The 72,089-nt window shown below is 37.3% G+C and overlaps 3 protein-coding genes across 3 annotated transcripts; 2 read left to right on the top strand and 1 right to left on the bottom strand.

Annotated features, from left to right (window-relative positions):
• The first annotated feature begins 28,035 nt into the window (after window positions 1-28,035).
• LOC124542641 lies at window positions 28,036-30,896 on the top strand. Its single transcript, XM_047120569.1, has 3 exons — window positions 28,036-28,623; window positions 29,010-29,573; window positions 29,649-30,896. The coding sequence occupies exons 1-3, from the start codon at window positions 28,036-28,038 to the stop codon at window positions 30,894-30,896; spliced, it is 2,400 nt and encodes a 799-aa protein (XP_046976525.1).
• A 2,057-nt stretch (window positions 30,897-32,953) lies between these two features.
• On the bottom strand, window positions 32,954-36,919 carry LOC124542745. The gene is made up of 2 exons (XM_047120649.1): window positions 35,969-36,919; window positions 32,954-33,152 (listed from the first exon to the last, which is right to left on the bottom strand). The coding sequence occupies exons 1-2, from the start codon at window positions 36,747-36,749 to the stop codon at window positions 33,139-33,141; spliced, it is 795 nt and encodes a 264-aa protein (XP_046976605.1). The 5' UTR covers window positions 36,750-36,919; the 3' UTR covers window positions 32,954-33,138.
• A 21,325-nt stretch (window positions 36,920-58,244) lies between these two features.
• LOC124542680 lies at window positions 58,245-58,961 on the top strand. The gene has a single exon (XM_047120605.1). It carries the CDS (start codon window positions 58,260-58,262, stop codon window positions 58,959-58,961), a length of 702 nt encoding a protein of 233 aa, XP_046976561.1. The 5' UTR covers window positions 58,245-58,259.
• The last annotated feature ends 13,128 nt before the right edge of the window (window positions 58,962-72,089 follow it).

Raw genomic sequence — 72,089 nt, 5'->3', positions numbered from 1 at the left:
TCACTTAGTTCAAGCCTTTATAGCCTTCCTGGTTTTGTTCTGATACGGAACGACCGAACAGGTAAAGGCGGTGGAGGCGTTGCTATCTATCTCCGAAATATCTATATCTATAGCCAAATTCCTAATACCATTTTATGTACCTCTCCTTCTGCTTTCTCTTTCACTGCTGAATTAATTTTTCTTGAAGTCCAACTAAAGGGCATTAAAGCTGTTCTTGGAGTTATTTATTGCCCACCGACCTGTGATTATTTTAAATCATTAGAACCCGTCCTTGAATCGCTATCGTCGGATTATTCACATACCATTATCATGGGAGATATGAACACTGACCTTTTAAAATCTAATACTCGCCTCTTCGCCTCTCTAACTTTTTAAAATCAATCGCTCTGTGTATTCTTCCTTCTGGTCCCACTTATCATAATTCAAATGCTCCTGATACTTTGCTAGACGTAACTTTGACTTCCTCTATCGATTATGTTTTGAAACATGGACAGTTGTTGGCTCCCGGATTTTCTCGACACGACCTCTTATAGTTGGCATATACGCTAAGACCTCCTAAAATTAAACCTCCAACTGTGCGGATGCGCAATTTGTCCAAAATAGACCATGAGGCTATACTGCTTCATGAGACCAATTAAGATAAGACGACCAACTGCACCGTGGATAACGCAAGAAGTACGTATGGCCATGACACGACGTGATCGCGCCTTAATACAAAAAGGAAAGAAGTACTGAAAATTGGTACATTTATAAAGCTGCTCGTAACAGTTGTAATATGATGGTGAGAACAAGAAGCGCCACTACTGTCACAGTAATATTTCAAATGCTTCCACGGCCACTGTATGGAAGTTCCTTCAAACCATGGGTTTAAACAAGCGTGAAGGGAAAGCTTTTGTCTCAACACTTTCTCCTAATGTTTTAAATCAACATTTTTCCTCAATTACGCCTTTATGCTCAGATATTAAATCAACGACTATCTCTGAAATCAGGTCAATGACCGTTGCGACAAGTGATAACTTTGTCTTTTCTCCGATAACTGATGAGGAAATTCGTACCATTATATTTTCAATTAAGTCAAATGCTACGTATCGAGAGCCAATTTAATTGCGAGCGGTAGGAAGAAACGTGATCATACTTCCGCAAATTAAATATAAATCGATTGGCAATATTAAGGAGTCGCTCAAGTTTATTTACTAGATCTTCATTTGCATCCAGATAACATATGTCACCATAGTCAATTATTGGTAGTAACAGTGTATTGACAAGTTGTATTTTCGTTTTAGTTGGTAACATATGTTTTAAGCGCATCATATTATGCATTGTACAGTAAAACTTTCGCGACACCTCCCCCACCTGGTCTGACCAGCTTAAGTGTTTATCCAAAGTCACTCCAAGATCTTTAACGGAATCGGAAAACAGAATTAGAAAATTAATGTAAAATAGCTTATAATTCGAAGTGTCAATTTTTGCGTGCTGTTTACGACTACCAATGATTATAGCCTGACACTTTGCCGGATTCACCGAGATACCATAGCGAGCAGACCACAGAGATATCTGTGATAGGTCCGTATTAAGCGCAGCAATAACATCAGACAAACAATCAGAAGTAGCGTGTCTATAAAGCTGCAAGTCATCTGCATAAAGATGGTAGCTTGACGAGATACAGGAAGTAACGGAGTTTATAAACAAAGAGAAAAGCAGAGGAGAAAGTATACCGCCTTGAGGAACGCCTGTATTCAAGTAGCACCAGTCAGAATAATCCTGACCTATGCGGATTGCCTGCTGGCGCCCTCGAAGATAAGATGAGAACCATTGCATAGCGGAGTCTGAAACATTTACCTGAGCCAGAATAGCAAGAAGCAAGTCATGGTCCACAGCATTAAAAGCATTACTAAAATCAATGAGGACAAGAACTGTGACGCGCTTATTTTCCATTGCTTCACTGTGCCCCGCTCTAAAGCCCGATTGTAACGGATTCAATAAGTTGTAAGATGAGAGGAACTGTGATAATTGCTGGTAAACAATGGACTCCAGTACTTTGGACAGGAAAGGTAAGATTGAAATTGGACGATAATGCTTAGGCAGAGAGGGGTTTGATATTTTAGGAGGTGGGAGAACAAATGCCTTACGCCACAAGTCCGGAAAGGTGTTTTTTGATAGAGAAAAATTAATAATATGGGAAATTATATAAAGGAGAGAGTCTAATAGATGGGATATCTTGATACAACTTATGTCATCGCAACCTATGGCCTTAGAGGAGAACGACAGTATACATTTTTTAATTTCAGCTCCGCCAACAGAAGAAAAATTAAAAGGATAAGGATGTTTTGGCAAACTATTTATTTCACTCAAAGTCGAAAATTTAGTTTGAACGTCAAGTACTTCTGATGAAGCAAAGTACATGTTTAAATTGTTCAAATTAATATTACAGCTGGTATCGGTATGAAGATGAAGAAGCAGAATTAGCTAATTGATCAAAGATATATTGACGTTTTAGATTCCTACACATCTTGTTGCATCGATTCCTTGCAGCCTTATAAATTGTCCAATTCGTCTCCGATCGGTCTTTTTTGTATTTGCGAAAAGCCCGATCTCGTTTTACCCTCGCTCTGCGAAGTTCGTCATTGAACCACGGACACCCTCTGTGATTAAGTTTAACATCGCGTATCGGAGCATGTCGATCAAATAAATTTAAAATTTCACTACGCAAGCACTCGACCTTTTCATCCACCGTCTCCATATTCAATAAAGCGGTCCAGTCAATAATTGAGGCGTCATACCGAAGCTTATCCAAATCAATTCCAGAGTAGTTTCTGAGCTTTAAGGTCTTTTTCTTAAGCTTCGGTACTTTGATCCTGTAGGAAGCAAAAATTAAATCATGGAGAGAGAATGCTGGAGCAGAGTACTGTCCATATTTAGCAATAAGGTTCGCTTCAGATACAATGATTAAATCGAGTAAGGTATCAGAAGTATTAGTGCGATGAGTGGGTTGTAATGGCAAACAATTAATATTTAAGGAATTAAAAATAGTGCTTAATTTATGTGACCGATAATCACTTTTCAGCATACAAGTATTTAAGTCACCCATGAATATGACATGAGTGTAGTTAAAAATAATATTCTCAAACTAGCTTTTGCCCGCGACTTCGTTCGCGCGGACTTCAGGTTCGTCCCGTCTAGTCTAGTAATCGCTAAAAATCGTTTCGTAAATAAGTCATTATTTCTCATACAAAGTAAAGGATAAAAAATGGTTATTGTGGGTTATTCCTAAGAGATAAACATATACCATCAGGGACTTTTTTGTAGACCTTTTTAAGTTGTACAATACTGTAGTACATTGTTTTGATCTATATGGTAGGATTCAGTCAGCGTTTGCAATGTAAGCGCAAAAAATGTGTTTTTTTTACGACCTCACATTAGAAACCTCAAAAATTGTAGCCTATGTGTTATTCTGATGTTTAAGCTATATTGTGGTAAAGTTTCATTCAAATCCATTCAGTAGTTTTTACGTGAAAGAGTAAATAACATCCATACATTTATAATAGTAGTAGGATATAAGCTCTAGTTGATTAATGTAATCGATATTAGGTGGGCAGTAAATCACACCGACAGCTATTTTGATACCTAAGTTAAGTTCAATAAATAAGTATTCGGCTGCTGAGCTGTAAGTGGAGGGAGATTGATCAATTACCTTAAAAGGTATGCTACTTTTTAAATAAATTGCCACTCCACCACCACGTTTACCGATGCGGTCATTCCTTATAAGTATAAAACCAGGAATAGAAAAAGAAGACGACTGTAAGGAAGGCTTTAACCATCTTTCCCATAATTGATTATGCAGACGTATGTTATTGCGATCTCAACGAAAATCAACTGGATAAACTTGATCGTCTCTTAAACAACTCTTTGCGCTTCATCTTCTGTCTCGTAAGTTCGACCATATCTCTCAGTATCGTGATAAACTGAAATGGTTCACAATTCGACAACGTAGAGACTTCCGATTACTTTAATTATTTTCTCTATTCTCTTTGATCCTCTCTCTAAGAATTTTGAAATTACCTTTCAAATACTCGGGGTATTTGAAAGGTAATTTCAAAATTCTTAGTGATAATCATAATCGTCAACTACGTTCTAAGGATTCTTACCTTCTTTCTGTCCCTTCTCACTCTTCCGGTTTCCTTTCTAATTTCTACTCCGTTCAAGCTATCCGATTATGGAATAAACTACCTACCTAATATTTTCGATATTAGAAAAGCTACCTCTAAATTTTCTTTTAAAGCTCGTTTACGTGAGCACATATTGTCAGACAGCCCCTAGCACTTATGACTTCTATTATTATATTTACTTTTTTTTTTTAATAAAGACACTACAGATCAATATTTATTTTGTATACAAGCAACAAGTATAAACAATAATTACATTATTTTGGGTGTCGCGTAGTCTGTCAAGAATCCATTAATATCGCATCCATCCGAGAGTATTTCACTTTAAAATTAATGAAAACGGTCTACGCCTTACCTGAAATGATCAAAATTTGTTAAATTTTTTATTCCAAAGATTTTAATCAGTTATTGATTAGCTATATTTCATCGGGTCTTCTTCCATATGGGAACAGATTGAGGAACTGCATACAATAATAAGTGTTACATAATAATTGTTAATAAACCTTTACTTGGTGGTAGGGTTTTGTGCAAGTCCGTCTGGGTAGGTACCACCCACTCATCAGTTATTCTACCGCCAAACAACAGGACGCAGTATTATTGTGTTCCGGTTTGAAGGGTGAGTGAGCCAGTGTAACTACAGGCACAATGGACATAACATCTTAGTTCCCAAGGTTAGTGGCGCATTGACGATGTAAGGAATAGTTAATATTTTTTACAGCGTCATTGTCTATGGGTGATCGCGACCACTTACCATCAGGTGACCCATATGTCCGTCCGCCAATCTATAACATAAAACAAAAAAAAAAACAATCAAATTATTGTTACATTTTTAATAAATAATATATAATAAGGAAATATTTTGTCTTTGTACGATTAATTACGATTCTTAAAATTTCAGGAGGCGAGCAAACCATTGACAAGAGATCGGAGCGTGCATCGTGTAGTACTGAAGTGCAAGTAACACGTATAATAATATAATCGATGTTTACTGAAATGCAACAAATGTCTTTTTATGGATATTTAACTTGTTCGCTGTAAAAGCATTGCGATTAGGAAAGCGATGTCAAACTCTTGATGGCTGCTCTATGTACATATATTCTTTATTTATTTCTGTTCTTTCCAAATCATCAAATGTCACCAAATATGCCAAAGGATTTTTTGCCAATGTCATGAAAAATATCGTTAATAAAATCGTAATTAGCGAAAATAATTTATCGAAGAACAAAAAATCACCCTAACATTTGGCATCGCTCGATATTTGATCTGATACAGATAAATATATTTCTGAACTCGTTTTCGCCCACGGCTTCGCTCGCGTTTAAAGAGAGCATATAGAGAGAAACAGCAGACAGACTGACAGAGTTACTTTTACATTTATAATATAAGTCGATCTCTGACAGATGACTCATTTGAAGGGATGTTGATTAAAAGATTTACGTTTTTTTTATACACATTCATAAGTATATCATTTCTATATTTTACATAAGTATCCAAGTCCAAAATTGATTTTTACTGTCGCACAATATCAAAGTAAACAATGCTTTCGCAAAATGTTATGAGCTCGGAATCTCTTAATCGGAAAATAGATCTTATTTTTAAATTATATATATGTAACAATTTTGATAAATTCGCAATATTGACATTTGATGATTTTATAGATCGATGTGTTATGAAATGATGTTGTAGCTTAATAAATGTTGCCTGCTGCGATAACTCTATGCTTTATATTTAACTAGCTTTATCCGCCCGCTTCGCTGGGCATTACATTAATGTTACATTAACAGCCCGAAATTAGACACATATAGGTTTCCGCGCGATGATTTCCATCACTGTCGAGCTCAAGATGAATTATAAATACAAATTAAGCAGTTGCTTGCCCGCGCTTTTGAACCCGTAATCATCGTGCACGTTTTCTAACCATTGGGCCATCTCAGTTAATTTGGTCGCTGGGCCTTAGACACAGCAAAATACATTTTTAAATTTTCACTTTGTAATTAATTTTTGATCATTAACAATGTACAAATAACTAAAGAACAAATCAAGAAACATGCGAGATCTTAAATTCATAAAAAATAATTTTATTTAATATTCGTCATCTATTTCATCTTCTTCGATGATGTTCTCGATAGGCTGCAGATGGTTCATGACACCTTATAAACTCATTTGTCAAGATCACATATTTTTGTTGAATGTTCATGAGTATGTTTTCGTTGGTATAATTTAGATGTAAAGTTGATTGTACCTTATTATTTACATTTCTATTGTCTGTAAAAGTTGGCATCACACCAACATATCCAAACTTGTGAATATACGTTAAAGCACCCTAAGCATATTCGTGCATATGTCTTGGACTTCCAGTATACGAAGATTGAAGTATTGCTCTTTGTCCAATATAAACAACTACATCATTCGATATCGTATCTCGTAAATGAAAGTACTCTTCAGCTCGAATTTTTGATTCGTTGTATAGGATGTTGATTAATCGTTCGTTCCTTTAGTTTACATATTAACAATTAATTTTTGAAACAGTTTACGACACTTCAGAATATGGTTAGTTTGATTATCTCTAATCATTATACGATACGCATATAAATCCATACAACTAACTATCTTTGATGTCTCAGAGCCTGTCGTGAAATTAGTCCGAGGTGATATCCATCTTCTGCTCGCAGAAACAGAATTGGATAATCGTAATAATCGTCATACGATCGATACGATACGATTTCAACAACACCTTGCTTGGTTTTGTGTCGCTTAGTGATAACAATACCTAGCTTATCATTTCTGTTCCGATTTTTTTTTCAAATTACAGCTACGACTTCAGGTGCTTTGGGAGCATTAAAGCGCCTTTCATGTTTATTTAGTGGCGTTCCATATGCATTAATATTGACTTTAAAACATTTTTTGTTTCGCTTTCAGTGTAATTATAAAATTTCTAAATAAAAAATGATTTTCATGAAGCATGATCCTCATTTAAACGACGATTTCTCGATTAGTTTTGGTTATATGACGCTACGAGTTTCTCGTTGATGTTCCAATATTTTGTTTCTTCGACGTAAACTAATATGAAGAGTATAGCTCCAGTTTTCTATCTATAAATTCATTGTTATTGAAGTTATGAGCATACTTACCAATTATGATTATTTTTTCTTTTGATTTGATTGGTATTTTGATTATACTTTCTTATAATCAAAATAGCTAATCACTTCTCGTATAATTTATAATATATGATCAAACGAACTTCTCAAGTGAAGTTCGATCATTATTATACGAGTTGTTTCATTCGAAGATATAATTAACTAGGTAGTCCTTCTAACCTACAAGGTAACGTCGCATATTTAAGAGATTTTTTTTTTTTTTTACTGTGGTACATAATAAAAAATAATTTTTCGTGTACCTACATTATTTCCTTCATCGTTACTGCGCTCAGTATTAGCCTCATTCTTTAAAGTATTTATTTTTGCAAAACTTGTGGGCTTTTGGGAGGGAGGGAATCTATATCTTCGAATGAAACAACTCATATAATAATGATCGAACTTCACTTGAGAAGTTCGTTTGATCACATATTATATTTCGTTGTTTCATTCTTCAGATATAATTAACTAGGTAGATGTTTGGAGATGTTCAAGTTTTGCTCATTTTTATCATAATGAAACCACAATTAATAAATTAATATCATTATTTATTATTATTAGTTTCTCACAATGTTATTGTAATTTAAATAATGTAATTATTATTGGGTAGTAATAAAGACCTTGCAAAGCTGTCACGATTCTCTATTGGTCGATCGTAAAACTTAGCAAACGTTTCCGAATCGGTGGTCCAGCCCGCCGTTTTACGGATGACATCCACGGAAATTCCCGCAGCACGAGCAGCTGATGTAGCAGCATGCCTTGTACTATGTGCACTAAATACTGACATATCTATACCACATAAATCCATAGTTTGTTTAATCCAACGACCGATAGTTTGAGACGTAACAGCTTTGTGAGGTCTTTTCAAAGTAATAAACAAGTTATCTATATTACTTGGTCTTAAATGTTTAGTCCTATCTATATAATCAACTAAAGTCCTAGCCGGACAAATGCTTGGTTTTTCTAAAAAATAAGGCAATATAAGAATTGGTTGATTTTTTCCTACTCCTGATGTTTTGATTATATCGAGGATATAAATTCTTATTTCACTTTGAAATAATTTAATATTATTTCAAAGTGAAATAAGAATTTATATTTTTATTAATGAAAATGTTTGCAACCTATGCGCAGTACACAGCGCTAAAAGTATGACAAGTTTTTTCGTAAGCTTTTCCGAAGTAAGGGTATGATTAGGGTACCAATTTTCTATAGTATTTAATACTACTTGTGGGTTCCAACTATGTCTATATTTAGGTTCACTAGATCTTAGTCTATAAGCACCTTTCAACATTCGGGATATACACTCGTCTTTTCCTATATTATTACCCAGAAGTAAGGACAATGCCGGATTAAACTTATTCATGATACAAAAATTCCACCATAGTTGGTAAGTAACGTTATACTGCCGTATAGTGTTGTCTGATAATGACGCATAAACAAGATCTAATGCTTGGTTGGGAACGCCCCGCCTGGAGAATGCGAGCCGCAAAGTATGGCAGCTCCCAGGGTAGGCTGTAGGCTCTGTCCTTGCTTCTGTGACCTGTCATCATATAAAATACCATTGTTAATAAATAAAATTTCAGATTTTTGTAATTTTTGCAATAATGGAAACCAAGGCTGGGAGGGCCAGTAAGGAAATACTAGAATCCCGGTGGATTTATCGTGAACGATTTTTGCATTTGGTATTGGTGCGAGAAGCAAACAGATCTATTTGAGGTTGTCCAAACTTATTAATTATTTTAGCAAAGGCAATTGGTGATAGTTCAAATTCAATATCATATTTTATTCTCCTTGATTCTTGGTCAGCTTCTTTATTATCCTTCGTATTTATTAACCGACTTCAAAAAAAGGAGGAGGTTCTCAATTCGTCGGGGCCTTTTTTTTTTTTTTTTTTTTTTTTTTTTTATGTATGTTACCGAATTACTCGAAGATGGCTGGGCCGATTTTGACAATTCTTTTTTTGTTTGAAAGGACATGTTTTACAGGTGGTCCCATTGTCAGGAGATCAGGATCTGATGATGGGATCCTGGAGAAATCGAGGGAACTCCTCAAATTTTATAGGCACACCTATAGTGATTTCGGTTTTATTCAAAGTGCCTTGGTTATATGCTCACGAAAAGTGACATTTGATGAAGTGGAACTGATGATGAAGACCACAACTAGTAATCAGAACCTATTAGTAAGTAACTATTTTACGGGCTTAGTTCTATTTCTTTAAGATAGTCGTCAAGCAATTGATGTTAGTAAACATGCCTATGATGAAGTCTAGCTGATGGTGGACTACCAGGATAACTCCTCAATGATTAACGGCATTAAAGTGAATGACAAACACTACCAATTGTAATTATAAATAAGAAAACAACACTGAAAAGCAGTAAATAAATTTTTATAAATAAAAAAAAACCGCCTTCAAAAATTACCTATAAAGAAAAAAATAATCAGTTACATCCATATCCAATTTACGATTTTTTAATCACCTTTTGAAGGCGGTGCCAACAAAGTAAATAAATTCCTATATTGAAATCATTTAATTTGTATCGATAGTAAGGTTTGTCTAATGGTGTCATCTATACAATAAATAGATTTAGTTTTTGTATGTATGTATTATGTACCTATATGCATATATAGCAATGTTGGCACCGACTTTGAGAGGTGATTAAAAAATCGTAAATTGGATATGGATGTAACTGATTATTTTTTTCTTTATAGGTAATTTTTGAAGGCGGTTTTTTTTTATTTATAAAAATTTATATAAGATGCAAATAACCAAAGTTTGCGTTTTTCGCACCATTGCCAAATAATTTTAGTCAAATTATTGAGATGTGGGTATTGTATCCCACCTAAGCGATTTATATAGCTAATAGCAGTAATATTATCTACCCGTAGGAGTATATTACAGTTACTTTTCGTTTTTGCAAAACATTTTAAACCAAACAAAACCGCAAGTAATTCTAAATAATTAATATGAAATACTTTTTCACTATCTTTCCAAAGTCCATTTGCTCGTTGATTATTGCAAAATACACCCCAGCCAGATCTAGAGGCGTCGGTAAAAATTTCTAGCTCATAATTTCTTATTTTTAACGGACAGAATGTTTGATAAACATTTTGTTTCCACCATAACAAGTCTGGTATGATTACCTTAGAAAGTTTAATCTTAGTGTCATAATTTTGTGATTTTTTAAGTAAAAGATATTTCTGTCTTTCGAATACTTTTGTGTATAACTAACAGCTGGACATGCAGCTGTCAGTACTCCAATGAATTGAGCAAATTCACGTATAGAACATGTGGGTAATTGTAAATATTTCTCAACTAATCTCACTATGTTCCTTCGCTTTTCTATTGGTAATGAAATTGACATATTTAATGTATTAAAAGTAAAACCCAAAAATTTACAACTTTGTTGAGGTTCTATACAACTTTTTTGATAATTTATAACAAAACCTAAGCATTCAAGTACCTGCATAGTAACTTTTACATTGTTCAAGCAATCTACGTAATCTACACCAATACACAATATGTCGTCTAGATATATTACAGACGTATGTCCCTGTCTTCGTAAATAGCTCATTACCTCTTTTATAATTTTAGTAAATATTCTTGGCGCCACTGATAAACCATAAGGCATGCCTTTTTAAATTCGTACATATTTATTTCTGAATTTTTATTTTAAAAAATAAATCTGAGATATTTGCGATAACTTTGTGCGACAGGAACTAAAAGATAAGATTCTTTTAAATCAATTGTTGCAAGAAATCCACCTTTACTTATTAATTTTGCCGCTGTTCTGTAATCTTCCATTTTAAAATGAATTTTAAAAACCATTCAAAATAAACCGTTTTTGTCCATTTTGTTTCGGTGCCAAAAATATTTTAGAAATGTATTGGTCTCGTCTCGTTAAACATAATGAAATAGCGCCTAGCTCTAATAATTTATCAATTGCTATTTGTATGTTTTGTTGATCAGCGTCGTTAAAACTACTATATGGAGTTGAAACTTGAGTTACGTGACTAAGAAGAGGTATTGAGATACCATCGCGAATCCATTTTAAAATAACATGATTGGTTGTAACTTTTAACCAACAATTATAAAATAATTGTAAACGACCAGCATGTACCTCTATGGATATCGGTGCGGCTGATGAGTGCGTTGCTTGCTCGAGTGGTTGGGTCGTGGTAGCAGTGCTGTGCCCGTAGGGAGCGTTCGACGTATCGTTGCCGTCGTCGAAGCTCGCATCCGTGATCCTGTGCGCCCCCCCCCCCCTGTTCGATGGGAACCGGGGAGGGCCCGACCAGTTTCCCTGTCGAGGTCGTGTAGCGACGGAAGGAGGTTTCGAGGGAGCAATATTCTTCTTTATTGACAAACCTTGTTTTTCTATAGTCTTGGCTGCTTTGATCTTCTCCGAAGGGTTATTACCAAAAAGTGTTTCATCTCTTTCATTATTATCAATAATATTTAAAATTGACTTATCTAAACTAGGCGATAGTAATTTAATTCTAGTATCACTATCCTGATAGTGCAAGTCTGACAAAATACGAATTGCATCCGAGAGTATTTTGATGGCTTTAATTTTATCCTCATCCGTTAATAGCAATGTCACTGCTCTGTTAATACTTGTTATACCCACGCCTAATTGTTGTTGATAATTTTCTAATTTTTTTGTAATTGCGGCTGAAATTTCAGCGTTCAACGATGGAGCTTTCAATAACTTACAGTTACTCGGTATTGAATAAGATGTCACAAGTTTTTCGCGGTTCACATCCTTAGGTAGGCCTCTACGTAATATAGGAAGCCACCTTAGGGCTAAGTCATGGTGAATATCTTCACCGTATTGAGGTACTTCATTAATAGCATCTCCTAGCGCTTGCAAATACTCAGGCGTCAAGTTTGCTGATTCTCCGTGTAATTCGCCGTCCGAGGTGGGTAGATCGAGAATTGTATTTGTTCTCAAATCCGAGACTTCTGGTTGAACCTCTGGGGATTCAGAATGTGGCAGAATATTTTCAGTTGCTACGGGCACCTCAACATCTGCAACATAACGAGTTCGATATTGAACAAATTTTCTACTTGATTTTGACTCTCGGCCAACATTCAAGTATGCATTCCTTCGTTTAACTCTCGGCTAAACTCAGGATGAAAAGACATCATAATGACTCTGGATTATTCATATTGCAGATAAAATATAAGGCTTACCTGAATTAACGTCAGATGAGTCGAATTGAATGATTATACAACGTTTATTGCGTCGGTTACATTTTTCTTCAGTACTTATCAGTACTATGTATACAAAATGATTTTCTTTAAATCACTCTATCTATTAAAAAAACGTCATCAAAATCCGTTCCATAGTTTTAAAAATTTAAGCATAGACAGAAAAAGACAGTCAGCGAGAATCAATTTTGTTTTATACTATGTTGTAATAACAAATAGGTTTAAATATCTTTATTTCTCAAAAAGATTTACAAGAAAATCACTTACATGAGAAACAAATAAACAAAAATACAAAAAAAATTGTTGGGACAAAACGGAAATAACTGGATACTTACTATATTACATAAAACATAGTATTTAAATATTTAAGTGTAGGGCGGAATAATGTAGTTATAAAAATATTGTGTGGGTAGAAATGAAATAATATAGTCTGAAGAGCAAGACTCATTCGACGTCTTTGCGACCATCGTGTTTGTTGCGATATAAAACTAGATGTGCCACAACTTATATTTTTATTTTAATAATTTAGTTTAACTATGTCCTTTTTTAGTTTATATATTGATTTTTCAATTTATTTATTTTTCATATTACTTTATAAAAGTATTAATGTATTATTTTAATATATTTTTTATTTTTATTTTAGTTATTAATTACTTTAACTTTATTTTGAATGTAGTATTTAAGTAGTCTTTTAAACGTCAAAGCTGATTTGGTATCCTTAATATCCTTCGGCAACTGGTTATATAGCTTAGCACCTGTGTACAAAATGTTTTGTTTGCCATGATTTGTTGTTGGTGCATGTAATATTAGGTCATTCGCATTTCTTAATTTAATTTTTTGTATTTGATGTTTTTTAGTAAAAGTAATTTGAGTATGTATGTCTCTATTTAAAATTTTACGTACTAAAATGCAAGTTTTATATATATAAGATTGATTTATGCTCATGATTTTTGTTTCTTTAAAGATTTTATATGTTGGTGTTAAGTAGTTATAGCTGAATAGTCTTTTAATTAATTTGTTTTGTGCCGTTTGTAACGAATTTATATGAGTTTTAGCAGCAGTTCCCCAAACTTCAACAAGGTAGTCTAAGTGAGGCTTGACAAGAGAATTATAAATAGTAAATCGTACTCGTTGTGGAAGACATCGAACTATGCCTCGCAATGCTCCCATGAGAGAGACAAGTTTAGTTTTTATTTTATCCAAATGAAGTTTCCACGTCATGCCACTGTCCAAAATAAGGCCTAAATATTTTTCACTATAAACTCTTTTAATAGCAATATTATTAACAACAAGAGGCGTAAATGGAGGTATTTTTTTGTTTTTGGCTGCAAATATAATGAAATTAGTTTTCGAGATATTTATAGTCAGAAGATTAGATTGAAACCACGCATTTAATACATCAAGATCACTCTGAGCATCAACCAAGATTGAATTTATAGTACTCCCAAAATAAAACAAACACGTATCATCTGCATATAGGGTTACATCACCCTTCAAACCAATATCTTTTATACTATTTATGTAAATGAGAAACAAAAGGGGGCCCAAAATTGATCCTTGGGGTACCCCATACGTCAAAGAACTAACGTAACTATGTGATTGGCCTATTTTAACTAATTGTTTCCGATTATGAAGATAAGACTTGAAAATTTGTAGTGCAGAATCCGTGAGACCAATCTGGATTAATTTTTCGATAAGTAAATCATGGCTAACCGTATCAAATGCCTTTTTTAAATCTATAAAAATACCCAAGCCTATTTGTTTACTATCAATACTAATCTTTAGCTTAGTCATTATATCTGTTGCTGCTGAAAGTGTATTTGATTTGGGCCGAAAACCGTATTGTTTATCATAAAGGAAATTTAAAGATCTTAAATACACCTCTAACCTGTTGTGAAGAATCCTCTCGAAAATTTTTGAAATAATAGGTAGAACCGAAATAGGACGGTAGTTTCCAGGGTCCGATTTGACGCCTGATTTATAAATGGGTGATACTTTTGCAATCTTTAATAAATCAGGGAATTTACCGTCTTTGAAAGAGGAGTTAATACAGTCCGTAAGCTCTTCTAAAATATCGTTTTTAATACATTTATACCATCGATGCCCGAGCTTGTGTTTGGGTCCAAGTTGTCAATTATTCTAGCTACTTCCTGTTTGTTTGTTGGGGATATTTTATTTAAAGTTTTTGAGCCGTCGTATAATTGTTTATTAAAATTAAATTTACGCGAGACTGTTGAGGGAATCTGCTTAGCCAGACTTGGGCCCACATTAGAGAAAAACTTATTAAAATGATCACAGATATCTTTGAGTTTAGTTACAACGCCTTCTTTTATGTGTAACTTACTTGGCACCGCGACTACTTTGATTTTATTATTAGATAAGCTATTTATTAGGTGCCACATTTTAGCTGGTTTGTTCTTGCAGTTATCAAAAGATCTCAAATAGTATGTTCTTTTAGCATGCTGTATACTAGCTGCTACTTGTTTACTTTTCGTTTTGTATTTATCTTTTATTATATTATTTTCAGGGTCTGTTTTATTTTGATACCAAAGTATATTTCTTATATTAATTTCATTCAATATATCTTTGCAAATCCAGTCTTGTTTAGGAGGATTGACTATTTTAGTTTTTATAGTTTTACTTTTCATAATACAATATTTTATTTTCTCTTCTAGTAGGCCGTATTGGCCATACGAGATTTCCTCATTATTACCTTGATAATCTTTTATGGTATTTTGTAGTTTAGTGTTGTCTTAAATTTTCGCGATTATTACACATTTAAATAAAACTAGTTATACTGGATTTGAATCGACAATACTTTAAGTCACACAGTTTATAGGAAACCCACACACACCAACAAATACCTCAATGGTGACTCGCACCACCACCCTAGTCAGTTAGCTACCGTTGGCAAATCTTTGTTTCAGAGAGCCCACCATCTCTGCGATGCTGAAAACCTAGAGGACGAGCTACGTCAGGTCAAGCTTGCACTCCACCAGAACAAGCTGCCCGTACCTCGCCAGCATCGCAGAAGCCGTATCAAGCCACCCACAGTTGAGCGACAACCTGCATTTCTACCATATGTGAAGGGAGTTACAGACAGGATTGGCAACATCTTGAAGCGAGCTTCGATTAAAACCGTTTACAAGCCTCATAAGAAAGTGAGCCAGTTCTTGAGACCTATCAAGAGTAACATTCCTTTACAAACTGCGGGAGTATATAAACTCGAATGTGAGTGTGGTTTATCTTACATAGGCCAAACAAAGAGGAGTATCGGTACCAGGGTCGAGGAACATATAGGAGATGTCAAAAATAGGCGTTCTTCAAAGTCTGCAGTCTGTGAACATGCTCTGGATAAACCCAACCATTTTATTCGATTTGATAAACCACAGATCCTCGCTAAAGAACACAGATTCATTCCTAGAATGATACGCGAGGCTATTGAAATTCAAAAACATCCGAACTTCAATAGAGAAGATGGTTGGAGACTTTCTAACACCTGGGATCCACTTATTAAAAATTTAAAATCCCAAATCCAACAGACTGCAAGACCTAAAGATACAGTCAGTGCCTTCTGCGTGCAACCGGAACGTTACTCAAGATACCAATTGAGAAATCGTTGGCGGTAGTTGTAAATAATATTTCTTTGTTCCTCAAATAGACAAATGCCACCTTAGTCTACCCGTGACCACGAACGCTGTAAAGTGCTCGAAACGTCGGGATGCCAAAAATAATTAATATACGCGATTCAAATCTGGTATAACTAGTTTTATTTAAATTTTGTAGTTTGTCATAATTTATTACTTCGTAAGATACTATTTTGCGAGGAATTGATTTGTTTCTTTTAATCTCTAGAAAGAGCTGTTTGTGATCCGACAAAGGGGTATCCACGATTGCCAAGTGAAAATTGTTGGTAGGTATATTAGAAATCACGTGATCAATTATTGTTTTTGTCGTAGACGTCTCTCTTGTTGAGTATCTCTCGTCAATTCTATTTATAACCTTGAATCCATTTTCATGTAATACTTCACAATATAATTTCGTTGGTCGATCTGTGTTTAATAAATTAATATTGTAATCTCCAAAAATTATTCCCCTTTTGATTTTATGCAATTTGGCAGAGTAAAATTCTAAAAATTCATTTAAATTTGCACATCCCGGTTTCCTGTATACGGCTCCAATATCTAAGGCTAGACTATCAACATGAATTTTCAAAAAGTTGTTATCCCCAGTAGACTGCTCTTCGACAAAATTATGAGTAAGATTGTCTTGAACAAATATGGATACACCGCCACCTCTTGCCTTGGTCCTATAACTGTAGTAGATAAAGTATCCTGGAATTAGGATTCTCTTAGCCTCTTCTTCAGTTTTAATCCATGTCTCTGATAATATAATTATATGTACAGTATATTTCATTGATTTAAGAATACATTTTAATTCATCCATTTTTCCTGGCTTTATTATACTACGTACATTAGCATACAAAAATCTTAAGGACTTTTTACTCATTTCAATAGATTCATAATTTGTAACAGTTTCATAAGTAGTAGTAGGAATAGCTTCGATGTCGTCTTCGTGTGTAATTTTCTTGATAGGATTTAGTTTTTTGGGAGTATTTTTTGAATTTTAGGTGTACCATTCACATATTTAATTGTAATATTAATACACAAGTTTCACTTATTAGGAAATACAAACCGCTATCTCATAAGGAACTGTATACCTACCATCGCGGACTTTTTGGTAGACTTTTTGAGGTGTACAATTTTGCGCAAAAAAAAATTTAAATTTACATTACATTTTAAAATGATCAGTATTACTTAACTATGTTGTCTATGTATTATATACAAAAACCTTCCTCTCGAATCACTCTATCTATCAAAAAAAGACCGCATCAAAATCTGTTGCTTAGTTTTAAAGATTTAAGCGTACAAAGGGACATAAGAGACAGAGACAGCGATTTTGTTTTATTCTATGTACAGATGTAATTCTCTGTAGCACGTGTCTGCCAGTTCGGGTAGGCATAGTTAGATTCGTGCGCACCCCCCCCCCCCCACTCGACAGCACCGTTCCCTGCCGCCACACTACGGCGAATGTGCGCGACGACGGCCACGGACCGACGGCAGCGGCGGCGATGCAGAGTATTCGTTAAAATGAACTTTAGCTTCAAAAGCCAATTTTTTTTACTTGATACACCCAACTTCAACTTCAACTTCTAAATATCATGTTCTTAGGTTCAGTGGTTAAGATTTTTTATACAAAAAGTTTGGCTTCGTAGTTCCCGTTCCGAAACCGTTCCGTTCCGTTCGAATTTCGGTAATTCCGTTTGTAGAAAAACTCTGCATATCCTAAGAGACCTACGTACCAAGTTACATGGTTTTATCTTCAAAAATGACGAACACCCAAAAAAACTTTCAACTCCTATTTCACCCCCACACTGGCAAAAATTTCAAACGATTCTTTGTTTAATATTTAGTGCCTAAATACAAAATGTAATGCTTTTATCTTCAAAAATGACGAACTTCATACAAACTTTCAACCCTTTTACATACCCTCACAGGTCGAAATTTCAAAAACGCTAGAAGAAATGTTTAGTTATTTTTTATGAAGTGCTTAAATATAAAGTTTCATGGTTTTATCTTTTAAAATTAAGAAATCCCACACAACTTTTCACCCCTCTTTTTAAACCCTTACAACCCCCTTTTCGCAATAAAAAGTAGCCTATGTCCTTTCTCAGGGGCTAGACCATCTCTATACCAAATTTCATTCAAATCCGTTCAATAGTTTTCGCGTGAAAGAGTAACAGATAGACAGACAGAGTTACTTTCGCATTTATAATATTATAGTAAGGATAGTAAGGATAGGGATGAATGTAACTCTGTAAATGTTAATTGTGTATATTTTTTATTCTTATTTTTAATATTGTAAATAAATCTGTGTACATAGGACAATATTCTTATTAACTTATTGAAATTTGATATTTTATTTATTAATGAGTTTATTACTGATTGATTGGCTATATCTGTTTTATTAATTTCGTCCTGTATTTCGCTAACTCTATTTCTAACAAAACGCTCAAGTCGGCAAGGAGAAGAAGATAACCAACCTAATACAATGGTCGAGTCACACCAATAATAGCAGCGGTTATTTAATTTAGTATCTTGTTACAGAGTCTTACGCCTAAGACGGCTCCACAGAGCTCTAGCCGCGGTATGGTAATGGACTTTATTGGAGCTACTTTCTTTTTTGACGCGAGAAGGCGAACCTGGGTGAACCCGTCACTGCGAACCACTCTGACGTATACACAGCTGCCATAAGCAAGCTCCGACGCATCTGTAAAAGTATGGAGTTCGATTATATTATTATTATCGCACGATATTCAACGAGATATTTAAATGAATTTAAGTAAGAAAAAGAGGTAATTAAATCAAAGAATTAATTTTTAATGTCTAGAGGTACATGTTCGTCCCAGGTTAGTTTAAGAGTCCATAGCTTTTGAACTAGTAACTTTGCTTACAAAACGCATGGACCAACAATATCCATGGGGTCGAAAACCTGACTAACTATGGAAAGTTTTATTACGGTTTGTTATAAATCAAAAAATCAAAATCAAAATCAAAATAAACTTTATTCAAGTAGGCTTTTATAAGCACTTTTGAATCGTCATTTTACAATTAAGTGAAGCTACCACCGGTTCGGAAAGTAGATTCTACCGAGAAGAACCGGCAAGAAACTCAGTAGTTACTCTTTTTTAACATTTAAAAAATACAACGTCATGTTAATTAAATACAATTATTTCAATTAATGTATCCTGCTTGGAAGTCAACAGGTATCGTTATTTGGTATCGTGATATTAATCGAAAAATGTAAATAATCAGACGAAGAGTCCCAGCATAAGCCTAGCGTTTTAGATGGAGTAATATTTGTAATCGAATTTATATGTTTGTAATCGAATTTAATACTTGAATTTACGTAACGAAGCTCATACACAGGCTAAGCTCTCGAATAATGAGGTTCATAGGGAATATTATAAAATGTTAAAAAAAATAGTCGAGGAAATGATACAAAATGAAAAGAAAGCTTACATAAAAATATTTATTAATAATTACGCGAAAAATTATTAACAAAAAAAAAAGTATTAACAAAAGGCGGGTTTAATGCTACTGCATTATCTACCAGCCAACCTTAGGATGTATGTACTAGAAAGAATAATATAGGTGTACAAAAAACATAAGATAGTCTTAAAAAATTAAACGATAATATAATACAGTATAATATAATATAATATAATATAATATAATATAATATAATATAATATAATATAATATAATATAATATAATATAATATAATATAATATAATATAATATAATATAATATAATATAATATAATATAATATAATATAATATAATATAATATAATATAATTATATGAGTACATATAATGAAGATTCCAAAAATCAACCATTATTGCTTTGATTTAGGTAGTATTTTTTCAGAGCAATTTTAAAAGTCTTTCTGTGTGGTTTTAAAGCTGTTCCATAAACGAATAGCAGTCACAGTAAACGACTTCGACATAAAGCCTGAATGGTGCGGTGGAAATGACAACAACAGGTTTTCCGTGGAGCGAAGTGATCTGTCATGTGCGTCAGCCCTTAGCACGAATTTGGATACCAAATACTGGGGATAATTTGGGTCATTCAGAATTGAGTATAGCGTGCAAAGCATTCTGCATGACCTACGATCACGTATTGAGAGCCAATTTAATTGCGAGTGGTAGGAAGAAACGTGATCACACTTCCACAAATGAAATACAAATCGAATGGCAGTATTAAGGAGTCGCTCGAGTTTATTTACTAGATCTTCATTTGCATCCAGATAACATATGTAACCATAGTCAATTATTGGTAGTAAAAGTGTATTGACAAGTTGTATTTTTGTTTTAGTTGGTAACATATGTTTTAAACGCATCATATTATGCATTGTACAGTAAAACTTTCGCGACACCTCCCCCACCTGGTCTGACCAGCTTAAGTGTTTATCCAAAGTCACTCCAAGATCTTTAACGGAATCGGAAAACAGAATTAAAAAATTAATGTAAAATAGCTTATAATTCGAAGTGTCAATTTTTGCGTGCTGTTTACGACTACCAATGATTATAGCCTGACACTTTGCCGGATTCACCGAGATACCATAGCGAGCAGACCACAGAGATATCTGTGATAGGTCCGTATTAAGCGCAGCAATAACATCAGACAAACAATCAGAAGTAGCGTGTCTATAAAGCTGCAAGTCATCTGCATAAAGATGGTAGCTTGACGAGATACAGGAAGTAACGGAGTTTATAAACAAAGAGAAAAGCAGAGGAGAAAGTATACCGCCTTGAGGAACGCCTGCATTCAAGCAGCACCAGTCAGAATAATCCTGACCTATGCGGACCCTGCTGGCGCCCTCGAAGATAAGATGAGAACCATTGCATAGCGGAGTCTGAAACATTTACCTGAGCCAGAAAAGCAAGAAGCAAGTCATGGTCCACAGCATTAAAAGCATTACTAAAATCAATGAGGACAAGAACTGTGACGCGCTTATTTTCCATTGCTTCTCTTATATCCTCAGTTACTTTTAGCAACGCCGTAGTACTGTGCCCTGCTCTAAAGCCCGATTGTAACGGATTCAATAAGTTGTAAGATGAGAGGAACTGTGATAATTGCTGGTAAACAATGGACTCCAGTACTTTGGACAGGAAAGGTAAGATTGAAATTGGACGATAATGCTTAGGCAGAGAGGGGTTTGATATTTTAGGAGGTGGGAGAACAAATGCCTTACGCCACAAGTCCGGAAAGGTGTTTGTTGATAGAGAAAAATTAATAACATGGGAAATTATATAAAGGAGAGAGTCTAATAGATGGGATATCATGATACAACTTATGTCATCGCAACCTATGGCCTTAGTGGAGAACGACAGTATACATTTTTTTATTTCAGCTCCGCCAACAGAAGAAAAATTAAAAGGATAAGTATGTTTTGGCAAACTATTTATTTCACTCAAAGTCGAAAATTTAGTTTGAACGTCAAGTACTTCTGATGAAGCAAAGTACATGTTTAAATTGTTCAAATTAATATTACAACTGGTATCGGTATGAGAGGGTTTGCCGATTCCAATGGTTTTAAAAAAATTATAGATACTGGATGAAGAAGGAGAATTAGCTAATTGATCAAAGATATATTGGCGTTTTAGATTCCTACACGTCTTGTTGCATCGATTCCTTGCAGCCTTATAAATTGTCCAATTCGTCTCCGTTCGGTCTTTTTTGTATTTGCGAAAAGCCCGATCTCGTTTTACCCTGGCTCTGCGAAGTTCGTCATTGAACCACGGACACCCTCTGTTATTAAGTTTAACATTCCGTATCGGAGCATGTCGATCAAATAAATTTAAAATTTCACTACGCAAGCACTCGACCTTTTCATCCACCGTCTCCATATTCAATAAAGCGGTCCAGTCAATAATTGAACTCAAACTCAAACTCAAATAACTTTATGCAATATAGAAGCATTACACTTTCTTATTGATGGTCAATTGAAACACTACCACCGGTTCGGAAAAGAAAATACCCTGACCTGAGAAGAACCGGCGAAAGAAACTCAGCGGGTTTTTTTTTTTTTTTTAGTTGTCTCATATATTATTTAAACAATTTAATATGAGATGAAATAGCCAGGAGGCGATCGTTTCATTCCCAAGGTGTGCTATCGATCATAAACTCATTAATTGTATAGTAACCTTTTGCACACAAGCGTTCCTTAATAATTTTAATTAATTTGGCAACAGAGGCATTTTGAACGCTTTCTGGGATCCTGTTGTAAAACCGTATACATTGCCCCACAAAGGAGTTACTGACTCTATGTAGTCGAGTAACAGGAGTAACAAGTTTGTGTTTGTTCCTTGTACCAATGCTATGAGTATCACATTTTCTCATGAAATCATTAATATTTTTTCGTACATACATAACATTAACAACAACATGAATATATATTGAGAAGCAACAGTCAATATCTTGATTTCTCTAAATTTATTCCTTAACGATTCTTTAGCTCCTAGGTTATAGATTGCGCGAATAGCCCTCTTCTGTAGCACAAATATAGTATGGATAGCGGCTGCGTTGCCCCACAGCATAATACCGTATGACATTATACTGTGAAAGTAACTGAAATATACTAAGCGAGCCGTATCAAAATCGGTACATAATCTAATCTTTTTGACCGCGAATGCCGCAGAACTCAGTCTACTCGCCAATCCGTTAATATGGGGGCCCCATTGCAATTTGGCATCAACAGTAAGGCCAAGAAACTCAGCAGAATCAATTGGATCCATAGATTCCCCGTTAATGAGTACATCGGCTTTTACATTATGTACATTTGGTGTACTAAATTTCACAATTTTTGTTTTATTATTATTAAGCCTAAGATTGTTTACGCTAAACCAATGTACTATATCAGCTATAGCATTGTTTACGTCGTCGTACTGTACCTGTTTTCTATTAATTTTAAAAACTAAGGAGGTATCATCAGCAAACAATACTATATCATGTTTGTTCCCAACAAGAAAGGGCAAGTCATTTATATATGTGAGAAACAGAAAAGGTCCAAGAATTGATCCCTGAGGGACCCCCATACCAACTGAGACCCCAGGAGACCTATTTCCTTTAACGTCAACCCTCTGAATTCTATTGTTAAGATAAGAAGTCAGAAGGTCAAGCGCACATTCTCTAATTTCATAGTGATAAAGTTTCCTGACCAGAGTCTCATGTTGAACACAATCAAAGGCTTTGGATAAGTCACAGAAAACCCCTAAGGCATCCCGTGACTCCTCCCAGGCTTCATAGATATTCTTAATAAGCTCGATACCAGCGTCTGTTGTCGAGCGACCCCTCGTGAATCCAAATTGTTTACTATGAAGCAGATTATGTTTGTTAAAATGTTCTAATAATTGATTCAGAATTATTTTCTCAAATATTTTGCTCAGGGTAGGTAGAATCGAAATTGGCCTATAGTTATTGGGGTCTGAAGAACTACCAGATTTAAATATTGGAATAACTTTACTATGTTTCATCAGGTCAGGAAATATACCACGTTGGACACAACTATTAAATATTAAAGCAAGGAAAGGTGCAATTACATCAATAATCGAATTTATCACCTTTAGGGAAATACCCCATAAATCAGCCGTTTTCTTGATGTCTAGTGACTTAAAGGCGCGTATTGTGTCGTTGGGGTTTACAAGGGTAAAATTAAAGTTAGATTTACAAGCTCTTACATTTTCTTTCATCAATGACTCGGCAACATCTGGAGAAGATACAAGTGACTTAGTTGTCAAAACTGGTATGTCAGCAAAAAATTTTTCAAAAACTGTAGCAACTTCCTTTTGACTATTTACTACTTTATTATTATAATTCAGGCTCAATTCGGAGTTGCAACTGCCAACTCTACCAGTTTCACAATTAATAATTTTCCAAGTCATTTTTATCTTGTTATGTGCATTCTTAATTTTATTTTTTATAGTTAAAAATTTTGCCAAAAAGCACACTTTTTTAAATAATTTAGAATAGTTACTTACATAATTGGCAAAAGTGGCACTATGATTGTACGTTCTTTCATTGTAAAGCTCATACATTCGTTGCCTACTTTTATGAATTCCAATAGTCGCCCAATCACTGAATTTTAAAAAGTTTTTTGTATTAACTGTTTTAGAAGTGAATATAGATTTAAAACTGTTTTTAATTAATTTAAATAGATTGTTATATAATACATTGGGATTATCACTGAAATGTATGTGAGGGAGATTAGCCATAATATTACTTCTAAACTTCTCAATACGACTTGCGGTCAAAGGAACAAACATTATCTTTTCAGAAGTACTTATTTTTTTAACATGAAAATTAAATAAGGCTTGTTGTCCACAATGATCTGAACTTAGGTTATTAATAATAATTTTGTTTTGTGGAATATAGGTAGCAAATATGTTATCAATGCAAGTTGCTGTGGAATCTGTTATTCTAGTTGGTTCTAAGAACAGATTTACCAGATTATATGAACTTAACAAAGATCTGAATCTAATACTTGTGGTTGAATTATGCAATAAATTTATATTAAAATCTCCACAAACAATAATTTTTTTATTAGATCCAGATAACTTAGATAGAACATTGTCCAATATATTTTCAAACAATTCATATAATCCACTAGGGGGCCTGTATACGCATACAACAATGACACGCTCAAGCTCTGCACAGGCTATTTCTATAGTTTGCTCAATAGAAAGGCTCACAATATCTTTACGTTCTTTAAATTTTATATTTTTACACAGGAGTATTAAAGATCCACCACGTATAGCTTTATTTCTACTGAACAGACTAGCAATCTGGTGCCCACTAAAGTTAAACATAACCTGATAATTTAGAAGCCAATGTTCAGTTAAACACAAAATATCAATCCCATTACAGGTCAAAAATAATTCAATTTCTAAGTCTTTCCCTAACATTCTTTGAATACTTTGGTGCACCAGATTTACAATTTTTTTGTTATTTACTTTCTTATTATTTTTATTGGCTTCTATAGTAACTATTTTTTTACAATTATAGTTAGAATTATTATCGTTGCCAGAGACTACCTCTATTGTCTTAGAACTTAATTTAAATTACTTGGAACATGTTCCAAAATATATGGTCTTAAATTGTTATTATTATACTGCTCAATAGAAGCAGTTGTCTGGTCAACCAAACCATTGGTTGATTTTTTAATAATAAAATATGATAGCAAACTAGCTATCTGTCTCTTATAAAAATTAGATAGGTGACACCTATCACATGTCAATATACAAGAATTATAATTAATTATGTTATTAATGTCAATTAGTTTTATTTTATTACATATATCATTTTTTGTTACATAATAAGTATTTGACATGATATGTAACATATTATTTAATTTAAATCTAATAGAATTTTCCTGTGGCACATCTTTAATATAAGGAAATGTGAACATTAATATTCTATCCACATTTAAATTTGATAATTTAGAATAATAATTTTCAAGAATTTTTTTGTTTACATTTCCCCTTCTCCCAACTAATATAATTAGTGTAGTATTGGGACAATGAGTACTATTCAAAATACTATTCATAATATGGGAATAACTTGCACCCGGCATACAATAATTTAATACTGATTGTCCCTTACACATGTCATTGAGCCAAACACCCATGTTTCTTCCCAATTCATCACTATAGATTTTAGTACATTTTTTGGTGGGAACATGATGTGTTATGTTGGGTATGGCGCTGTCATGAGCTGTTGACTGAGACAAGGACACTGCATCATTGAGCAGCCCCGAACCATCCCCAGAGACTGAACGGCCCTGACAATCACAAGTATAGTTTTTTATAAGAGAGTCAAAGCGCTCAGAATTGTATTTACTCAAGTCTAGAAGATTGTTCACGGCAGCAATATGACTAGATATTTCTTTTTGAGACATTTCATATTTTTTTGACATTATATCTAAAGAGTTATGTAAATATGTTATCTCAGCCTGAAGAGCATTCACATCAGCCTCATAACCTTGTCTCATTACTTTAACATTCTTAGAATATTCAATGATTTTTAGTCTGAGTGTGTTTCTTTCTTTATGATTTTTTTCATAATTTAAGCAATTATTTCTTGATTTTATTAATTTTTGAGTTTTCTTAATATATTTATTAATTTTAACATATTTCTTTAATTTATTTTTACCAAATACTAGACTGGAAGAGCCGGAGTCATCACCAGTCAAATCAATTGTTGTGATGTCATTGGTATTGGTGATTGGGGACACTAAAGAGGCTGAATTTCCCACCAGTTCATCAAATAGAGTATTGAGGCGTCATACCGAAGCTTATTCAAATCAATTCCAGAGTAGTTTCTGAGCTTTAAGGTCTTTCTCTTAAGCTTCGGTACTTTGATCCTGTAGGAAGCAAAAATTAAATCATGGAGAGAGAATGCTGGAGCAGAGTACTGTCCATATTTAGCAATAAGGTTCGCTTCAGATACAATGATTAAATCGAGTAAGGTATCAGAAGTATTAGTGCGATGAGTGGGTTGTAATGGCAAACAATTAATATTTAAAGAATTAAAAATAGTGCTTAATTTATGTGATTGATAATCACTTTTCAGCATACAAGTATTTAAGTCACCCATGAATATGACATGAGTGTAGTTAAAAATAATATTCTCAAATATAAGCTCTAGTTGATTAATGTAATCGATATTAGGTGGGCAGTAAATCACACCGACAGCTATTTTGATACCTAAGTTAAGTTCAATAAATAAGTATTCGGCTGATGAGCTGTAAGTGGAGGGAGATTGATCAATTACCTTAAAAGGTATGCTACTTTTCAAATAAATTTCCACTCCAACACTACGTTTACCGATGCGGTCATTCCTTATAAGTATAAAACCAGGAATAGAAAAAGAAGACGACTGTAAAGAAGGCTTTAACCACGTCTCAGATATTAAGAGAGCGTGCAAATTTTTTTAAATTAAAAGTGTCGTATATGTCCGAAAAATGACTCGGTACACTTTGTGCATTGATATGACAGATGTTAAAATTATGAGAATAAGGCGATAAATCATTCATTAGATGTTCACCTAAAGTTAGACCATCATTATCTATGGAACAGAAAGAAATATCACTCATGGCTGAATGGAACGAATCATCACTGGAGCTCATAATTATATGAATATATCTAATAAAATAATATATAAATATATGTGATAAAATAATATATAAATATTATATAAAATGAAATAAATATGTCAAAATATTCAAAAATAGATAAAATTGAACCTGTATGGTCTTAGTTGCACATCCTGCTGGCTAAAAAAAAACATTTTATACAATAAAAAAAATCAAAGTAATGCACACAAAACAACTACAAAGTTATTTTACATCATAAAAGAAATGAAAAAAAAATGAACTGAAATAAATCACTAAAAGTATGATATACACAAATTTTATAATTATTTGTACAATATTTAACAAAATAATAGATATTTATCTAATAAAAAAAATACATATCTATATCTATCATCTGTACCATGTTTATACAAGCCAACATGCAACGCTTGAAACTAGTCACAGCCGAACTACTAAAAACAGCTCAGGAAAAAGGGATTAGCGTCGCACTTGTCCAAGAACCCTATGTAGGACGGACAGGCGAGATGAAATACTACCCCGGCACTAAAATTATCCAGTGCACCCTGAACCGCCAAAAGCCCGTCAAAGCCGCAGTAGTCGTCTTCGGTGACAAGTTGGAAGTTATTCATGACCCGCAGATCGTCACAGAAAATGTAGCGGCAGTATTTCTGCAGGCGGGACAGCTGAGGCTAGGTTTAATCTCGGTCTACTTAGAGGGGACCATGACTTGCACCCTTACCTAACCGAGAAAGCGTCTGGGACGGAGTCTATAGGGTGATAAGGAAGACCTCGAGAAGACGGGACGACATGCTGCTGAGAGACTCAGCTGGTGAAACACTGTCACCAGATCAGTCAGCTAAGCTTCTCGCGGAAACATTCTATCCAAACGACTCTGTCCATGCCGAAACAGAACAGCAAAAGTCCACGAGGGCAATCACAGAAGACAAAACTCCAGCGGAGATTAAAGAACTTTCGAATGATGACCCACCTTTCACAACCGCGGAGCTGGAATTGGTTCTCTCGAGTCTCAATCCAAAGAAAGCTCCAGGTCCGGATGGGTTAACGTCCGATATATGCACCGCAGCAATAAATTGTAACAGGGAGGTATTCTTAACATTAGCAGACAAGTGCCTATCGCTATCGTACTTCCCCAAACAGTGGAAAGTTGCCCATGTTTGCATTCTCCGCAAACCAGGAAAAGAGGATTACACCCACCCTAAGTCCTACAGACCGATCGGATTATTACCAATCCTCGGTAAGATAGTAGAAAAACTTATGGTGGGCAGGCTTCAATGGCGCTTACTCCCCACTTTGCACCCGAGCCAGTACGGATTTATGCCACAGCGAGGAACGGAAGACGCTCTTTACGACCTAATTGACTATATCCAGGAGGAAGTAAGATCAAAGAAATGAGTACTTCTGGTATCACTTGATATAGAGGGCGCCTTCGAAAATGCATAGTGGCCAGCCCTTAAAAAACAGATGGTGCGCAAACATTAAAATAAATAAATAATATAATAAATATGAGACAACATCACATACGTTACTCTGATCCCAATGTAAGTAGCTGAAGCACTTGTGTTATGGAAATCAGAAGTAACGACGGTACCACAAACACCCAGACCCAAGACAACATAGAAAACTAATGGTAATCTACATCGACTCGGCCGGGAATCGAACCCGGGACCCCGGGAGTGGCGTACCCATGAAAACCGGTGTACACACCATTCGACCATGGAGGTCCACGCAACTTGTATGCCTTGGTGGCATCCTACCTACAGGACCGGAGAATAACAGTTAACTACGCCAGAGCGACTAGCGAGAAGGGAACCACGAAGAGATGTGTCAAAGGGTCCATTGGCGGACCCACCTTCTGGAACCTCATCCTCGATTCACTTTTACAAAAAATGGCAACAATGGGGGTGCACTGCCAAGCTTTCGCAGACGACGTAGTCCTTGTTTTTTCCAATCACCATACCAGCGGGTTGCAGACTACAGCTGAATCCACCTTAACGGCCGTACAGGAGTGGGGCGTCGAAAACAAACTGAGCTTCGCAGTGCACAAGACCAACGCGATGCTTATCACCAAGAAGTTAAAATTCGACACTCCAGTGATCCATATGTCCGGTACCCAGCTGAGTCTAGTAACCGAGATCAAGCTGCTGGGTCTCATAATAGGCTCCAAACTCACCTTTAACGCACATGTGGTCGCTACCTGTAAAAAGGCGGCAGAAATTTATAAACAACTAGCACGTGCAGCAAAGGTGTCATGGGGTCTCAATGGAGAAATAGTGAGAACCATCTACATGGCAGTTATAGAGCCTATTGTCCTGTATGCGGCTAGCGTATGGTCTCCTGCAGCAGAGAAGTTGACGTTAAAGAATAAGCTCAACTCGCTCCAAAGAGGCTTCGCCTAAAAGATATGCAAGGCGTACAGAACAGTATCTCTCACATCGGCACTAGCCCTAGCAGGACTACTCCCCCTTGACCTCCGCGTCCGAGAGGCTGCCACCCTATTCAAGATAAAAAAAGGCTACTGCGTGGACCTCATACCACCTGGACGCGAACTGGAGCGCAGGGTGGGTCCTTTGCAAAACCCCCACCCATCGTTACTCGAAACAACTGAGTATGTGCGCTTGGAGAGCCTGGACTCACAAGCCCTTGAAAAACATCATATAGTTGGCCCCCTTATCTTCACCGATGGCAGCAAGATAGACGGAAAAGTCGGTGCTGCTCTAACATGGTGGGATCAAGGAACAGAATCCAGATACTCCACGTTCCGTCTGGAACCGCACAACACAGTCTTCCAATCGGAAATGTATGCACTCCTCAGAGCTATCAAAATGGTCAAGAAATCGAAGTACCGCTCTACCAACATCTTGAGCGACTCAAGATCCTCGCTTGACCTACTAAGGTGTCCATCGGTAACACATCCCTTGGCCCTTGAAATAAAGGAGTGCATACGAGAAATCCAAGAGGAGGGAAGAACTGTTCGGTTTTTCTGGTTAAGGGCCCACGTAGGAACGCCGGGCAATGAAAGAGCGGGTGAGTTAGCCAAAAAAGCGGCTCTCACAAAAAAGACGGCACCTGACTACGATAAAGTCCCAATATCGTATGTCAGAAGGCAGATACGAGGGGAGACTGTCAAGAGGTGGCAGTTGCGATACGAATCCTCACAAACCGGAGCAGTCACTAAATTATTCTTACCAGACATAAAGAAAGCCAACAAATTGGTAAGAAAATCGGTACTAACACCAGTCGACACTCAAATTCTGACCGGTCATGGGGGATTCGCGGCGTACCTCCATCGATTTAAAATCAAAGATAGCCCTTCTTGCGTCTGCGACCCCGAATGCGAGGAAACCATCCTCCACATAATTTTAGAATGCCCAAGATTCGGTATAGAAAGACTGGAACTAGAAATTAAGATCCAAACCAGACTAGACCAGTCCTCTCTCCAAACCATCATGGAGAAGGAGACCACAAGAACACCGTTCCTCGCATTCGCCAGAAAAGCCGCCCAAGTAGCCGCAAAAAGAAATAGTTCGTCCGCTACATCATCTTTAACCCCCCCCCCCCACAACCACAAACTCAAAACACAACGCTCTCACCAGCACAGACGTCACAAAACACACAGCACAACACTATCACTACAAACTCATTGTTGACTTCCCAGCCAATCCAGACCCGAGCCACCATTAACACCCTTAGACAGAAGCTACAGGCTCTCCCAAATACTCTTCGGGGATTTTTCCCAAATACTACTCGAAAATTAAAGGAGTGGCTCTCTTTATGAGTTTAGATACAGAGATGGTGGGCATTGGATTCTGTCGCCCGGAAGGCTCAGATCGCTTGATAGTATCTCCTGGAGTAGCCTTACTCATTAAAGGGAGCACTTCAAAAGTGAGCATTAAACGCACCACCATCGACGCGCTAACAATCTAAATGGCGGGTGCCTTGACCTGTCGACTGATGCGACTACGAAACAAAGTGGTCGCACTCTTCGAACGGGAAGAGGAAGCCTCCTTTGTAATGGCGTGCGAAATGCTCTCGAGGTTGGGTGAGTTGGACCATGGAGGGAACCCATGTACGATAAGCGTGGACGCCATGAGAATCGGCTTTCAAAAAGGTGACATTGCAGTCCGCTATGGCTGCCTGTTAGCCTCGAAAAAACACGAGGTCATCGTATATGAGGATAGGGGAGAAAACCTGAGTTTCCTGAAACCAGAGGTCACAACATCTTTCCCTACCACAAAGCCGGCCACCATCGAGTCCCAATTAAGCGGATCTGAGCGCTTGCAGTTAAAAATAGCGGCGCAGAGAACAGCCCAGGCCCCGAAGAGCCCTCGGGACAGACGGCCGAGTCCTGTACCCACAGTGGCGGCGGTGACATGTTTAATCCGCGATCTGGTATCTCCAAAGAACAAGACGTCGCCCTCACCTCGATCAGACCCTGGCCCGTCGGGATCACCGAGTCGACAGGCGAAGGCAATGAGGGAATTCCTAATGGTCAAACATCCGGAAAAGCCCAAAACTACTCGCGCCCATCTAACAAGGGCCGATAAGGGTCAAGTAATACCACCAAAGCTGAAACCAGCGTCTAACCCTCGAGACCATGCAGTGAATGCTTTCCTAGAGTTCCGGGCTATTGTGACGGCCACCCGCTAGGTCCACTTAACCACCTGTAAAAAGATCATGCAGTTCTACCGACGCGGTAACGAAAAGCTGCTGGAGGTGGAGCTCGAAGAAGCCGGGGCGGCCATATACAACAACGACACATCCCAAGTTATCAAAGGGAAAATGTCGGGGCGGTACATGGCAGCCTACAGCGCTGTAGATGGATTCGTTGGCCTGGTTGATGCGGAGGGGCGAAAAGACGCACTCCTTGGTTCTTGATACAAACAGGAGACCCAGTGGTAGTAGTAGCCAGATGCACGAGAGTAATGCTAGACGACAGGATACTCGTGATGGCAAAGTCCGTCTCAGAAGGTCCGGGCGTCGACGCACCTCAAGTGGGTTGGGAGCTGCCACAGATATCGTGGATAAACGGGGTACCAGGATGCGGAAAGACGACTCACATTGTCAGGAATTTTGATGAGGATAACGAAGTGGTAATCACCTCAACAATCGAAGCCGCCAAAGATCTGAACAACTTACACACCGATTTGGCGAAAAAGCTAAATCAAGGGTACGAACTATGGCATCCGTGCTAGTAAACGGGTTCAACGAGAGCACAAAGTGCAACCGACTGACGGTCGACGAAGCCCTCATGAACCACTTCGGAGCCATAGTAATGGCGGCACAGCTGTCTGGAGCTAGTGAGATGGTCCTTATCGGAGACATCAACCAGTTGCCTTATATCGACAGAGAAAATCTGTTCGAAATGAGGTACTGCCGGCCAAGCCTGATGGTAGATATAGGACACAAGTGAAACGCGCTGTAGCTCATTACGCACTGACTTTATTGGCGCTCATCTGTGGTGACGCAGCACGCACCTATATATACTTATTTATCTACTATTTCCTCCCCCCTTATTTGACAATTATTTTTATCTAAAAATATTTTTTATAGTTTACTCTAGGAATATTTCTCAAAACCATCTTAGTTTGCGTCCTCGTCGAGGGAACTGATGCAAGTTTCACATCACTTCGGTGTTGATTTTCCTCCTCACTTCGATTACTGTTCCCCGGTTGAACCAGTTGGTTTTTAGACACATTCCTTGACAAAACAATTTGATTTTTGTGTTTTTTAACATTAATACCTTCACAAGTCTTTATTAAGTATAACACTTTACCCAACTGTTTGATAATAGTACCTTTACACCACACATATCTATTTTTATTTATAAAAGATTTAAACATCACTACATCGTCTGGTTTAAAATTAGTTCTTAATTTTCCGCCGTGATATTTAGTCTGCAAGCACTGTTTGTTTTGAACATGATTATTCAGACGAGGGGACGAAAGCGACGGATGAGGAATTAAAAGATCTAGTATTGACCTCAGTTGACGACCGAATACCAGTTTCGCGGGAGACACCCCCGTTGTACTATGCACAGAATTCCGATAGTCGAATAAATATTTTAATAACCTATTATTCATATCTTGCGCATTTTCACCTAGCAACAAAGCTGTTTTTATGCCCTTTTTCACTATTTTAACATAAGTCTCTGCTTGGCCGTTACTGGAGGGATGGTATGCCGGCGAGGTCAAGTGACATATTCCGTTTAATTTACAAAATGCATTAAACTCCTCAGATGTAAATGAAGTGCCGTTATCGCTCACGATTGTTTGAGGTACCCCGAACCTAGACATGAATTCACATAATTTACTAATAACCGATCCCGATGTTATATTGTTATTCATATTAAAACACTCAACCCACTTACTGTAAGCATCAACTATTACAAAAAACATTTTATTCTGAATTGGTCCAAGGAAATCTATATGAATTCTATTGAATGGTTGTGTCGGATACGGCCAGGGCGCCGGCGGAGCGCGGGGTGGCGATTGCCGCATACTAATGCATGTTGAACAATCTCCGATCATTTTTTCTATCGCTTCATCAATTCCCGGAAACCAAAATCTAGAACGGGCCTCCGCCTTAGTTTTTACTATACCTAAATGTGACTTGTGTAATTCTAATAATATGTGTTTACGTAAATTTTCTGGAATAACTACCTTATGCCCCCGCATTAAAATTCCATTTTCTAATGATAACTGCAACCTACATTTAAAATATGGTAATAAATTACAATCATAAACTTTCCGAGGCCAACCCTTAAAGACATAATCACTAACTTGAGTGAGTACCGGGTCATTTTTAGTCTCATGTTTTAACTGATCTAATGTCACCGGTAAACATCCTTCTAAAATAAAATTGACGTATGTAGCCGTCTCGTTCCATCCACGTACACTACCGGCGTCTTCGCGAGTTCCTCCCGGACTAATACTCGCAGCTCCGTCGGTCGACGCCGCTGCTGTCGCCGGCCGAATCCCGCGCGATAAGAAATCTGCACTATTGTTGGCGCTTTTGACATACTCAATGGTGTAGTTATATGCTGACAAAAATATTGCATACCTTTGCAACCTATTTGCAGACACCTCTGGAATACCCCTATGGGAACCGAAAATTGAAATAAGCGGCTTGTGGTCGGTTCTTAATATAAACGGCTCGGATCTAGCATATAAATATTGATGAAACCGGCGTACCCCAAAGATTATAGCCGTGGCTTCTTTTTGTATTTGAGAATACTTTTTTTCAGCTGAGTTTAGCGTTCGTGAAGCGAACGAAACTGGACGTTCTAAGCCGTCGGCTCCGACCTGCGATAACACCGCCCCTAGCCCGTAAGGTGAAGCGTCCACCGTTAATATGATTTTTGCGGTTGAATCAAAATGAGCTAATACGTTTTCTGAAGTTAAAAATGTTTTTACTTCCAAAAACGCCCTTTCGTGTTGCGGGGACCACGACCATTTAGCTCCTTTTTTTAATAAATCATACAGAGGGGCTAAGTGCGTGGATGCATTGGGTACAAAATTCCTATAATAATTAATTAAACCTAAAAACGACTGTAATTCTTTTAAATTTTTAGGGACTGCAGCTTCTAAAATTGCTTTAACTTTTTCTGACGATTTCCTTATCCCGTTTTTATCAATTATATATCCGAGATAATTTATTTCATTTTTGAAAAATTCACATTTCTCTTTTCTTAAAGTTAAGCCCGAATCTTTTAATCTATCGAAAACTAATTTTAACCTAGCCCAATGTTCCACCTTGTCTTTTCCTGTAATAAGGATATCATCCAAAAAGCAAAGTACGCCATCTATCCCCGATAAAATACTTTCCATGGCCCTCTGAAATATGGCGGGGGCCGAAGACAACCCGAACACAAGCCGTTTAAATTTAAATAACCCTTTGTGTGTGTTTATACAAGTGACATGTTTATCATCTAGCAATTCGAACTGATTATACGCTGAAGACATGTCTAATTTTGAAAATTGTTCCCCACCATGTAATCGTGTAAATAGTTCTTGTATAGTCGGTAAAGGATATTTCTCCACTAATAACTGTTTGTTTAACGTTTGTGAATAATCAGCGCATAGACGAACCGTACCGTTATGTTTTAACACCGGCACAATAGGTGACGCGTATTCCGAGAACTCGACGGGCTCGATGACCTTGATCTGCAATAAACGGCTTATTTCTTTATCTATTTTATCCCTTAACGCAAACGGAACCGGCCTGGCTTTCATAAAAACTGGTTTTGCATTTTCTTTCAAGTGCAATTTTATTTTATATTTATTAAAACAACCTAATTCGTCGGTAAAAATATCCGAGTATTTTTTTAAAAATGATTGCAATTCCGATTCCGGTACCGACGACACATGATAACAACCGTTAATTGGTGATAATTCTAAATTAAATTTTGAAATAAAATCGCGACCAAGCAATGGCGGCCCTCCATTTTGTATGACATAGAAATCTAATACGTTTGTTTTATTGTTGTATGTCACTGGTAACCTAGCTATACCTAAACTTTGAATTAAGCCTCCGTTATAACTGATAAGCTTTTTGTTGGTAGGAATTAAAGTAACACTGTTAAAATAAGAATAATAAGTTTTATCTGATATAGCGGTTACAGACGACCCACTATCAATTTGAAATTTTAATAAAATATTATTGATAGATATTGTTTCGGTCATAGGCCCCCCGTTATTACTGCGAATATTAAAAAACTCACCGTCGTCACCCTCGTTCACCTCATCTGAGTCTACGTAATTGACTTTTTTACACATTCGGTGCAGGTGACCCTTATTATTGCACTTCTTACACCGGTAATTTACAAAGCGACACTCACTAGATTTGTGATTCTTTCGACCACACACGGAACACTTATCACCGTCACTACGATTGGTGCGGCCCTTTGTCATTTTAAACAAAGGGTCAACGCTGACTCCTTCTGCTGTGCCTGCTGCCGTAGTCGCCATGCGTGCACACCGCACGCCCTCCGCCAGGTCAACCGCCTTTGCCATCGACAACTCCCCGATTTCCATTGCGAAGAGTTTTTCTTTTTCGGTACCCGGAAGCATCCCCATCACAAATTTGTCTAGCAAAGCTTCTTCTAAATTCTTGAAACTGCAATGGCTCGCTAGACCTCGTAACCGCGCCGCCCACTGCGCATGCGACTCCCCCGGTCGCTGCGACGCCGCGTAAAAGTGATGACGTTCTGCAAACCCGCAGCGCTTTGGAGTAAAATGTACATCCAAAACTCGTACAATTTCCACATAACTCACTGCGTCAAGAGTTTTTGGAAAAACGAGATTGCTGGCCAGTTGATAAGTGCTCTCGTCGAATGCGCTGAGCAATATGGCGCGCCTTTTAAGACCTCCTTTGTCCGATTCACCATCGATGTCATTTGCCACGAACCACTGCTGGAGTCGACTTTTATATGTGACCCAATCTTGATGCTGATGATTAAATGTAGTTATATTTCCAAAAAACGGCTTTGAATTGGAAAACATTTTAATCCGCCTCAATTCCTTTGTTCGTTTTTTATTTTTCGCTTTGTGGGTAGATGTTCCTCGTCGCCACTGGTAGATATAGGACACAAGTGAAACGCGCTGTAGCTCATTACGCACTGACTTTATTGGCGCTCATCTGTGGTGACGCAGCACGCACCTATATATACTTATTTATCTACTATCACAAATCAACAAACATCACCCGCGAGTTATCCTGTACGCACCGAAACCCCCTGGACGTCGCATACGCCATTATTGAGGTTTACCGTACCATCTACTCTGCAAGCTCTATAATCCACTCCCTCAAAATGAAGAGATTCACTAACGCCAACATACCATCCGACCAAACCGAAACCCTATATCTGGTCCATACGCAGGAGGAAAAGAAACTCCTGATGGACCAGGGATATGAAAAAGGAGAAGGATCAGGCGTCATGACCATCCACGAATCTCAGGGACAGACCTACGGCGACGTTATCATAGTCCAGTCGAAAAATGTGAGGCTCCGTATTCACGAAAGTGTTCCTCACGCAGTTGTGGCAATTACTAGACACACTAACACCTGTGTCTACTACACGGACGATGGTGACGACGCTATCGGCAGATTCATCGGCCGAGCGGCGGGTGCTTCAGAAAGGACCATCCTAGAGCACAGCCTCAAGACATCTATATATAAACGCGACATCAGAGTCGCCGAGGCCGTGCTCTCTCTGATCAAAGGCGGACCAGGACCCGCTGGATTGTAGTAATTCGAATACATATACTGCTATATATTTTTATTTTATTTATTATAGTCTATATATTATTTATTATAGTTTATATATTATTTATTATACATCAGTATATATTATTTAATAATTAAAAAAAAAAAAATCAGTGTGGGCCACGTCTCCCAAGAAGACGACAAAAATGATTTCCAGCGAAGATCTGCTGATGTTTAGTATAAATATAAAACGCCAAAATGTAATTGAATATAAAATTTAAAAAAAGGCACGGGCATCTGCGAGCCTGTGGATGTTGTATTTTAATAAAATAAATTTTTATAAATAAAAAAAAACCGCCTTCAAAAATGAACTAAAAAGAAAAAAATAATCAGTTACATCCATATCCAATTTACGATTTTTTAATCACCTCTCAAAGTCGGTGTCAACATTGCTATATATGCATATAGGTGCATAATACATACATACAAAAACTAAATCTATTTATTGTATAGATGACACCATTAGACAAACCTTACTATCGATACAAATTAAATGATTTCAATATAGGAATTTATTTACTTTGTTGGCACCGCCTTCAAAAGGTGATTAAAAAATCGTAAATTGGATATGGATGTAACTGATTATTTTTTTCTTTATAGGTAATTTTTGAAGGCGGTTTTTTTTTATTTATAAAAATTTATTTACTGCTTTTCAGTGTTGTTTTTTTATTTATAATTACAATTGGTAGTGTTTGTCATTCACTTTAATGCCGTTAATCATTGAGGAGTTCTCCTGGTAGTCCACCATTAGCTAGACTTCATCATAGGCATGTTTACTAACATCAATTGCTTGACGACTATCTTAAAGAAATAGAACTAAGCCCGTAAAATAGTTACTTACTAATAGGTTCTGATTACTAGTTGTGGTCTTCATCATCAGTTCCACTTCATCAAATGTCACTTTTCGTGAGCATATGACCAAGGCACTTTGAATAAAACCGAAATCACTATAGGTGTGCCTATAAAATTTGAGGAGTTCCCTCGATTTCTCCAGGATCCCATCATCAGATCCTGATCTCCTGACAATGGGACCACCTGTAAAACATGCCCTTTCAAACAAAAAAAGAATTGTCAAAATCGGCCCAGCCATCTTCGAATAATTCGGTAACATACATAAAAAATAAAGAAAAAAAAAGGCCCCGACGAATTGAGAACCTCCTCCTTTTTTTGAAGTCGGTTAAAAAAAAAAAAAACATCTGTACGAAAAGAGTTGCGTCCATATCAATAAAATCAGAAGTTGTCACAACAAACGTGACAGCTGACAAGTTAATAACAAATTTCGCATCAAATATCAAAATACTTTTGTTACAAAATTAAAATAAAGGACATTGCGGGTGTATTAAAAATAAAAAGAATTGTGAAATAATAAGTGAACATATACCTTGTTATGTGTACAGATTTAGTAAAATGACAGTGTGTAATATGACGATAGGAATAACTGCAAACTTTTATTAACTACAATGAAATGCAATTAAAACAAAAGTCTGTGTTACTTCAATTAAGCAAGAATCTACACCATGGGATAAAAGAATCACTATACAGAATTATACATATTACGGTTTTTTAAAGTTCTTTCTCGTGACTGGTCGAACACTAGTGCTAGTCATGGGCCTTGGACTAATTACTTTGGGCTTATCAACACTGGGTACTTTATTAGCGGGTGATACTGAGGGGGTTGAGCATGGAAACTGTATAATAAGCTCCTCGAGACCATCCGGAGTAATAACTTTTTTGCGGTCACCGTTTGGCAACTTAATAAGTATGTTGCCATTTTGTGTCCACGCATTTCTGACACCAAAGTGCTTCCGGGCCTTCACAAATAATGATTGGCGTGTCCTGGTCAAGAATTCACTTAAGACCACCGCTGATGTCTTGAGTTTCTTTTTATTACTCCAGATAAGTCGCTTCATACTCATGTCATTGAAGCGAACCAATATTGGACGAGGACGGTTGTTAGTATGAACACCAAGTCTCTGGCAGTGCTGAATTGTTGATGCCTGTACATTAGGCAGGCCCATCAAGACATGAATAGTACTGAGCACTGTGGATATTAGATTCTCACCTTGGGCTTCATCTATCCCTCCAAATAAAAGAACATTTTTCCGGGATTGGCTGTCAACTTCGTCTATTTGTGCTGCCAGGTTGGTCGTCAGGGACTTCAGAAGGCTCAGAACATTCCAAACAGAGGATTTAAAGTCTTTGAACTCGGTTGCAAGCTTCTCAATACTTGTTTTTGAAGAGTCACTAGTGTTAGATTTTAACTGCTTTTCAAATTCTGTCATACGTGGACTTAGAGACTCACCAATACTTCTGTGCATTTCTAAAATGTCTTCTAACTAAGTCATAGTGTTTTTTTTTTGTGATTCCTTCAAGAAATGCCAAATTCAAAATTATTTTGTGTCAGCTATAAGAAGAGCCAGCAGGTAAGTGCAGGTGTTAGCTCATATATTCACATAGGAGCCACAATTCTTATCACAATTGTAGGTAAACACTTGATTTTACTTTAAATAAATACTTTGAACTAGAAAAACTGGTTTTATTCAATTAATAATTTATTATTATATAGGATTTAATGATCCGGAGTCAATTAATTCGTTCTTTCTAAATATTCCCGGGTCACAAAATGCACCATTATCTGCCATTTCATATTTTGATTTACATTAATTTAATGATGACTTGAATTTTAAATTAAAGCTGGTAAGCGAAGAAATGGTCTTGAAGGAGCTGCATAGTTTAAAGTCAAATGCCATAGGGAGGGACGGCATATCTCTGGATATGATATTACTGTCTCTTCCCTATACACTCAGAATTATAACGTGCATAATAAATAAATCCATAATGACTCATATATTTCCTGACATGTGGAAAGAGTCAGTAATTCGACCCATCCCCAAAAATAATAACCCTGTTAGCTTAAAAGATCTTCGACCTATAAGCATTCTAACATGACACTCTAAGGTTCTTGAAAAGTAGTATGTCGTCGATTAACAGAATATCTAGAATTAAATCGAATACTACCTGAAGAGCAGTCTGGGCTTCGAAAAGGTCGCAGCACAACTATCGCTCTGGCCTGTGTTGTTGACGAAATACTTACAGCTCAGGACAAAGGAAAAGGCACTATTCTCGTAATGCTAGATTACTCCCGCGCATTTGACTGTATTAATATTCCTCTGCTATTGTCCAAGTTAAAATATTATGGTTTTGATCATACATCTCTAAATTGGTTTTCTAGTTACCTTAAGGATAGAAAACAGAGAGTTGAATTGAAGTGTGAAGATGGGAGGCCTTTAATCTCAGGCTTTTCCTCAGTTAAAAGAGGAGTGCCACAAGGCTCAATTCTAGGCCCACTTCTTTTTATATTATACAGCTCGGACATTACGAAGTGTATTAAACATTGCACTTATCATATATATGCCGATGATATTCAGCTGTATATTTCCTTTAAACCTTCAGAGAAAGAAAACGCGCTAGAAAAGCCTAATGAAGATCTTAGTAATATATCAAGCTGGTCTGAGTCCAATACATTAGTGCTGAATCCAAATAAAACTAAATATATATTACTAATACTAATATATGTATATATTACTGGGTACTACTTATATATGTTACTGGGTACTCCTAATCAAATTAAAAAAATATATATTAAAACCCTCAACATACAAATTAAGGGTGAAAATATTCAGAGAGTTTCTGAAGCAAAAAATTTGGGTGTCTTAATGGACGAGAATCTACGCCTTTGAAAACTATTATTCTGAAATTGTCCGCAATTGCTATTACCGTTTAAAGATTCTGTATCGTATCCGTAACTCACTGAGTACTGATTTGCGTATTACATTGTGTGAGAGTTTGGTTTTGTCTAAGCTGAATTACGCTGATGCACTTACAGGACCAAGACTACTTGCAAGAACTAAAAACGTAATACAACGTGTTCAAAATGTTTGCGCTCGATATTGTTTTCACATACCCCCTCGCACTCACGTCACGCCATTTTTGAATAATTCTGGTTGTTTAAAGATGGAAATCCGTAGAAAATTACATTTAGCAACACTTCTATTTGGCATAATAAAAAATAAAGTAATAATAATACCCTTGTGTTAGCATATTTATTTTAATATGATCATATTTTACTGTTTTAATGTATTAAAGTATTATCAGCATAAATAATTCGATTGAAATAGTTGTTACAATTTGCGTTGATTGTCAACATCCGGTTTTGACTAAATTGTTTTTTAAAATGGATCGAAAACGGATGTTGCTACAGTCGAAGGAGGGGCGTGTAAACATTAAATACTAGGAGTAAGCCTAGAAATGGTCATTCTTACTTTAATCGTCGAATTGGAAGGATCGTAAAACCCCTTCAGGAGAGATAAAGTATTGATTGTGAGGAGAGTTTTTGTATTATTCCAACATTTCAGAAGTGGGGATTGAACAAGATTACTTTATTTCGAATTCGGCCGTAAAGCCTGCTTACGTAAGTATCGCTTAATAAGTGTTTATTTTTATTTTATTTTATGATTAATTGGGTTTCTTTTTGCATATATTTAAATTTATGATTTTTTTTTTGCATTTTGTTGGTTTTTTTTTGTGTTTGAAGTTTAAAATACTTTAAAATATAGTTGTAATATATCAATATATTTAAATTAGGTGAAATTTTCTTTACGAATATCTTTAAAATATTATAAATACATATGTTATTTATAAGCTAACGTAATGTGTAAAATTGTATTTTGTTCAAGATTGATGCACCTTTAAAGACTCAATATACTTTATTCTTTTAATTTAATAACTTCAAAATTTAATTACTTATTTTTTTTTGATCGAAACTAAAATATAAGTATTTTAAGCCTCAGATGGAGACCAAATTATTGCAAGGGAATGATGTTGACATACCAAGACGTTCGATGAGCATATGTGAAAGGAGACGTTCACGGAGAAAAAGCTACGTTTTCCTTATGGACGAAAACAAAAAGAATAACAAAAGTTCACGTCCAAGGAAGAAAAATAGTCGACAAAACTGCGAAAAATACCAGACGTTACCAAAATATCGTTACCACAGATCTCGTGGCTTGAGCGGTGAGCATGAGCAACGCCCAAGCTATTTAGTTAAACGTAGTCCTCCGGGCGGGGAGCATGAGCAACGCCCGAACGACTTTGTCGGACATAGTCCCTCAGGCGGGGAGCATGAGCAACGCCTGAGGTACTTGGTTGAACGTGGTCCATCAGACGTAGAGCATGAGCAACGTCTGAGAGATCGCCAATATAGACAATCCCCCAGACGTGGTATTGAACGCGGGCACAGTTCTCGCATCTAATCTGAGAGATTTATGACGAGGGAGCGAGAAGATGAACTATGTACAACATCGTTTTTTTTTTCTAGGCTTAATGACACCGATGACACGAGTCTTGCGAAAAATATAAGATTAAAAAAAAAAAAAACGATCTAGATCACGACATAATTCGCGTCGCTTGCATCGGAACTGGGAGAATTCTGATAGTGACAATCATTCTTACAAACATTCGACCAAACAAAGCAGAAGTAAAAACAATCGAAGGCAATCTAAAGGTATTGAAGATAATAGCAGTTCTGCCTCACGTATTTTGGAACAATTTATTGAAGCTCTGAAAGAGTATGAGAATGAGGTTCATAAAGGCAACGGAAGTTTATTGATTCATCTCTTCCAACTTATCTTCCAAAAAAAGGATAAAATAGAATTCTAGAAGTATACACTAATGACTCGTGCATTACCCGTGAAAGGTCTCAACAATGTATGTAACTTATCAATGGTTATGAACGACTATGGCAATGCAATGATAACTACAAGCCGAGCAGCACAATTGAAAACTTTATTAGAAGAATTTAGTGATCGTTTTTCGACAGGACTCAAAGACTTAGGACTTACCACAGTAACTGAAATGCAAATTAAATTGAAAGACTGTGATCCAGTCGTATATCGTCCTTATCGGCTGCCACATACAGAGCGAACCCAAGTTCAGGGCATGATACAAGAAATGCTAGATTGCTGATGCACTATATGCTAGCCCAATTGTTTTGGTGGAAAAGAGGAGTGGGAAAAAAAAGACTATGTGTTGATTACAGAGCCTTGAACCGGAAAACAGTGAAAGATCAGTATCCAATGCAGCGTGTCGAAGATCAACTGGATCTCCTTGCCGGTCATATGTTTTTTACATCATTGGATCTCGCATCTGGATACTACCCAATACCAATATCTGAGGAATCTTAACCGAAAACATCTTTTGTAACACCCGATGAACAATTCGAATATTTACGAATGCCGTTTGGACTAGTTAATGCGCTATCTGTGTTTCAGCGCACGATAAATAAAGTGTTAGCGGATGCAGAAGTAAAGTTAGCCATGATCTACATGGACGATATCCTTATTCCAGCTCACAACTTCGAAGAAGGAATGTCACCCCTACGATAATTTCAAAATCAAAATCTCAGAAAATGTAATTTCTTTTACAAAAAAAATTGACTTTTTAGGCTTCAAGGTGGGAAGTGATGGCATTCGACCCGGTAGTGCAAAAACAGAAGCAGTAGCAAAAATTTGTACCCCCGAAAGGTCAACACGAGGTACGTCAATTTATGGGCCTTGCTAGTTTCTTCAGACGTTTTTGAGTGGACCTCAGAACAAGTAACATCATTTGAAACTCTCAAAAAGGCGCTTATTAACAGGCCAGTTATTGCCATTTATGATCCACACGCTGAGACCGAACTTCATACTGATGCATGCAAGAATGGCGTAGCCGGTTTTCTGTAACAAAAGGACAAAGAAGGTTTATTACGTCCAGTTTCTTATTTCAGCCGTAAAACAACTATAGATGAGCAAAAATTACACTCATTTGAAGTAGAGACTCTTGCTGATCGAAAACGGATGTTGCTACAGTCGAAGGAGGGGCGTGTAAACATTAAATACTAGGAGTAAGCTTAGAAATGGTCATTCTTACTTTAATCGTCGAATTGGAAGGATCGTAAAACCCCTTCAGGAGAGATAAAGTATTGATTGTGAGGAGAGTTTTTGTATTATTCCAACACTTGTACCTTTACAAAAAACTGCGATAGGAGAGAGACGAAAATACCTGGGCGACCACATACTTTTTTTTTTCTCGCTGGAAATACGCTTTACGCGCTTCCCCCACGTGATGGAAAGTGGGGGGGTGTGTGGGACTCCCCGGTTTCCTGGACGCCGAGTGCGCCCAGGTCCACCGGGTTTACCCACTAAAAAACCAGCGGTACCCTCTCCGTCTTTCGGCGGGCGCCACGGGATCGCTTACGCATGCTACCGTGACGCCCTGACGGTCGGCCCGCCTGCGGGCCTCCAATACCTAAAGGGGGTTCCCAGGGTACTGAGATCCCCCTGGTCCCTGCGGCGCTTATGGAGGCGGGGGGAGAAGGTGCGCGTAGCGCCTTTTCCTCCTCCCCGGTCGTCTACGGCGGAGCGGGTCTGCAGCGGCGTCCTCTTCCCGCTCCCGCTCCGCGGCTTCCTTCTGCGACATCACGTTTTCGCAGAAGGAGCGCATCTCCAACCAACACGTCTCGCTGCCGAGCATTTCGTTGATGATGTTCGACAGCGAGAGGTCTCCGCCCATAGACGCCGCCAAGGAGTGCCTCTGGGGCCCCCACGCGGCACACTCACTCAGGGTGTGGTGCGCCGTGTCGACTGGCGCACCACACTCGTGGCAGGAGGGTGACGCCTCCCGCCGCGCTATTCTGTGCAGGTACTTACCGAAGCATCCGTTCCCGGTGAGCACCTGCGTCATCCGGAAGGTGAGCGTGCCCTTCTTCCTCGAGACCCAGCGACTCAAGTGGGGACGGATTGCCTCCACTGTTGCCAGGCCCGCCGTGGGTGACCCCAGGTCCTCCTGCCATCGGGCGATCAGGGTCTGCTGGGCTAGAGCCCGATCTCCGCCGACCCTGGACGGTCGCCGCGGTTCCTCGCCTCGACCCGGAACCGTCAACCGATACACCTCCGCGAGCACCTCCGCCTGGAGCTCCCAGGGCGGATCACCCGCGAGAAGTGTCGCCGCAGTCCACGACACCGTACGGTACCCTCTGATGCCTCTCACCGCTATGACCCTCTGCGGCTTCCGCAGCAGGGCCCGATCGTCAGCGGTAAGGGCGTCGACCCAGATCGGGTCACCGTACAGCGCCATCGACCTCACTACACCGGTGTACAGACGCCGGCATAGCGATCCCGGCCCACCTACATTCGGAAGGAGGCGGCCAAGAGCGGCGGCGGCGTTGATGAGCCTCGGGCCGAGATGCACAAATTGCTGCCCGAAGCTGAGGCCCAGATACTTTATATGGGCCTGCACCTTAATCACCGTGCCCCAGACGGTGATACTCGCCCCTCGTGGGGGTCCCCTCCGTGGACCGTGAAATAGGAGGGCCTCCGTTTTGGTAGCACAACACCCCCATCCCGGGAAGGACGGGAGCTACCGACGTTCTACATGATTGGAAGAACCGACCGCTGTGGAACGCCGCAGACCACCCGACGCCGGACCAACCTCCCGTCGACCCCCGCCCAGAGGACCTCCCTGTCCTGGAGGTACGCCTCCAGCAGCCTCCTCAGATAGGTCGGCACCCCGTGGTATCGGAGTGCTTCCCGTATCGTCTCGAAAGGGAGACTGTTGAAGGCGTTCGTCACGTCAAGTGACACCGCCAGGACTTCCTGCCCCGGGCCACCGCTTCCGTCGTCCGAACCTTCAGGGCGTCCGGAGCGTCGACCGTCGACCGGCCCGCCCTGAACCCGAACTGAGCCTCTGAAAGGCCCGGACCGACGTCCTCGAGGTGCTAAACGAGACGGGCTACGAGAATCTTCTCGAAGAGTTTGCCGGTCTCGTTCAGCAGCACTATTTGCCTGTATGCCGAAGGGGAATCCAGCGGCCGACCTTCCTTCGGCAACAGGACCAACTTTCCTTCCTTCCAAGGCTTCGGAAACTGCCCGCTGCACAGACATACGTCGAACAGCTCCCGAAGCCTTGCACCTAGGAATTCCAGGGCGCCGCACAGAACACGCCCTGGAACCCGTCCGGGCCCGGCGCCGTGTTTTTGGCCCTCAGACGACTGAGGGCCATCTCCATCTTCCGCTCCGTGATTAGTGGTGGAGCCACTGCGTCTTCGATCACGGAGCGGGGTGCCATCTGCGGAGGGACATGCTCACCTGGTTGGGGAAAGAGTTCCCCGACCAGGCGCAGGAGGAGTTCTGGTGACATCGTCTCGGTGACGGGGGCGCCTTGAGTGCGGAATCTCCCGCGTACACCTCGGTACGGGCGCCCCCACGGGTCTCGATTAAGACCCCCCAGAAGCTCCTCCCTGGCCTTCTCCTTGGCCTTGCTTATCGCCAGCTGCAGCTCTTTTTTCAGCTGGCGATATATGTCAAGTTTTGTTAATATTTACTATTTTATTTTATTTTTTTAAATCGTGTTTGCCTACTGTTGAAAAAGATTATAGATAAAAATCCTTAAAAATTTCACTGCTCAGGGAACTCTTAAGACATATAATGGAAGATAATGGTGAGAATAGTAAATTCTTGAGCAAACAATCTTTTATTGATTCTCTGACCAGATCTGATCTATTTACCTACGCAGTGTATATTTTGATCATAAATATTTAATAAAAAAAACAATATTTTGTTTAAAACAGCAGCTCTTTTTCAAGTATTTTTCTATTTATCAACATATAATAAAGTTTGCTATTTAGTGCTGAGTGATCGAGAGGAAGGCCCTAATGATAGAGGTAGTGGGTCCGAAAAAAGGGGTGGTGGTAGCTCCGGAAACGAAGAAGAATCAGATGAAGAGGAGCAACACTTTGATATTTCACTCGCCGCCTCACATTCAGTATGTATCAGTTATGTTAAAGTCAGTCCAAAACAAATTTAACTTAATATAGTAATAAAATTTAAGCTTAACTAGATGTATACTTTAATACTTTATTGCACACACAATGAAAGGACATACAAATAAAGAGAACAATTACAACAAAGAAAAGAAAATAAGAGCGTGCAAAGGCGGTCTTATTGCTAAAGCAATCTCTAACAGACAACCTTTGGTGAAAGGATTTGCAGAAGCAGAAGCAGGATAGTGCAAAAAATAAAAATATAATAATATTCATGATAAACGAAAATAATGACTTATAATATCCATACTAATATAAAATATATATAACCTACATACGTTACATATAAATATATGTATATGTATATACTTACATATATAGATACGTAAAAAATAAATATAAATACACACATATAACATTTTTATATATAATACATATTCAATAAACGTACATACATTACTTATTGTAAGGAAAGATAGTGAGTTTTCACACGACGTTTAAATATATAAATAGAATTAGAGCGACGGATTTCCGGGGGAAGCATATTCCATAGCTTCACAGCTTTAACAGTAAAAGATTCACTGTAAAAGCGAGTATGAGCTGTTGGCATCTTTAAGCGATTGTCACTTCGTGACCGCAGATCAAGATGACAATCAGAGTCAGTGCCTAAAAAAGAGAAACGAGTTTTTAAGTAATTAGGAGATAGAGGATTATAAAGGATAGAATAGAGAAGGGAGAGTATATGCAAGTTGCGGCGATGTCTAATTGTAAGCCACTTCAGTTGGTTACGGTATTCGCTGACGTGATCGAATTTACGTAGCGCAAAAATAAATTTGATACAGACGTTTTGTAATCGTTCAAGCTTGTTTAGCTGTTCTTCTGTTAGGTCTGTATAACTACAGTCAGCGTAGTCCAGTATTGGGAGCAGTAGTGATTGAGCCAGGCAAATTTTTGTTTTAACCGGTAATAGGTGCTTCAGACGTTTGAAAGAGCTAATAGTGGCAAAAATCTTTCTACTTACTTCTGCAACTTGCACGGACCAGGAGAGGTTAGTATCTATAAGGAGACCAAGGTTTTTTACATGGGAACAGAGGGTTAAGGAAACATTGTCGTAAAGAATAGCGGGTAATTTGCTATAATTAAGTTTGGAGAGTTGTAAGGTGCTACCAATTATAATGGCTTGGGACTTGGCAGGATTAACATAGAGTCCATACGCCTTGCACCAATTGCAGATGTTAAGCAGGTCCTGATTGAGTCTTGCGATGGCATCATCAATATCGTGTGCTGTACAAGTAACATAGACCTGCAGATCGTCGGCATAGAGATGGAAAGACGATGAAAGGATTTTTGGAATGGTATTAATGAAAATAGAAAACAGGAGAGGTGAAAGGACACTACCTTGCGGTACACCAGCTGTGAGAGGGAGATAGGAAGAAGAGAGGCTGTTAATGTGTACACTTTACCGACGACCAAACAAGTAACTACGAAACCAGTCAGTTACGTCCGTAGCAACATTGATGGACTGGAGGACAGCCAACAGGAGCTCGAAATCAACCGCATTGAATGCATTGCTAAAGTCCAGCAATGTAAGGATGCTCAACTGCTTGTTGTCCATATTGGAACGTAAGTCATCACATACTTTTACCAGAGCGGTAACTGTGCTGTGGCCCATACGAAAGCCAGATTGATATTCGGAGAGGATGTTGTACATTAAAACGTAGTCGTTTAGCTGGCGGTGCACAATACGTTCCAATACTTTCGACAAGAAGGGAAGGATCGATATAGGACGATAATGAGAAAAGGATACTGGATTTTTATTTTTAGGAATTGGAAGGATGTGAGCAACACGCCATGCTCTTGGGAACTGACCGGAAGAGAGGGAGGAGTTAAAGATGTGAGATATGACAGGTAAGATTTCATCAAGAATTAGGAGAAGCATTCTGCGGTTGATTCCGTCACTACCCATTGCGTTAGACCTGATAGCCAGAATATGAGCCCTAATATCACTTAGCGCCATTGGTGAAAACTGGAAAGGAGGGTTGTTAGGAGTAGGTAGAGAGCGAAGAATACTAAGCGTTTTTATTTTTTCCTTGATATCCATAGGGACAGTAGTAGCAAAAAATCCGTTCAGAGCATTGAGATCAAGGTTTGGATTGACAGGGCAAGCTTGGCGTCCGATACCGAGCGACTGTAGAAATTTCCATGTCTGAGAAGAATTACTGTTCTTAATTGTACTGTGAATGTAACGTCGTTGAGCATCTCGACAAACCCTGCTTCAACGGTTACGCAAGCGCTTGTATTTAATTTATATATATTATATTTAATTAAATTTTCAGTGCTGGGGTTATGTTTATATTTAAATTTGGCTCTATTACGCTTAGTCATTAACGTTCTAATTTCACTGGTTAACCAAGGAGCAGGAAGATTTTTCAATTTGATGGGACGTAAAGGAGCGTATTTATCAAAAAGTTGAGTTAGGAGCGGATTAAAGATATCTAACTTGTCATCAGTCGTTTCAGCTCTAAATACAGAATCCCAGTCAATTTGGCTAAGCTCACTCATAAACGCATCATTGTTAAAATCCTTGAAACTGCGACGCATTACCACAGTAGGCCTAATCTTAGGAGGTCGAATTTTATATGATAAATATATTAGATCATGGTAAGAAAAGGTCTCTGCGGGAAATTGTCCATGACATTCTACATGCTCCAAGGATGCAACAATGCTAAGATCCAACTGAGATGGTGAACAGCCGGGAAAATAATGAGTTGCTTTCGAAGGGAGAACGTTAAGATTAGAGCTGCTGACAATATTTAACAAACGCTTTGCACGTGCATCATTTTTAATGAGACATGTGTTAATGTCACCCATAATAATTGAATGTTCTATATTAGCCGTATGAAGCCCCAATAATTGTTCGAAGGAATTAAAGTAATCAATGTGAAGAGACGGACAGTAAAAAACACCTAATAGTAACTTAACACGGCCAAATAGAACTTCAATAAAGATGTGCTCTGCAGATTCAGAATATTGCGGGTCAGACATATCAAGTATTAAATAATAAATAAATATGAGACAACATCACATACATTACTCTGATCCCAATGTAAGTAGCTGAAGCACTTGTGTTATGGAAATCAGAAGTAACGACGGTACCACAAACACCCAGACCCAAGACAACATAGAAAACTAATGGTAATCTACATCGACTCGGCCGGGAATCGAACCCGGGACCTCAGAGTGGCGTACCCATGAAAACCGGTGTACACACCACTCGACCATGGAGGTCGTCGTCATATTGTAAAAGGAATATGGTTTCGGATATAAATTGCCACGCCTCCACCTCCCTTACCCACTCGATCATTTCGAATGAGATGAAAGTTGGGCAAAGAGAAGCAGGAAGAAGGCAAGGAGGGTTTGAGGAAAGTCTCGGAAACAAGGATAGCATGTATGTTGGAGTTGTCAAAAGAGGATAAAAGGTCGGAATAATGAGCAGGGATGCTTTGAGCGTTTATGTGAACTACATTAAAGTTTTTAGGAATAGAAAAGAAGGCATTATCAAGTGACAAGGAGAGAGGAGAATAAGAACTGTGAAAACTATTATCCGTGGAAAAAGCTGTGGTGAAACTATTGCTGTCGTCGTCTGAAAAAATATTACATTCAATATCATCGATACTCATAATTGTATACTATAAAATATGCGAATAAATATATAATAATAAGATATAGTAAAAGACAAAATAAAATACTAACGATAAATGAAAAAAAAAAAAAAATAGTAATAATATGAATACACAAAGTCCTTTCACCCACCAGAATCATGAGAGATATCACTCGAGATAATTGTTAAAATATACATAAAACAGAAGGTTAAGCGAGAAAGACATACGAGCATAATAGACACAATAAGCAAAATAACCATCTAATAATAATAAGTTAAGAGAGTAAGACATACGAGCATATTAAAAACAATATGCAAGCTAACTATCTAATAATAAAAATAAAAATAAAGTAATATCTAATAATAAAGAGAGAAAAGCAGTGGCAGTACTAAAAGCAGTACCAAAAGCACTTACATTTAAAATATACTAAAAGTCTAAAACAAAATAAAACTATTTTAACAAGAAAAATAAATAAATAAAGAATCAAAAATATAACTACCACAACAGGCAGAAAAACAAGTTTCACCTTAGTATACAGAAGCCAAGGAAAAAAAAACAAAAGTGACAAACAAAAGTTTAAAAAAAAAAAAAAAATGTAGATTAAAAAAATAAAAACAATATAATATACAAGACGTAAACAAGTAGATATCCATCAATAATTAAGTGCATTTAATTTTATTGATAGTGTAAAACTGACTTAATACACAGTTATAGTCTATGGTCAGCAGATGTTGTCTGTGACATTAGTCGACTTTGATAATGTCAACTGACATATTATCACGCACAAATCACAATTGTTTATTAAAGACATATATATATAAGATAAGGTGAAGTTAGTAAAATTATGCTACTAATAAAAAGTGAGAAGTGGGTATATAATACAAAAAAAACTACAACGTAATAGTAAAAGCGAAAACAACGTATATGTTACATGCATTTAGGCATATAAAAGGAAAATTATTATTAAGAGAAGCTAGAAACAAAAATTACTTAACCAGCACATACAATTACTTTTTAACTACTCTTTTGGGTCTAATATAAGAAGATTTACCTTCCTTATGCACGGGTATATTAGCAGAGGTTGTTGCACTAGCACCAGTAACGTAGTTTGTTGAAGGAATTTGACCGGATGAAGATGGCAAAGAATTTAACTCGGTTAAAGTAGTAATCCTATTATGAGCACCACCAGAGCCCATAACAATCACATACCCATTCCTTGTCCAGCATTTATCGACACCAAATCGCTGTCGTGCAGCTGTAAAGACGCCGTGCCGATCCTTGGTCAGGAATTCTGACAAAGTTATGCCGGAGTTCTTAAGACCGGTTTTTGCATACCAGATCTTGTTTCTGAGTCCAAGATCGCGAAACTTTATAAGAATAGCCCGAGGCTTGTTAGTTTTAGTCCGCCCCAGACGGTGACAACGGCTAATGCTTTCTGTCTTTAAGTCGGAGATCTTAAGACGTTCCGAGAGAGCTTCAACAACAACTGAGGCAACCTTTTCATTCTTGCTCTCTTGGATGCCATGAACCAAGAGGATTTTTCTTCGAGTCCTCATCTCCAATTCTTCTTGTTTACAAGCCAAAAGTCCGAGTTGAGCTTGAAGACCTTCCAGAGCACTCATTACGAAGGTTCGGAATACATTGAATTGAGCAGCGATGTTGGATGTGGGACTTGAAGCTGGGTTAGCAGAAGCTTGGAGACTCCTTTGAAAATCAGCCATTTTTGTGTCAAAATGTTCTCTTAGTTCACGTATAGTGACTTTAAGTGCGTCCATTATAAATAGTGAATAAAAATATTTTGCTCACTGTGTGTGGATTTTCTTATAAGGAATTAAAGCTGGTAGGTTGAAGGACTTTTAGATCAATTCCATATATATTATATAGTCATAAATTTATTTAAAATTAATAAAAATTGCAAGAGCATAAAATAATGTGTGTTTACTATTTAAGCACCTACCCGCGAAAAAAAAATGTATTTTAACTAACTAACTAACTATGGTATTGTAATTAATGTTCAATGATATTTTGAGACATAATAAAGCTTCTTAAGAAATTCTATTTCCATGCTGTTAGCTCTCGGCGAGTGAACACGTATTGTCTGCAATAGTAACATTTGTTGCTAATGACTTATGTGCGTTTAACATGCAGTACCAGTGCAAGAAATGTAAACTGTTTATTTCAATTAAAAAACAAGATGAGTACTTTCTATGTAAAGGCAAATGTGGAGGTTATTTCCACAAAACAAGATCATGCCTCAAAAATTTAACTAAAATTGTAACGAGTGGAAAGTGCTCGAACTGTCAAAATATTGATGAAGAAAGTATGACAACCCCGTCTCCTTCTTCTGATCCTGTATCACAGCGAAGAAATGAAGAAGACGATTTCCTTAACTTTGATCCAAGCACTGTCACGACAAGTCAATTACTTGTAGGATTAAATAACAAGATGGCGATAATCCTCGAGATTCGCGAAAATACTAAATTTTATGCAGAAAAATACGATGAGTTGCCGCAGATGCATAATGATCTACTCAAATGTTATAAGAAAAGTGAGAAAAAAATAGAAGACCTAACAAATAAATGTAACTTTCTACAGAAAACAAATGAGGCTTTAGAAATGAGAGTGCACAATATTGAACAAGCTGAAAAAAATAAAAATATAGTGGTAGTAGGAGTAGAACGAAAAGCAGATGAAAAACTATCGGATGTTCTAGGTATGATTGCTAATAAACTGGAAGTTAAATCTGACTAAATAGAAGAAGCATGGCGAGTATCTAAAAACAAAAAATCAAAACATAACGAAGATAAAGATGGCTCCCAAATAGTAATTAAATTTAAATCAATTGAAGCTAGGGAAGAATGGTGGGAAAAAAGAAGGAAAACTCGAAATAACACAGATATTTACAGATACACAAACAGAAATAGTACACCGATATTTATAAATGAAGATCTAACAAAATATAACAGAGAACTCTTATGGAATGCCAAACAAAAATTAAAACCGTACTATAAATATGTATGGGTTAAAAATGGTAGAATTTTTTGCAGGAAGAATGAAAAAGGTAAAAAATTTTCAATATTTTCAACATCAGATATAGAGAAGTTATTGATAAAGGAGACAAATGAGCAAAATAATTGAAACTTATAAACAACCAACTGAATAATAAAAAAAAAAATAATAATGATGGCAAATAATATAGATTTTTTGCAACCTATAAATTTGAATAGATACCCCAATTTTGAAAGTTGGACTAAGCAGATAGAAAAAGGAAGTAATCTAACTCTAACCCACATCAACATTAGATCTTTAAAAAAACATCACGTAGAACTATTGATAACATTGAATAACATTAGAGATCCGATTGACATAATTATACTTTCTGAAGTAAACATTACAGAGGATATACTAAGCTACAAACTACAAGGATACGAAATATTCTATAAATTAAGGAAATCTAGAAGAGGAGAAGGTATAATGATTTACTGTAAGAATTAATTAAATTTAAAGAAATTTCGACTACTATAGAAGAATGTGAAAACTTGAGGAAAATACTATGTGGTAAAAATATGTTTACATTATTCTGTATATATAGACCTCCAGATAAAAATGGAATTTCTGAATTGCATTTCTAAATGATATCCAAAAACATCTAACTGGTTTACCAGGAGATCAGCAAATAATCCTTGTTGGAGATATAAATATAGATTTATTTAAGTATAATAATCCTCTAGTTTTATCGTATGAAGATACTCTAAGTAACTGTGGCCTTTCAAGACAGATATATGGAGTGACAAGAGAAGAATTTCGTTTAGAAAAACTATGTAAGTCCTGTATTGACCATATTTATGTTATAACCAATTGTAATATATAGTATTTCATCCATATTGGACTGTAAATTAGCTGATCACTATTTTATTTGTATAGCAAAAGAAACGGAAAAAAATAAAAAAGAACCTACAAATAAAGTAATATACAATAACTCTAAGATAATAACTGAACTCAAAAAATATAACTGGAATATTCTTTTAAATATTATGTGTCTTTCTTTTACTTACTTTTTTATTATGTGTCCCTTGTTGCTGTATACAAAAATTTATGAAATATTTAACTCCATATATAAATTGAATTCTAAAATTGTAAATTACGTTGATAAGACCAGCCGAGAAAATCATCCTTGGATTACTAATAATCTTAAAAACATGATAAGAAGAAGGGATAATCTGTTTAGACGTTGGAAAAATAATCCAAATAGTGTTTATAGATTGGAATATACAAAACGGCGGAATAAGACTAATAAGGCTATTAATGCAGCACAAAATAATTATAAGAAACAATTAATAACTAATGCAGGGTCAGATACTCGTAAAATATGGGAGTATGTAAACGTGTGGTTAGGAAAAGAAAAATCTTCAATTGATGAAGTAATACTAACGCAACTACTAAGCACTTAAGTGAAAAATTTTGTATTTCTTTTGCAGACGAAATTGATATTATTAAGCATCAGTGTAATATTTCTTTCTTAAATCGAGACTCCTACGTTAAAAATTTCCTTCAGTCTATAAGATTTATTCCAGTAAAAGCTATTGAAATAAATAAAATAATTTCTAATTTAAGTATAAATAAGTCTCCAGGTATAGATAATATTCGCATAAGTGACCTTAAAATAATAAAAGAATCCATTTCTCCAGTAATAGCACACTCGATAAATATATCGATAAAAAATAAGTAAATACCCAGATATGTTAAAAACATCCATTATTCGACCAATATATAAAAGGGGAGAACACGATAACACAAAAAACTATAGACCCATAGCCATACTATCTTTAATTAACAAAATATTTGAAAAAGTAATTGTTCATCAATTAACAAACTTCTTCACTAAAAATAATGTTATTACAGAAAGTCAATTCGGATTCCAAAAAGGTAAAAGCACGCAACAACTATTAAATTTTTTTTTTCGGGTAGCTGCACAATAAACAACAACTGTTTCTGTAAGCTCTATATTTAATATTAAAATTAATTACTAAAAGAAGACATTAATGATTGGAATACTTTAATTTTTAACAATACCTGCCAGCTGAACTCCATTCCAGTTAATACATTGATAAATTACCACAATATACATATATATTTACACCACATATCACTACTGTTACTTGTTTGTTGATAAAAAGTCCACAAGCTATGGAAGCTATCAAAGAATCCATTGAGGAGTTGTCATTGCACTTCAACACTAAAATGGCTGAATATCAGCACAACCTGCAAACTGCCATACCTGCGACTAGCTCTACATCCAATATTGCAGCTCAATTTACCATCTTTCGCAATTTTGTGCTGTCTGCATTAGAAAGCCTTTAACTTCAATTGTCAGTGTTATCTAAGCAGCATGACCTACTTGAGATGCGGAGTAGAAAGAAAATTCTCTTAATCCATGGTATCCCAGAGTCTAAAAGTGAGAATGTTACAGCCGCCGCCGTCAAGATGCTATCTCAGCATATCAAAATGCCTGAATTAGTCCCAGCTGCCACAAGACGTAGTCACCGCATAGGTCGTCCCACAAAGGATAAGCCACGGCCTATAATCATCAAATTTCAGGACTTATCGTTGCGTAACAAAGTCTGGTACGGGAAAGCCAGTCTCAAGAACACAGGTATCACACTTTCCGAGTTCCTGACAAAAAGCCGGCACGAAGCATTTATGGCAGCGAGACAACAATTTGGTGTGTCTAATTGCTGGACCAAAGAGGGTCAGATCTTCATAATTGGTCCTGGTGGTGTTCGACATAGAATAACCTCGACTGCTGAGCTGGGATCTATTTCAAATCAGTTAGAGCCTGATAATCGAGCCGTCGTGGCGACAGCCGGCACCTCAAATCAATCTCCAAACTACAATACAAAAGGTAAAACAGTCCAGTCTCTTCAAACAACCAGACCCAAAAGGAACCTCAGGAATTCTATCCTTCCCTTTCTCTCGAAAGTCCTTGAACGTCTCATCCATACTCAATTAAATTATTTCCTTTCCAAAAATATCCTTCTGAACCCTTTACAATCTGGTTTCCGACCTGGTCACAGTACGACTACTGCTTTGATCAAGGTTTCTGATGATATTAGGCTAGAAATGGATAATCAACAAGTTACGGTGCTGACATTACTAGATTTTAGTAATGCCTTCAACACTGTGGACTTTGATATCCTTCTTGCTATTCTCGGTTCTCTTAACATATCTCCACAAGTAATTGGTTTCATTCTTACCTGCGTGGGCGTCGGCAGCGTGTAGGAGTTAACGGTTATTTCTCCAACTGGTCTCCTATTACTGCTGGCGTGCCGCAGGGTGGCGTGTTATCTCCTCTCTTGTTTTCAATATTTATTAATTCTATCTCCTCTCATATTACATCTCTCTACCACTTGTATGCAGATCTCCAAATATACTCACTGAGTAAAGTTACCGATTTAGCTGAAACTATTCAATCAGTAAATGAAAATTTAGATAAAATTGCTAAATGGTCAAAATCTTTTGGATTGAAAGTAAACCCTACAAAAAGTCAAGTTGTTGTCATCGGAAGTTCCAAATTAATATCACGCATTTCTTTTTCGAACTTACCTACTGTGCGCTTGGATGGTGTTGATTTACCGTTTAGTACCGAATGCAAAAATTTAGGGGTTATTTTTGATCAACATTTATCGTGGCAACCACAGGTGAGTAACATAAGCAGAAAAATGTTTTCAGCTGTAGGGTCGCTCCGAAGGTTGCGTAACTTTCGACCTATTCCCACCAAAAATTTGGTTGCACAGAGCCTCCTATTACCAATTCTCGATTATGCTGACAAGAGGAGCAACTTAACAAGCTTGAGCGCCTTCAAAATCTTTGCATTCGTTTCATATTTGGTCTCCGTAAATATGATCACATTTCCGACTTTCGCAAAAAGCTCAAGTGGCTCCCAATTCGCTATCGCAGGAATACTCATATACTCCATCTACTTTACTCAATACTCTTTCATCCTTCAACTCCGCTCTATTTAAAAGAGAATTTCAAATTTTTAGGTTCAAGTCACAATCGTTGCACAAACAAGTTGCAACGTTTTTAGTGAGCTCTTAAATTTTATTTAATTAAAAATACATTATATATAATACATGTACGTCTAAATAACATTACCTACCAGCTTACAATCTCCTTTACAATAAACAATAAAATAATAAGTTAAATAACAATTAATCACTGCTAAAACCATGGAGTCAATCAAAGATTCACTGTCTGCCATGTCGGAACTCTTTAATACCAAAATGAACGAATTTCAACATGAGTTACAAAAGACATCTTCATCAGTTGCTACACACACACCATCACTTTCAACGGAGTTCACGCAGTTTAGAAGCTTCATTATAACTGCTCTCAGCACTCTTCAGCGTCAGGTAGAATTTCTTGGAAGGGAGTTGGACCGCCAGGAAATGCAAAGAAGGCGCAAAATACTACTTCTTCATGGAGTCCCAGAAGAAAAAGCCGAGAACACCAGTGCTCGTGTTACTAGTCTCGTTGCAGACCATCTGGACTTAACAAACTTCTCAAGCTCCAGCATCAAATCTTCCTATCGGCTTGGTAAGTCTACAGCCAACCGGAATAGGCCAATTGTAGTTAAGTTCTGTGATGTTAGCGTGCGGGATAAGGTGTGGTTTGCCAAGTCAAAATTTAAAGGCACTGGCATAACCCAATCGGAGTTCCTCACGAAGACACGGCACGATGTGTTCCTTTTAGCACGGCAGCGTTTCGGCATTGGAAAGTGTTGGACCCGGGATGGACGGATATTCTTCATAGCCCCAGATGGATCGCGTCACCAAGTTGAATCACTCGCTGAACTCGACGCTGTATCCTCTTCACCTTTAAAATCTCCAGAAGTCAAGGTCCTTAACGTCTCGAAGAATCCAGATAGCTAAGTTGCAGTCTCTCGTCCGAAACGAATTGTTAAAAAGTAGTGATTATAATTTTCAGTTGTACATAGTATCTGCTTACTACTACCATTGGTTTGTTTACTTTAATTTACCTTCCTAATCACTTACTTTCTTTATTGATTGGTGTAGTTATAAATGAGTGTAGTTTAAAATTTGTTACTATTATGTCAGATATCAAATACAGATTGTGCAGACAACTTCTTAATGACAGCTGTCACGATCTGGACTCTAGTGTTTTGTCAATTTTAAATACGTTTGTTTGACTGTTTCTTTATTTTTAAATAATTTATTTATTTTATTTCTTTCTTTTTTTTTCCTCTTTTTGTATTACTTGTTTTTTGTTTTGTAATACATAAATTTACTTTTAATTTTTATTTTATTTATTTATTTTTTTGATAGTGAAATGACTGTAATAATATCTGTTCTGTTTTGTGTTAATATATTGTATTCCAGCTACAATTTTTCCATTGTGAAATTAATTTTGTGTTACTTTTCACTACCAGTTTGTTTTGTGACTTATTCTATTGATAGTTCTTTTTTTTTTTTAATGTTATTTTTAGTTTATTACGCTATAATTTTTGTTTTGTGTAGCCATTAGTACTTGAATGTAAACACACCGTTTCGATCCTTTTTTATGTTATGTCAGTGGTAAGCAGATTATGTATATAATTATGATTTAAAATTATTATTCTTTAGTTTTTAGGTTTTTTAGTTATTACTAATTAGTTTTATCAATTTCTTAATCTTTCAACAGCTGGTGGGTAAGATGGAACTATTATATATTCGCAACTTGTATATTTATAAATTGTTTTTATTACATATATTTATATACTTATTTTATTTTAAGTTATTATAATCTTATTTATTTATTATTATTTAATATATGTGTATAATGTTTGATAATAGCCATGTTCAAGACGACAATGATATTTATCTTTCTCTCTCTTCCGATTTAACCAGTAGCGACGACAGCTTTCAAAGTATTCCTTCGCTCAATGAATCCCTATTAAATCTTTTTACAGACGTACCTAAAAACTTTAACATTGTTCATATTAACGCTCAGAGTATTCCTGCTCACTATCCTGACCTTCTCACATCGTTTGATAACATAAACCTCCATGCTATACTTGTTTCTGAATCATGGCTTAAGCCATGTTTGTCTTCTGAGTCATATTCTTTACCGGGTTTCCATTTAATTCGAAATGACCGTGTCAATAGAGCTGGTGGAGGTGTTGCCATGTACCTGCGATCCTACATTCCTTTTAAAATTATCAGCATGTCAGCACCTCAGACTGGTCCTTCCGCGGAACATCTTTTTATTGAGTTAACCTTTTCCCATTGTAAACTTCTACTATGTGTTTTTTATAATCCTTGCCTATCAATCGACTACTTCTCCTCATTAGAATACCTTCTTGAAAAATTTACTCCTCAATTTATATTGAGGAGTAAATTATTACACTATATTGATGGGTGACTTTAATACTTTTCTGATCAAGAATGACTATAGATCCGTGAGACTCAATTCCTTAATATCTTCATCTAACTTGCACATTCTTCCTCTCTCTGCCACACATTCCTTTCCGAATTCCAATCCCTCACTCCTTGACTTAATTATTGTGTCTTCCACGGACCATGTTGAAAAACATGGTCAGTGCAATGCTACAGCGTTCTCTTATCATGATTTACTTTACCTGTCCTATAAAATTAAACCACCTAAAGCCAAGTCAAGAATCCTTCTGCTGCGTAACTTTGGTGGTATGGATATCAGTCGCTTGCATGAAGATGCATCTAGAATCGATTGGTCAGTAGTACTGGCTGCGGATACAGTTGACGAACGGGTTGCAATATTAAATTCCTTACTGACACAACTGTATGACACTCATGCTCCCATTCGTCCTGTGCGCCTAAAACATCGGCCTGCTCCCTGGCTTACTGAAGAAATCAAAGTACTACAACATCGTAAGAACATAGCCAAAGCAAAATATAAAATGAACCCTACAGACAAAAACCGCGAGAAATATAGAAATATTCGGAATCGCTGCAACATGCAATGTAGAGATCAACAACGACGCCATATTCATCAGTCCTTAACCGACAATGATCCTTCTAAGGTGTGGAAATTTCTTGAAACACTTGGAATTGGGAAAGCACGTCAAGAACTAAATTTAAATAATCTGGATATAAACCAACTTAACTAGCATTTCTCGTCTTCTGATACCATAGATGGTACGATAAAAACTGGCACCATTAGAAATATTTCAGCGTCTTCTACTCCCAATATTCCTTCTTTCTCTTTTAGTCGGTTTACTGTATGTGATGTTAAGAAGAACATTTTAGACATCAACTCTGATGCCGTGGGTTCAGATTGCATTAGCCGTAAAATGATTCTTCCTATTATTGATATTGTAGCTCCTATCCTTACATCTATCTACAACTTGTCGATAGAATCCTGTACATTTCCTACGATCTGGAAAGATGCTCAAATAATCCCTGTACCTAAAAAGTCCAACCCGAATCGATTCTTCCTTTCTTATCCAAAGTATTTGAGCGTCTTATATATCAGCAAATGATAGTCCCTTTCTATCCAAAAATAACCTTATGAATCCTTTCCAATCCGGTTTTCGCTGTGGTCATAGTACGGCTACTGCCCTCGTTCAAATAACGGACGACATCAGACTTGGTATGGACAAACAACTGATTACAGTGCTGGCACTGCTGGATTTCAGTAATGCATTTTGCACTGTAGACTTTGATATTTTACTAGCTATACTACGTTCTCTTAACATATCTCCTAAGGTGACTGACTGGTTTCATTGTTACTTGCGAGGGCGTCGGCAGCGCGTATATACTAATGGTCGTAACTCAGACTGGTATATGCTAAGCGCTGGTGTCCCGCAAGGTGGCGTGTTGTCTCCTCTATTATTTTCTGTATTCATTTCCTCTATCACTAATCACATTTCTTCTCTCTACCACTTGTACGCAGATGATCTCCAAATATATTCACAGACACAATTCAGCGGGCTCTCGGACACCATTGATTTAATAAACAAAGATTTGATACACATAAGTCAATGGAGTAAATCTTATGGTCTGAGAGTTAATCCCACAAAAACAAAGGTGATTATCATTGGTAGCCCGAGACTTATTTCACGGATTGACTGGAAACAATTACCACCTGTCCTTTTTGATGGCGTCTGCATACCAATCTGTGAAACAGCAAAAAATCTCGGCGTTATCTTTGATAGGCACCTTTCTTGGGCACCTCAAATAAATGAGGTTAGTAAAAAATTGTTTTCATCCTTTAGCTCACTGAGAAGATTGAAAAACTTTTTACCCATTCCAACTAAAGTTACGCTTGCACAATCTCTCCTTCTACCGATTCTTGACTATGCCGACACCTGTTATACAAACTTAAGTGAGGAGCAATTAAATAAACTTGAGCGATTACAAAACCTATGTATACGGTTCATATTTGGTTTACGCAAATATGATCATGTTTCCGAATTTCGCCAAAAACTCAAGTGGCTCCCTATTCGCCTTCGCAGGAATACTCACATTTTATCTCTTCTTTATTCTATTCTTTTTAATCCAGCGACACCCTTAGACTCATAAGCGTGCTCTTCGCTCGAATGAAAATTTAATTCTCTCCATTCCTTCTTCTCTCCATTCATTTCTTCTTCTTACTATTCTAAGTCCTTCACTGTAGAAGCTTCTCGACTTTGGAATACATTACCCTTAGCTGTAAGGCGCGCACAGTCATTAGCCGTTTTTAAAAGTATGGTTAAGGACTTTTACTTATCGCATTAGTTATTCTAAGCAGTAGTTGTTGTTGTTAATTTCTTGTTTAGTTAATATCTCCTATTTTATTATATATATTTAATGTATTTATTTATGTATGTATGTATGTATTTAATATAGTATATATTTATATTATATAAATTTATTGTTATTTGTATATTGTATACTATTCTATTAAGAATTTATACTATATATATATGTAAAAAGTTATTGTACCCTTCCCATTAATATCAGTATCATGATCCTTTACCCAAAGTTGCCTGGAAGAGATCGCTGCTTAGCGATAAGGCCGCCTGTTGCACCTCATGCAACTTTTATGTAACTAAAATGTAATTTTTTTAGTTGTAAGATTGGGTGCAATAAAGAATAAATAAATAAATAAATCGTTCTCTTCGTTCAGAAGATAATTTATTTTTAAAGATCCCTCCTCATTCGACCTCATTCTATACAAACTCCTTTACTGTTCAGGCTATTCGTCTGTGGAACTCTCTTCCTGTTGAAATAAGACGTGCACAATCACTTGCTTCATTTAAAAATTCCTTGAGACAATACTATCTTGCACTTTAATTGCTGTACTTAATAGAATTATTTACTTATTTTATTGTTTTTTTTTCGCGAGACATTAATTTAATTTTTGTACATTATAATTTGAATTTAATTAGATAGATACATATATGTATGCATTTTAGATATCAGGTACTGTATTATTTTATATATTTTTTAATATATTAATATTACACTGTATTTATTTATTATGTTTATATCTGCTCTGTACACCCCTACCTCTTACTATATCTGTTTTCCTCTACCTTACCGCCTGGCCACGGGAAATTCGCGGACGCGAATATTCGCGCGGTGCGAACGGCGAAGCGTCTTGCGAATGAAACAAACGTATAGCAATGTACTGAACATGCCACGCGCAACGGCGACCGGCGAAGCGACCGGCGAAGCGACCGGCGAATTGTAACGCGCGAATCGCGCGCGCGATCTGCGGCGCGGCCGGCGAGCTAAACGAAAACTATGAATCAGACGGCGCAAATCACGTAGTCGGCGGCAGTCGCGGCGAATTCTCGTTGGGATCAAAAGAGTTTAGTTTTTTTCGCGGCGAAAAATGTATACCGAAACTTTAATATTGCTGAAATATTAGCTATACCACCATATAAATTTAAACATGTAGTGAAGAGGTTGTGGGAAGAAATAAGTATAAAATTTTCTGATTGTGAAGGTATTCACCTTCACACACACGAAAAATTTTTTATTTTTTTTGTTTTTATTTATTTAGGTACATATAATTAATTAATTAATTAATGATGTAACGTCAATTCGTCATTAAACTACACATCTCAGGTTTTGATAATTTTGATGGATTATGTTATATATTCAAAAGTTTACGTTCAGATTATAAAATATGCCTTTTTGAATGTGTACCCAAATATTTATGTAGGCATAGTATTCGGTACCTACGTACGCTCGGCTTTACTGTCTGCCATCTTGTTTTTGCGCTAGCTAGCAGAACTGACCACAAGTTCAGTTACATCTATACATATAATAAAATTGGAGTGTCTGTTTGTAATATTAAAATAGTCCTTTTTTACTTAATGCATGTATATATACACAGTACATGATATATGTACCTTGTATATATACATATTTATGCATAGGTACAAAAATTATTTTTTTACAATTTTTTTGTTTGTTCCGACTATTCTTTGGAACGGCTGGACCGATTTTGACGAGACTTTCACTGGCAGAAAACTGATAGAATAAGGAGTAACTTAAGCTACAATAATATATATTTTTTGACTATTATAATATTATAATAACAATAATTGAACTTAATGTTAATGACTGATTAAAAGTTACCGCCTGGCCATGGGAAATTCGCTTAGGCGAATATTTGCGCGGTGCGAATGGCGACCGGCGAAGCGACCGGCGAATTGTAACGAGCGAATCGCGCGCGCGATCTGCGGCGCGGCCGGCGAGCTACACGAAAACTATGAATCAGTACGGCGTAAACCACGGAGTCGGCGGCAGTTGCGGCGAATTCTCGTATTTCTTGTGGAATTCCCCGTTTATACCCAGATTTTTATTTAAGCCATGTACTCCACAATTACTTCCAAATATTAGGTGTTGAACCAAAAAGCGATTACTATCTAAACAATATCGATATAATTTAGATAAAGACATTTTGCCGTCGGACGTCCTCACTATTCGCGGCGGCGAACGCCTCTGCCCGTGGCCTGCAAACGGCGCCGCGCGAATTGTCGATTCGCAATTCGCACCGCCGTTCGCGCCGCCGATCCCCGTGGCCAGGCCGTTAAGGTTGCCTGGAAGAGATCGCTGTGTTAGCGATAAGGCCGCCTCTTGTACAACTTTCAGCTAATCGTGTATATGTGATTTATTTACTGGTGTACAATAAAGAGTATTTTGATTTGATTTTTTGATTTTACGTTACATCCTCTCGTGTAAGTATACATTAAATCTTTTATTATTATTTGTTTGTTAAGTTTGATTGTTCATTTTATTCTTCTAGCATAATTTTTCTGCCTTAAAGTCGATTTTGGCTTGTACTTTGATATTGCTTTGTTCTTATCTTGATATTATATTACTGACAATATACCCGCTTACATTTTAATCTTTAGCACTTGTGAGGTTTAAATATTATGGGGTAATCTTATAATAATTATATTGATTTTATCTGTACATGCCGAATTTAACAACTAAATAACAATTCAATTCAATTCAATTCTTGGTTTAATGGCTTTTAGTTGTGCCGACAGGGCACAGATTATTTCGCCAATGTCACGTAGGATGGAGAAGACACGAAAAAGATTGATTGGTACAGTTGAGGAAACAAACTCAATTAAATTTTGAAGATTAGCATAGTCGTAGTAATTTCCTTGTTAATCCTTAACCTAGAACAACACAAACATTAAGGGTTAATAATAAGGTACAGTAAAATAATTGTTAGAACTCTAAACTATATAACATACTTAAATATCACACTCAATTGGACTATATACAACTTCATTTTATTGCATTTAATATATTTACATAGAAAATAACAAAATGGACTAAACACAAACGTCAACAAATATTCAACATTTATAGGGTGAGGGACTTTAGGAGGGAGAACATCATAAATGGGATGAAGAAGTTTAGGACAAAGGAACAGGATATGGGTTGCGGAACCTTCGTCTAGGCCACATTCACACAGTGAGTGATCTCGAACTCTTATCTTAGCTAGGTGGATAGGTGTACAGGAACGGCCGAGGCGTAATCGACAGATAGTGGAAATGACCCAACGATCAGCGTGCCTGAGAAACGAAAACCAAGGACGCCTCGAAATTTCAGGTTGTAACGCCGAGTAATACTTACCCGTAACCGATTTTAATGAAATCCAAAAAGAGCTCCAGGATTTAACCATTTGAACCTTCGCAAGAGTGAGCAAGTCTCTAGCGGAATTGACAAAATGCTCAGATGAACCAGATTGAATAGCAGTCTTTGCATATGAGTCAGCCATCTCGTTTCCAATAATACCCGAATGACTTGGAATCCAGACGAGCAAAACTTGTAGACCAGGACAACAGGGCCTCTCTGATCTTAAAAACGATAGAAAGTCTTAATTTGCTGCGAAAAGGATTTTCCTTAATGGCCAACAGACAGCTTAAAGAGTCAGATAAAATAATAGACTGAGGTATGTTGTGCGACTGGGCAAACCTAATAGCTTCCAGTAAAGCAATGGCTTCACCTGAAAATATAGAAGTTTCTGGGGGACATTTAAAAAGGAGTGCTATTTTATATTTTGGTATCCAACAAGCTGCGCCAACGCATCTGTTGGGTGAGAGTTTAGAGGCATCAGTATATATAGCGAGGTGATTTGGCCAATTTTGATGAAAGATTCTGTGAAATTGGATAGCAGTATCAGAAGAACCTTTTATAAGACCGAGATTTGTGATAATAAGAGGATTATATAAAAGAGCATTAAATGAGGTGGAAAAAAGGGGATTAGAAGGAAAAGTGGAAAGGGGATGGGGGAGGTTGGTGTACTTGAGGAAACTGTTTAATAGGAACGAGGATTTCGAACTGTCTGGGTTTTAAAGGTGGGATAATTTGTTTAATCGAGGCAATAGAGGATGGGAAGATAACTGTAACAATTTGATGATAAAGCGGTCACATAAATATTGCCTCCTTATATGTGGAGGAGGGTAAACGCACTCAACCTGCAGAGCATTAGTAGGGGTGGATTTCATTGCACCCAAGATTATACGCAAACATTTGTACTGAATTTTGTTTAATTTTTCTGAAGCTGATTTATTGAAGGGATCTAGAACAAACAGTCCATAGTCCAAATGACTACGAACTATTGCGTTATAGATCAGCTTCAATGTATAAGGGTGAGCTCCCCACCAAACTCCAGATACTGCTCTAAGGGCATTAATTGATTTTTCACATTTCTTGCCTAAATGGTCAGAGTGTGAAATTCCGTTCAGTCGTTGATCGAGAATAATACCAAGAAATTTTGTTTTGTCTACAAAATTGATACGTTGACCCTCATAAAACAAATTAATAGAAGGTATATGTCTCTTTTTAGTAAATATCACTGCTTGACTTTTGGCCAACGACAGCGACAAGCCATGGTCAGAGAGCCATTGGTATAGGTAATGCAAAGCAGAGTTTAATCGAAACGTTAAATTTTCAATGGAGCTAGATCTAAAATACAAAACAGTGTCATCAGCGTACTGGAGTATGTTGCAAAAATTGTTAACAGACAAATCGAGGTCATGGGTGTATATGCTATAAAGCAGAGGACTGAGTACTGAGCCTTGAGGAAGACCTTTCCAGACAAGTCTGGGGGGAAGAGAGTGATGTTGGTGTCTTACCGTTATGGATCTGCAAGTTAACAGATTACATATGAGATGCACAATCCTCGGTGGAATACTCAGCTGTTGCATTTTCTGCCTGAGTAACGGAAGAAGGACATTGTCATATGCAGAAGATATATCAAGAAAAATTCCCCCAAGGTACTCTCCTTTAGTAAAGGCTATTCGAATGTCTGTTGTAAGTATGCTTAGACTGTCAATGGTGCTCAACCCCTTCCGAAAGCCAAATTGAGAGGGAGCAAGTATATTTCTGCTTTCCATTAACCATTCCAGGCGGTTCTTCAAAATATGTTCAGTGATCTTTGCCAAGGTTGACGATAAAGCTATCGGTCTATATGAGTTGCAATCTGAAGGGTTCTTACCCGGTTTAAGAATCGGGACAACAATTTGTGACTTCCAAGATTGCGGGACGATTCCTTTGATAAAAACCGAGTTAATTATATTTAAAAACAAGTTTTCGCTTTATCGTTTAATTTAGAGATAAAAGAGTAAGGACCGCCATCTTCCCCAGGAGTAGAATCAGATAGACCATTTAAAGCACAATTAAGTTCAGAAAAAGAAAAGGGGGCATCCATTTCATCCAAAGTAGATGCAGGCGTAGAATTTAGAAAACTGTCCTCATAAGGGACAAATGGGGGGGCAAGCTTGTCAGCGAAATTGTTAAGCCACTCAGAAGGAGTACTTGAGGAAGAATTGACAAAGTTAAGGCAACGGCGGAATTTTTTAAGTTGGGAGCAAACTGCAGAGGAAGAGGAACGAGGACTCAGGGATTCACAAAAATGAATCCAACTGACTTTCTTCTTTTTAGAAATTAGCTGTTTAAATTTTGCGTCGATTCTCTGATACCTCCTAAAATTATCCATTGACATACACAATGTGTATGAAACTTCAGCCTCTAGCCTCTGTTCAGATAATCGCTTGCATTCCTCATCACACCAAGGGGTGGAAAGCAAATGAGTTTTTGAGATGCGCTTTTTAGGGAAATGAAGATCAGCTACAGTTAAAATGCCATTAAGGAAAAGATTATAGCAAACAATTACATCTCCATAGTCTTGTGAAACAAAGAGGTTGTCGATCATGGTATCAACATACTCAGCATATGCAGACCAGTTAACATTTTTTAACTTATATTTTAATGAGGGGTTTGGATTTATATGGGGAATGGATCGGTGATTTAAAGAAAGGACAATAGGAAAGTGGTCACTACCAAAAGAGGAAGAGGGGACATTCCAGGATATTTGAGAAGCTAGGACTGGAGAGGATAAGGATAAGTCTACAGTGGATTTTGGGTTTTGGTTAGGGTATACTCTACGTGTTGGTGAGCCATTATTGAGGATGCAAAGGTTTGCATCATCAAATATGTCCATCAACAAGAGAGCAAATGGGTCACAGAAATGTGAACCCCAGGAGGTGTGATGGGCGTTGAAATCACCCATTACAAGGATAGGACTAGGAAGACAGGAAATGATGGCAGAAATATCAGGAATTAAAGCTGGATTAGGATGAGGAATGTACAGGGAAAGAAAAGAGATGTTAAGGACTCGGACAGCAACAGCATTAATATGCTGGCTGGGAAGGGTTTAGGGAATTTGGGAAAAGGGGAGGGAGTGCCGTATAAAAATGGCACTCCCTGCATAACCATCATTTCTGTCATCTCTCAAACAGGAGAAGCCTGAGACCCGGAATCGGGATCCAGAGATCAACCATGTTTCAGAGACGGCAATAATGATAGGTTTATGGAGGTTAATCAGTGAGAGGAGTTCATGTTTTTTAGGACGGACGCTCTTGCAGTTCCATTGAAGGAAGCTTGATTTGGGCCATTGTGAAGGATTGAGAATAATTGACATAAGTCTGGAGCAACGTTGGACGGTAAGGGGATGTCGTTACATGTTGAAATAATACTAAGAAGTATTTTTGTTAGCATTTCTAAGAAGTTAGGATTGCTATTAAGAGGATTAGGAGTGTTTTGGTTGAGAGCACAACCGTTAGGAGCAGAAGAGGGACACTTACCAATGATCGACTGATGGGCCTGCTTATCATACCCCTTCCCAAGAGGTGATCTTGGGCGAGGAGTACTGATAACAGTCTTCCGATAGGACCTATTAGTTGAAGGGATAGGTTGATTTTGGATATTTGGAGAATATGAGGGAGGGGTAAACATCTCCTTTGCAATCTCTGCATAAGATCTACGAACAGGAGGGAACCGAGAGGAGGCTTCAATATAAGATATGTTATCCTGAGACATAACAATTTTAATTGACTGTTGCCGGGAAAACTTAGGACAGTCCTTGTCTGTCGTAAAATGGTTACCAGAGCAGTGTAAGCAAGTGGCGTTATCCTTACTTACACTACAAGACTCAACTGTGTGGGATTTGGCACACTTATAACACCTAGGTTGAGATCTGCACTGTGTTTTAATATGACCATAACGACAGCAATTAAGGCATTGGATGGTCGGAAGTTTGTAAGTCTCTACTGGAAGGGATGTATGATAGGAAAAAACTTTTGAAGGAAGTATTTGTTCTCTAAAAGTAATAACAACAGATTGGGTAGGAACCCATGTTGTTACACTGTCATTAATTGTCTTTCTGTTTAATCTTCTTATTTTCATTACTTCACCACATCCAGTGGGAAGTTCAAGTGACATAGCAAGTTCTTCCATCGTCCAGTCCACGGGGATACCCTTAATCAAACCCATTCTGGTTACATTGAAGGTCGGTACAGTAGCTTTGTACTTGCACATTTCAACAATAGGATTTGCCAGGAATGAGTTTTCCGCTTGGGCTGTTGAAAATTCAACAGAAATTTTATTACGACCTATGTTTTTAACACCATCATTAATAATTCCTTTAATTTTATGGGTGTGCAGAAATTGTCCAAATTTAATTGGTCGTATAGTAGTTCCTGAGGCTGGGTCAGAGACTTCCCGGGACTTGTACGATGAAAGGACCCTTGTCATCATCAGAATAAATTTTTGGGCCTTCAGAGATGGATGGGTGAGTGTAAATGGTCTGTATCGAAGGATTTGCAGAATTTGGATGAATTATAGTTTTTTTAGCATTTGAATCGGAATTAATCGATTCATTAACTTGGCGTTTTCGAGAAACCGGAATAGAGGGAGGAGAAAGAGTATCGGTATCGGTTTGTGCTGAGCCACCTGGATCAGGGGGTTCAGGCGGAGTATCCTTTTTTTTTTGCCGGCCTTTAAGAAAGGAGTAGGCTCTTTTCTTGAAGGTTCCCATGTCTTATCGGTTCGGAAAAACCGCCTGCGAAAGCTGGTTCCACAAAGTCGTTGTGCGAGGCAGAGAATGTCTAAGAAATCGCGCTGTTGTGGATTTTCGGACATCAAGATGGTGCGGGTGAAACTTAGAACTTTGACGAGATGTCCGAAGGTGAAATTCAGCAGCCGGGATTAATCCGAACAATTCCTCGGAACATTCTCCGTGAAAAATTCGGTAGAAGATGCAGAGTGATCCAACATCTCTACGCAAAGCCAAAGGATCAAGGAGATCGGAAAGGGCTTGATCGTAGATAACTCGAGCTGCTCTACGTTGGATGCGGTTAAATGGAAGGAGCTGGTACTGGGGAGCACCCGCCCAGAGGTGAGAGCAGTACTCCATGTGAGGCCGAATTTTCGCCTTGTAAAGTTTTAGGCGATGGGCCGACGTGAAATACTGTCTCGCCTTTCTGAGCACATCGAGCTTCTTTGAAGCCAATTTGGCTTTGCCTTCCAATTGACCGCGGAACTGAACGAGGTTCGAAATATCAACGCCAAGTATTCCGATACTACCTGTAGCGGCTATCGGGATGTTCTCAAATCGAGGAGATACGACAAATGGTGTTTTTTTAGCGGTTAACGCGCAAACTTGCGTCTTTTTGGGGTTGAAATGGACTAAATTTAGCCGGCCCCAGTTCGAGACTTCGTTTAACGAAGACTCGATTTCAGACACAAGTTTGTTCCGGTTTACTTCGACGTTTTCCCGAGAAATATTTGCGCGGCCGGTGTATAAGGTGTCAACGGTACTGTCGTCTGCATAGCAATGAATGTTCCCAATTTGCAACAAGTCATTGATATGCAGAAGAAACAAAGTGGGTGATAGAACGCAGCCCTGTGGAACACCAGCATTGACGAACTTTAAGTCGGAGCATGCACCGTCGACAACGACCTTGATGCTCCGATCTGCCAAAAAGCTGGTAATCCAATGGCATAATTTCCCGGGAAGCCCATATATCCACCTCCATTATAAAACTTACAAACTTAAAAATATTGATATAAGATAAGACTCACAAAATTTAAATATATTAGTAACACCACTTAACCCAACTACTAACTAAAACACTATTAACAATAAAATATACTACAAAACTAAACGTAAACACTGAGAATCTAGACAAGTTTACGGGAGCAATACAGACTTTTTTAAAAATATAA

Source organism: Vanessa cardui, chromosome W (genome assembly GCF_905220365.1).
Source record: "Vanessa cardui chromosome W, ilVanCard2.1, whole genome shotgun sequence".
NCBI classification, from domain to species: Eukaryota; Metazoa; Arthropoda; class Insecta; order Lepidoptera; family Nymphalidae; genus Vanessa; species Vanessa cardui.
The sequence above is the reverse complement of the archived record's forward strand: the minus strand, read 5'-3'. Positions and strand labels throughout refer to the sequence as shown.

What these genes read in the sequence shown, in the direction of transcription:
- LOC124542745 (XM_047120649.1), bottom strand. Translation starts at nt 36,749, where the DNA reads ATGTTTTCCAATTCAAAGCCGTTTTTTGGAAATATAACTACATTTAAT.
- LOC124542680 (XM_047120605.1), top strand. Translation starts at nt 58,260, where the DNA reads ATGGAGTCAATCAAAGATTCACTGTCTGCCATGTCGGAACTCTTTAAT.
- LOC124542641 (XM_047120569.1), top strand. Translation starts at nt 28,036, where the DNA reads ATGCTGCTGAGAGACTCAGCTGGTGAAACACTGTCACCAGATCAGTCA. An exon ending in TTGACTATATCCAGGAGGAA is followed by an intron (nt 28,624 to 29,009) that starts GTAAGATCAAAG and finishes TCCTACCTACAG; the next exon opens with GACCGGAGAATAACAGTTAA. An exon ending in TTGTCCTGTATGCGGCTAGC is followed by an intron (nt 29,574 to 29,648) that starts GTATGGTCTCCT and finishes TTCGCCTAAAAG; the next exon opens with ATATGCAAGGCGTACAGAAC.